Source organism: Rhineura floridana, chromosome 5 (assembly GCF_030035675.1).
Source record: "Rhineura floridana isolate rRhiFlo1 chromosome 5, rRhiFlo1.hap2, whole genome shotgun sequence".
Taxonomy (NCBI): Eukaryota; Metazoa; Chordata; class Lepidosauria; order Squamata; family Rhineuridae; genus Rhineura; species Rhineura floridana.
In genome coordinates this window covers 72,897,552-72,969,640 of record NC_084484.1, presented here as the reverse complement: position 1 = coordinate 72,969,640, position 72,089 = coordinate 72,897,552, and the positions used below count along the sequence as shown (strand labels likewise).

At 41.7% G+C, this 72,089-nt stretch overlaps 1 protein-coding gene and 1 long non-coding RNA gene across 7 annotated transcripts in view; both read right to left on the bottom strand.

Moving 5' to 3' along the window:
* LOC133385010 (uncharacterized) overlaps window positions 1-6,982 on the bottom strand; it is a 12,566-nt gene extending 5,584 nt beyond the window's left edge. For both annotated transcript variants that reach the window (XR_009762753.1, XR_009762754.1), the window contains exon 1: window positions 6,931-6,982. This is a non-coding gene — a long non-coding RNA (uncharacterized LOC133385010). The remainder of the gene's footprint in view (window positions 1-6,930) is intronic.
* A 20,034-nt stretch (window positions 6,983-27,016) lies between these two features.
* On the bottom strand, window positions 27,017-54,304 carry MSL3 (MSL complex subunit 3). Of its 5 annotated transcripts, none has more exons than XM_061627108.1 (13): window positions 54,141-54,304; window positions 50,691-50,773; window positions 47,160-47,255; window positions 46,129-46,226; window positions 44,930-45,021; window positions 43,376-43,498; window positions 41,916-42,076; window positions 39,770-39,928; window positions 39,247-39,509; window positions 37,531-37,640; window positions 36,676-36,775; window positions 34,959-35,043; window positions 27,017-28,700 (listed from the first exon to the last, which is right to left on the bottom strand). In XM_061627108.1, the coding sequence occupies exons 1-13, from the start codon at window positions 54,237-54,239 to the stop codon at window positions 28,697-28,699; spliced, it is 1,473 nt and encodes a 490-aa protein (XP_061483092.1). In that variant the 5' UTR covers window positions 54,240-54,304; the 3' UTR covers window positions 27,017-28,696. The 5 variants fall into 5 exon arrangements, with proteins under 5 accessions (XP_061483092.1, XP_061483090.1, XP_061483089.1 ...); XM_061627106.1 differs by having other exon boundaries at window positions 27,017-28,985; window positions 54,141-54,303; XM_061627105.1 differs by lacking the exon at window positions 27,017-28,700 and adding an exon at window positions 28,992-33,464.
* Between the last annotated feature and the right edge of the window lie 17,785 nt (window positions 54,305-72,089).

Here is a 72,089-nt window from a genome sequence, read left to right as displayed (position 1 = left end):
GTGTCTATAAAGTAAATGAAAACTGCAATGAAAGACATTTGAGAGAACTGCCAGCACCAATTTGGACTGAAAGCCTAATCTTATACGGAAACCCTGAGAGTTAACAGTGTGATTTGATTTCCAACGTACTGCTCTATTTATGGGTTTCATGCACCATTCGGAATAAACTGATTTAGGAGAAGGCTATTTCCTATAACTGGAATTCTGTGTCCCATTATCAGTGTGTGTTGTATTGAGGGTTCAAGTAGGACAAACTGTGCTAGCACCAAAACAGCTTTCTCATCTGGCTTGACATTTGAGGTTCAAGCAAAGTCAGTGGTCTTGTCCATAAGGAGATCCACAAGTTAACCACAGCCTTGTATTTATTGGCGTGAAAGGCAAGGGGAAATGCTTGTGACTGATACTGACTCCTGCAATCTCAGATCTGGAGAGACATGGTATCAAGTGCAAGGAAGATTCTGGATTCTTCAAGGATGGAGGGAACTCAACCACCTCCTGCTGCATGAGAAGAAAACTGGTGATGATTGTCCAACTTCCTATTGAGTGATATGGAGCCAGTTGTGTGCCAGTCTGATTTGTTAGTTCATGAAGTGTGTAGTCTCCTGGATGTGTGAATCCAGGATGAGATGGTCAGCTTGTCAAGATTTCCATACCAAGAATAGGGTGTAGATGATGCTTTCCTGAAACCAATGGCATCACCCAGCACAGCTACGTATGTATCACAGCTGACTACAAGGCTCTGGGGAGGAACAAAGTGAAGGATCTTGAGACTCAGGCGGTGCTGTTGTCAGTTCTTCCTGTAAAAGATGCAGGACTACAAAGACAGAAGAACATCTGAGGTGAATGAATGCAAATTGTTTCAATGAGAGAGGTTTGGTTTATGGGACCATGGTCTAAACTTACTTAATGAATGACTACTGTCTGCACCTTATGAGGACTGGGGGAAATGTGTTTGGTAGAAGCCTGGTGAACTTGATTTAGAGGGTTCTAAATTAAATCCTGTGAGGGATACACAAAAGCCCAAAAGGTAAATACAAAGATAAGTATTAAAGATAGGGATTCAGCAGGAGAAAGTGGAGGTCTTCAAGTGGAAGTCTTCAAATAGAGGCTGAACAGCCATCTGCTGAGAATGCTCCAAGCTTCCTGGTTTCTTGCACTGAGCAGGACATTGGACTTAAATGGTGTACAAGGTCTCCTCCATAAGTCTATACTACAGTGACCTTTGAAGAGTTAGAGTTGCTAAAATTGCATGGCTAAATATGAATTAGATATATTTGTGTAACTCTGTTATGTATAAGGAGATATTATTGCATAGAAAGGTCTTTGTCCCTAAATATTCCCACTCCCTCTTCCATGCTGGAAGGAAATCTACTACCAAGGAATTCAAATGGCATAGTGGAAGCTCACTATCCAGGTGAGGCTGAAAATAACCAGTGACAGGCAAGGACGTTGATCACGGATAAAGCAGGAGGCACAATGAGGGAAAGTGAGAAGGGAATTCACTTATGGTATATTTCATTGTGTTTCCAGATTTGAAAATCAAACAAGTTGGATGAAGAATAGATCTAACAAACAGATTGTAAGTGCATAGATTCAAGATTCCTTTGAAGAGGGTAGAGTTATCGGGAGAATATTTCTTAATCTCTCTATGTTTAACATGGTTATTTCATCAATCATCACTGACTTTACTTCAAGATGAAATTGATCTAAGCGATTAGAGAAGCAAATTGAGCAGTGTAATCTACATTAAAAAGAAAATAATTAACACATCTCAACTTTCAATTAATTTGTCAAAAGCTTAGCATGCTTTGGGAGCTGAAGTAAGAAGATAAATTAGATTTTTTTCTGGCATAAAGATGATTATGACTGTTTTTCTTTTTTTATGACATTGATTTTCACTATTTTCATATGAAGATATTGATTTTTTAAAATGCTTCATCTAAAGACCGATTAATTCTTTTCCTTAGTATAATGTTTACATGTTAAAAACCTAATTTATACAATCTGTTTTATTTCTTTTGGAAACACTGAACTGTGTACAACCTTAAAACAGATCACTATCTAGTCAAGAAGGTGACATAGTGTACTTGGACTTTCAAAAAGCTTTCAACAAGGTAATTCACCAAAGATTTTTGAGAAAGCTGAACAGTCATGGAATCATAGAATCATAGAATAGTAGAGTTGGAAGGGGCCTACAAGGCCATCGAGTCCAACCCCCTGTTCAGTGCAGGAATCCAAATCAAAGCATTCCCGACAGATGGCTGCCCAGCTGCCTCTTGAATGCCTCCAGTGTCGGAGAGCCCAATACCTCTCTAGGTAATTGGTTCCATTGTCATATGGCTGTAACAGTTAGGAAGTTTTTCCTGATGTCCAGATGAAATCTGGCTTCCTGCAACTTCAGCCCATTGTTCTGTGTCCTGCAATCTCGGACTATCGAGAAGAGATCCAGGCCCTCCTCTACGTGACAACCTTTCATGTACTTGAAGAGTGCTATCATATCTTCCATCAGTCTTCTCTTCTCCAGGCTAAACATTCCCAGTTCTTTCAGTCTCTCCTCATAGGGCTTTGTTTCCAGTCCCCTGATCATCCTTGTTGCCTTCCTCTGAACCCATACCAGTTTGTCTGCATCCTTCTTGAAGTGCGGAGACCAGAACTGGACGCAGTATTCAAGATGAGGCCTAACCAGTGCTGAATAGAGGGCAACTAGTACTTCACACGATTGGAAATTATACTTCTGTTAATATAGCATTTGCCTTTTTTGCAGCCACATCACACTGTTGGCTCATATTCAGCTTGTGATCAACGAGAATTCCAAGATCCTTCTCACATGTAGTATTGCTGAGCCAAGTATCCCCCAATGCTCCAGCCTATCAAGGTCCCTTTGAATTTTGTTTCTGTCTTCCATGATATTAGCTATGCCCCCCAATTTTGTATCATCTGCAAATTTGATAAGCATGCTTTGTACCTCCTCATCCAAGTTGTTAATAAAAATGTTAAAGAGCACTGGGCCCAGGACCAAGCCCTGTGGTACCCCACTCGTTACTTCCACCCAGTTTGAGAAGGAACCATTGATAAGCACTCTTTGAGTACGATTCTGGAGCCAACTGTGGATCCATCTGATAGTTGTTCCATCCAGCCCACATTTAGCTAGCTTGCTAATCAGAATATCATGGGGCACTTTGTCAAAAGCTTTGCTGAACTCGAGATATATTATGTCCACAGCACAGTCTACAAGGGAGGTAACCTGATAAAAAAATGAGGTAAGGTTAGTTTGGCAGGATTTGTTCTTCATAAATCCATGTTGGCTCCTATTAATCACTGCATTGCTTTCAAGGTGCTTACAGATTGACTGCTTTATAAGCTGCTCCAGAATTTTTCCATTGATTGATGTTAGGCTGACTGATCTGTAGTTCTCCGGTTCTTCCTTTTTTGCCCTTTTTGAAGATAGGGACAACATTAGCTCTCCTCCAGTCATCCGGCACTTCACCGGTCCTCCATGTTTTCGCAAAGATAATAGAGAGCGGTTCTGAGAGTTCTTCAGCCAGTTCCTTCAATACTCTAGGATACAGTTTATCAGGCCCTGCCAATTTGAACTCATTCAAAATGATTAGGTATTCCTTTACCATTTGTCTATCAATCTCAAGGTCCAATCCTGACCCTTCTACTTCATGTTTCCTGGGAGGGTCATAGGCCCTTTTCTGGGAGAAGACTGAGCCACAGTAGGAATTGAGCACTTCTGCCTTTTCTTTGTCATCTGTTATCATTTTGCCACCCTCATTGAGTAGCTGTGCCACCGTTTCTTTTCTCTGTCTTTTACTATGGACATACCTGTCCCGTCCAGAGCCGAAAGAATGAGGCTGGAGTGTGTGTGCAAGTAAATCTCGTTTTATTAGAGTAATGGATACATCAAAGGCATTGCGCTTCATAGGAAACCCTACGCTAACTCACTAGAGTCCCTAACTATACTCTTGACATGCTCTGCAGCGTGTGAAGGAAGTTGACTCAACGACCCCCCACTGGGAGCGGCAGGCTTATATAGGAAATGTTTTCGAACGTAATCTCTGACTCCTTCGTAATTCCTGTCTTTGCCCTGTCCGTTTCTCGCGGCGACGGGAACGAGGAGACAGGGGACGCGCATCCAACAGCTCATCTGAAGACACCTGCTCCCAAGCAACAGGCTTGAGGTCGGGGGCGGTGCCACACTGGAATCCTCCTGGGAACTGCTTGGTAAAGGAGGAGCTGGCACTGACTCTGAAGCTTCCCCCCACAAGTCCTCTGCATCAACTGGGGGCGGTGCGCTCGGCTCCTCGGAAAGGGCATTACTCGTGGGAACTGGCTGGAGAGCAGGCTGCCCCCCTCCCGCACGATCCTGCTCAGACACAACAATCCCCAACTCTGCTTCTTCTGGCTGTGGAGGTGCCTGAAACTCATGCCTCCCTCCTTCCTGTCCCTTCTGAGTTGGCTGCAGCGCAACAATACCTGAAGAAAGCTTTTTTGTTGCTTTTAGCATCCCTTGCTAGCCTCAGCTCATTTTCAGCTTTAGCCTTCCTGACACCATCCTGGCAATTCCGTGATACCTGCCTGTACTCTTCCTTTGTGGCCTGGCCTTCTTTCCACTTCCTGTATGTATCCTTTTTTGTTTTCAGGTCTTCTCTAAGCTTTTTGTGAAGCCACATTGGCTTCTTCTGCTGTTTCCCCCCTTTTTTCCTTGTTGGAATTGCTTGCCATTGTGCTTTTAGAATTTCCTTTTTTAGAAACTCCCATCCATCTTCGACTCCATTTCTCATTAGGGTCGCTTGCCATGGAAATGTACTTAAAATTGTTCTGAGTTTATTAAAATCAGCTTTCCTGAAGTCCAGGGTGCGCGTATGGCTACTCTCACCTTTTGCTTCTGTTAAAATCAAGAATTCAAGTATGGTGTGGTCACTTTCCCCCAGAGTTCCCATAACTGCCACTTCATCCACCAAATCATCTCTATTGGTTAGAATCAAGTCCAGGATAGCTGATCCTCTGGTTGCTTCCTCCACTTTCTGTAGGAGGAAGTTATCTGCAACACAAGTCAGAAATTTCTTGGAGGCGCCGTGTTTGGCAGAATTTGTCTTCCAACACATATCGGGATAATTGAAATCCCCCATTACTACTACATCATGCCTCCTCGAAACATTGGCAATTTGCTTTTCAAAAGTTACATTCTCATCTTCTCCTTGATTGGGTGGTTGGTAGTAGACTGCAAGCACCACATTCCTTTTGTTACTTGCCCCATTAATTTTAATCCAGATACTCTTGGTGGAGGTACCAAGCTCATCTTCCTGTATTTCTGTGCAGGGATATATATTTTTAACATATAGCGCAACTCCACCTCCCTTTTTATTCCTTCTGTTCTTCTTGAACAAGTTGTATCCTTCAATTGCTGTATTCCAGTCATGGGAGTTTCAGTTATACCTATCAAGTTGTAATTACCCTCCTGTATTAAGAGTTCAAGTTCATCCTGCTTGTTTCCCATGCTCTGTGCATTAGTATACAGACATCGAAGACCATTTTTCTGAGGGCTGTTACTGGGCCCTATTAGAACTGACCTCTTTGGTCCAGCTACTGTGCATAAGCCTTCATCAGTCGTTACCACCAAGTTTACGTCTCCCTCCCCTTTAGGATTCAGTTTAAAGCCCTCCTGATGAACTTCTCCATGCTGTGGCCAAACACATTCCTCCTAGTCCTTGTGGGATGCAACCCATCACTTGCCAGCATTCCATCTTCCAGGAACCATAGCCCATGGTCCCAGAATCCAAATCTCTCACATCTGCACCACCTTCGTAGCCATTCATTCACATGGAGTATTTTTCTTTCACTTTCTACTCCTCTTCTAAGTACTAGAAGGATGGATGAAAAAACTATCTGGGCCCCAAAGTCCTTGAGTTTCCTTCCCAGAGCTTCAAAGTCTGATGTGATTTCTTCATAGCTCCATTTGGCAGTATCACTTGTTCCCACATGGATGAGGAGAAAGGGATACCTGTTGGTGGGCTTGATGAGTGATGGCAACCTTTCTGTCACATCTCTAATCCGTCCTCCTGGTAGACAGCATACCTGGAGAGTCAATGGATCTTCTCAGCATACTTGGGTTTCGATCCATCCCAGTAGGGAGTCTCCCACTACTAATACTCTTCTCTTCTTGTTGTGGGGCGTGGTTTCATTGTTCCTGCTTGATTGAGCTTCAGTCTCTTGCTTGTTGTCGCACGGGGTCTCCTGTAATTCTTCCTCCACAGACTCCTCCAGTCTCCTCCTCGAGTAGTTGAAAGCGGTTCCATAGCTCCACTGGTGAAGGGTGTCTTCTAGCTCTTCTGCTCCTAACTGTCATATTTTCCCACGGAGCTTCCTCCACTTCGTTATTCCTCTCCAAAGCAGTCTCCTCTTCTGCTACCACATGCTGTTGCTCCTCCACCTCCATCTCTCTTTGCTGCTGTTGTTCCAGCGTTCTGTCTAAAAATTCTTCATCTTCACTTATAGTCCTCAGTGTGGCCACCCGCTGTTCCAGGCCTCTCACTTTTTCTTCCAACAATGCCATGAGCTTGCACTTGTTGCACATGTATGCCATGTTGTTCTCAGGCAAGAAAACAAACATGGCACACACCTTGCAGGTCACAACCACTGGAGAATCTTTCCCGTTCATATTCTCTTCTACCTTTTGTTTCTTTCTAACTACTTGTTTTGGAGTGGCCTGTGCTTTCTCCTGTCCTACTTCAGGGTAAACTTGAGAGTCCCACTAGTATGCAGTGTGCTGTACAAGGAGAATTAGTAATTTGTTTGGGGTTTTTTTTATGGACCACCCCCTTGACCTCCCCTGTGGAACTCCTTTGTCAAACTCCTGTTTGCTCTGCCTGTTTGCTCGCTCTGTTCGCTTGCTGTCTGAAAGCTGGCTTGCTTATATGTCCTCACCTGTAGATCAACTGAGACAGCTCCCTCTGCTCTGCTCTGCTCTGCTCTGCTAGGAGTCAGGAAGCAGAATGAGAGTCCCAGCACACACAGCTGCTGCTTGTTGCTCTCAGCAGTTCTCAGACCACGGCCTTAAGCCAATAGCTATCAGGCCACACCCCTTCCAATCAAGCTGCTATGGAGCCCTTCAGAGCTCAGGCTTAGAGCACACTGCTTCAGAGCCCTCTTGCCCTTTTGCTTTCCTCGCTACAGCTCCTTTGTCAAACTCCTGTTTGCTCACTCTGTTCGCTTGCTCTCTGAAAGCTGGCTTGCTTATATGTCCTCACCTGTAGATCAACTGAGACAGCTCCCTTTACTGTGCTCTGCTAGGAGTCAGGAAGCAGAATAAAGAGGAGAGGTCCTCTTGTGGATCAGGAACTGGCTAGGAAACAGAGAGTGGAAATAAATGGACAGTTCTCCCAATGGAGGAATGTGAAAAAAGGAACTCCCCAGGATTCAGTATTAGAGCCTGTGCTTTTTAACTTGTTCATAAATAATCTAGAGTTAAGGGTGAGCAGTGAGGTGGCAAAGTTTGCTGATAATACTAAATTGTTCGGGGTGGTTAAAACAAAAAGGGATTGTGAAGAACTCTAAAAGGATCTCTCCAAACTAAGTGAATATAAAATAGCAAATGCAATTCAATGTACACAAGTGTACAGTTATGCATATTGGAGCAAAAAATCTTAATTTTGCATATTTAATTGATTGATTGATTGATTGATTGATTGATTGATTGATTGATTGATTGATTGATTGATTGATTTATATCCCACCCTTCCTCCCAGCAGGAGCCCAGGGCAGCATATACAGTCATGGGGTCTGAACTGGCCAGGAATGACGCCTTGGGGTCATAGTGGATAGCTTGATGAAGATGTCAACCCAGTGTGCACCTGCTGTAAAAAAGGCAAATTCCATGCTAGGGATCATTAGGAAATAATTGAAAATAAAACTTCTGATATCATAATGCCATTATACAAATCTATGGTGAGGTCACATTTGGAATACTGGATACAGTTTTGGTTGCATCACCTCAAAAAGGATATTGTAGAGATGGAAAAGCTTCAGAAAAGGGGAACCAGAATGATCAAGGGGATGGAGCGACTCCCCTATGAGGAAAGGTTGCAGTATTTGGGGCTTTTTAGTCTAGAGAAAAGACGAGTAAGAGGTGACATGATAGAAGTGTGCAATATTATTTTTTTCCTATTTTTTCCTGGGGATGCTTGTTGGATGTTTGTGGTCTGTTTCTGAGAATGTATTTTTGCCAGGGTGAGAGACTAGTTATGTATAGAGGGTGAGTGCAGGACAAAGCCACTTGACCCACCCATGGTAAGAGCTTGTAGTAGAGAGTGGAAGAGAATCTTCCTAGGTGAGAGACAGAAGGAAGTGTTTGCAACACCCCAGAATCGAGGACTCGGTGGACTTCAACATGGGCCACTCCAGCTTCATCTCACGCCACCACCTGGAGCTCACCTTCCGTGCCCCACACTTCTACCTGCGCTGCCTCAGCAAGAATGGTGTCGACGGCGCCTTCCAGCGCAGGGGTGGCCTGGGCCTCCAGCTGCCCCCACGCCCTTCTGTTTGCCATTTTGGGGATCCCCTGGGAAGCTTGTGAGACTTTGGGGGTGATTTGTGTGTGTTGGACCCTGGGTGACAGCCAGGGTGGATGGGTGGAGTCCTGGGTGAGAGCCAGGAGGTTAAGAGGTGTTGAGTGGAGAAGTGCAAGGCAATTGTTTTAATATTTATTTGTTAATTTGTATTATGTATGCTTTTGTATTGTGGCTTTATTATATATTTTTATAATATTTGCTGTTGTTTTATCTTCTGTACACCGCTTAGATATTTTTATATATATTAAGAGGTATAAAAATTGCTTAAATAAATAAATAAATATTATGCATGGCTTAGAGAAAGTGGATAGAGAAAAGTTTTTCTTCCTCTCTCACTAACACAAGAACTTGTGGACATTCAATGAATCTGAATGTTGGAAGATACAGGAGAGACAAAAAGAAAGTACTTCTTCACACAGCACATAATTAAACTATGGAATTCACTCCCAGAAGAGGCAGTGAGGGCCACCACCTTGAATGGCTTTAAAAGCTGAGGACTGGAAAGTGGCAAATGTAACGCCAATCTTCAAAAAGGGATCCAGAGGGGATCCCGGAAATTACAGGCCAGTTAGCTTAACTTCTGTCCCTGGAAAACTGGTAGAAAGTATAATTAAAGCTAGATTAACTAAGCACATAGAAGAACAAGCCTTGCTGAAGCAGAGCCAGTAACCTATTAGAATTCTTTGAGAGTGTCAACAAGAATATAGATAGAGGTGATCCAGTGGACATAGTGTACTTAGACTTTCAAAAAGCGTTTGACAAGGTACCTCACCAAAGGCTTCTGAGGAAGCTTAGCAGTCATGGAATAAGAGGAGAGGTCCTCTTGTGGATAAGGAATTGGTTAAGAAGCAGAAAGCAGAGAGTAGGAATAAACGGACAGTTCTCCCAATGGAGGGCTGTAGAAAGTGGAGTCCCTCAAGGATCGGTATTGGGACCTGTACTTTTCAACTTGTTCATTAATGACCTAGAATTAGGAGTGAGCAGTGAAGTGGCCAAGTTTGCTGACGACACTAAATTGTTCAGGGTTGTTAAAACAAAAAGGGATTGCGAAGAGCTCCAAAAAGACCTCTCCAAACTGAGTGAATGGGCGGAAAAATGGCAAATGCAATTCAATATAAACAAGTGTAAAATTATGCATATTGGAGCAAAAAATCTTAATTTCACATATACGTTCATGGGGTCTGAACTGGCGGTGACCGACCAGGAGAGAGACCTCGGGGTTGTAGTGGACAGCACAATGAAAATGTCGACCCAGTGTGCGGCAGCTGTGAAAAAGGCAAATTCCATGCTAGCGATAATTAGGAAAGGTATTGAAAATAAAACAGCCGATATCATAATGCCGTTGTATAAATCTATGGTGCGGCCGCATTTGGAATACTGTGTACAGTTCTGGTCGCCTCATCTCAAAAAGGATATTATAGAGTTGGAAAAGGTTCAGAAGAGGGCAACCAGAATGATCAAGGGGATGGAGCGACTCCCTTACGAGGAAAGGTTGCAGCATTTGGGGCTTTTTAGTTTAGAGAAAAGGCGGGTCAGAGGAGACATGATAGAAGTGTATAAAATTATGCATGGCATTGAGAAAGTGGATAGAGAAAAGTTCTTCTCCCTCTCATAATACTAGAACTCGTGGACATTCAAAGAAGCTGAATGTTGGAAGATTCAGGACAGACAAAAGGAAGTACTTCTTTACTCAGCGCATAGTTAAACTATGGAATTTGCTCCCACAAGATGCAGTAATGGCCACCAGCTTGGACGGCTTTAAAAGAAGATTAGACAAATTCATGGAGGACAGGGCTATCAATGGCTACTAGCCGTGATGGCTGTGCTGTGCCACCCTAGTCAGAGGCAGCATGCTTCTGAAAACCAGTTGCCGGAAGCCTCAGGAGGGGAGAGTGTTCTTGCACTCGGGTCCTGCTTGCGGGCTTCCCCCAGGCACCTGGTTGGCCACTGTGAGAACAGGATGCTGGACTAGATGGGCCACTGGCCTGATCCAGCAGGCTCTTCTTATGTTCTTATGTTCTTAAAAGAGCATTAAACAGATTCATGGAAGCTAAGGCTACTAGACATGATGGCTATGCTGTGCCTCCATTGTTGGAGGTGGTGGTATGCTTCTGAATGTCAGGTGCTGGAAACCCCAGGAGAGGATAGTGTACTTGTGCTCTGGTCCTGCTTGCAGGCTTCCCATGGGCATCTGGTTGACCACTGTGAAAACAGGATGCTGCTGTAGATGAACCACAGGCTCTTCTAATGTTCTTATGTTCTTAAGAATGGAAGGACTGAGAGCAAAGTAGTAGTTTACTCCTGGCTTAACGCTTAAGGTTACTCGAAGTCTAGCCTCTCTCCCATATAATCTTACAGTACAATACCTTGGTGATTGACCAAATCATTAAGGTGGTTGTAAGGAGACGGGGTGGCAGTGGCTGCCTTTGTTCCATATTGTGGCTGGCCCAGTCAGAAGTACGCTTGGGTGGCTGAACAGTGATGTGGGGCAGTGACAGCTGGTTGCCTAACATGCTCCCCATTCCCCTGAGTCTACATAAAAAGTTGCAGTGGCTGGGGGGAGGGGAGGAAGAGAGAGGCCTGCAGCACAGCCAGGCTTTTGGTGCTCCCTCACAACAGAGGAGAGATCAGGGAAGGGTTTTTTTGTGGGTGAGGAGCAGGAGTCTGGGATTTCTGGATTCTTAGACCAATAGTGACAAGCCTGAACATGGAGGGATGCACAGGAGACCATGTGGAAGAAAACTGAAGGGCCAAACTTTAGTGATGGTTTTAGGGGATGTTGTGACACTAGTTGCTTCTTAAGAGGGCTCATCTACATGGGGGCATTTCCTCATAGCAAATACACTGCTTTTACCTTAGTTATTCATTTGCAGCATCCACAGTTGGTGCTCAATGATAGCTGCAAATTCGTTGGGCTTTTTGCATTCACACAATAGGTGTTCCTTTATCAAGGACCAAATATTCTGTTTCCTAGTGGCTCCTTCCTCTGATTTTGTATTTACACTCCCTCTAGTTACTAGGAAACTGGGCATGCACAGATTATACCTTGACCCCCTCTCCAAAAGCCACAATGGAACCTGGGAAAGAAAGTACAATTAATGCTGAAGTTGAATGGACATTGTTGCTGCTGCTTTGTAGTTACAATTCAGAGACATCAACCTCATAGTATCTTCAATTTGTTTAGGCTACAGAGAGTGAACCGTGTTGTGAAGTTGATGGCTCTGCAGATTTGTGTTCAATCGCAAAATACAAAGAAGGCAGAGATCGCCTGCCTGCCTGCCTTGTCAGTTACTCGCTAGCAAAGCAAATAATGAGGCACCTGAACCCTGCTGTGAAATTGATGGCTCTGCAGATTTGTGTTCAATTGCAAAATAAGAAGAAGACACAGATCCCCTGCCTGTCTGGTCAGTTACACACTAGCAAAAAAAACGATCAGGTACCTCTTGTCTGTTGATGCTGAAGGCACTGGCTTTGGTTGTCAGTCTCCCCACTCTCTTTCCTTCTCTCTCTGCCTCTCCTGTTAGCTAGTATTTTATCACACACACCCCAAGCAAAGAGCGCTCTAGTCAGTTTCTCAGTCACATTAGTACAGCAAATAGAAAGCAATTCAATGTAATACCTGCAGCAGTTTTTTGAAAAACAAATCCCACTGTTGGGGAACAGCCATGGAAATTCACATCATAAAGTTTGGTTCTCAGTAGATGGCAAATGTGGAAACTACCCCAGGATAAATAGAGCATATAATTCTATCGCTTTATGTGTACAATGTTACAGATTTGCACAAATTACAAGGAACTGACATAAAAAATAATGGTGTTGCTCTTCTGAGCACAGCTACCGGGTTTATTTATGTATTTATTATTTGGTTTATATCCCGCACTTCCTCCCAGCAGGAGCCCAGGGTGGCAAAAGTTGTTGGATAAACCACAGGAAATAAAATGGAATTCACGGAAGGGATAGTGGGTGGGGAAAGGGGAGTAGCAGAGAGTGATGATTCACCCTCCCACCAAAATAATTGGACCAAAGACAATGATGTCACAAATGCTTCAGAACTATTTATTATTGGCAAAGAAAAACTCACACATCCACAAAGGTGAGTCATATGTTTAATTTTATTTTGGATAATAAGTATGAGTTTATCATACCTTGGACACATAATGAGAAGACATGATTCACTAGAAAAGACAATAATGCTGGGAAAAACAGAGGGTAGTAGAAAAAGAGGAAGGCCAAACAAGAGATGGATTGATTCCATAAAGGAAGCCACAGACCTGAACTTACAAGATCTGAACAGGGTGGTTCATGACAGATGCTGATGGAGGTCACCAATTCATAGGGTTGCCATAAGTTGTAGTCAACTTGAAGGCACATAACAACAACAAAATACTATATATTCTATACTATATATGAAAATCATTATAGTACGGGCTGAGTTCACATGCAGGTATGACCAATGCAGTGATGGGGAACCTGTTGAATTCCCATCAGTCCTAGTCAATATGGGCAGTAGTCAGGGATGATAGGAATTCTACAGCAACATCTGGAGGGCCCTAGTGTACCCCACCCTTGGATCAATGCAATAGCATTTACAAAATGGTAACCATACTGACCAAATGGTGTCTGAATGACATAACTACAATGTTAAAAAAAGATTTTGTGATTTATACCTTAGTGTTTGTCTGCAAGCAGACCTACATGGTATGGCTCATGCATCTGGGTATAAAAAAAATTAATCTGACCTATGTTCTTCCTTACTACTAAATGCAATGAAAGAATACTGAACAGTGGTGTTGAGAAAATTACAAACATCCTTCCCACTACTATCTTAAAATGTGTTCCCAGCAGCACTGAAATACAAGCTCCCAAATTTGTTTTGGTAGACACAATTTAATTGTTCCAGGTGCTTACTAGAATAGAGCTGTGTTTAATTTCACAGTCCAGCAGCTAAGATGAAAAAGAAAAGATGCAAAAGAAATACATTCTGAAATTTGCCGTAACCTGGCAACTATGGTTCTGAATAGTTTCAGGGCCCTGCTAAATGAACAATCACATAAATAAATAATATTCGCTGGGCTTTAACACACACACACCCATTTTGGTCCTTAAAATGTAGCATATATTTCTTTCCTCAGCTGCAAATACTTTGTAAATACTCTTAATGACCACAGGCTTTGCTGTAAAAGACTGTACAAACAAAAAGCCATGAGAAAACTAACCAAATGTTTTTGAGTAGCTTTAATGTACTTAATCACATTCACAGGATATACTTTGACTATAAAAACTACAGTGAAATCTGATTGGTTTCTAGTGTTTAAGCAAGACTACCAAAGTTAATACACAAAAATAAGAATCACAGTCAAACTCAGCCCACTTTCATGGGGATTGTGTTGTTGGATTCAGTTGCTCCTCCAATTCATTTTTTTTAATATGATTAATCTTAATTTTGATGATTTTTTTTTTAAAAAAATGCCTTTATTGAGAATACTTTTGTTATTCCAGAATCATTAAAGTAGATAATATGCATAGAAACATAATATGTTGTATGTTCAAAAAATGGATGAATCTGTCCAATTTGGTTTCTCTTAGTTTCTCATTTTCTTGTCTTAAGTTCAGTTCTCTCCATTTCCACATCAAATTGTGTTTTTTTTTTAAAATAGGGCTTATGAACTTTTAGTGCAAATTTCTTGTAATATACACATTTTATATGCAATTTTTGTTTAATACACATTTTTGCAAAGCGTATTTACATTCTCCCTATTATAATGCATTTCTTTATGTTATTTTCACTAACATATGCATTTTTATGCATGCTTTACTCAAATACATGCATCCTTGTACACATTTCTTGGCTGGAAAATTGCAGTGCAAAATCTGGAGAATTGCGAATGTCAAAGGATGGATGTGTTTCAGTTTGTGTATCGTTTTGGAAAGTGCAAATTAGGTAGGTTCACCTTTAAATGCAAACTGAATCGAATTTCTCCCCTGTCCCTAATAAGGATAAGAACATCAGAAGAGCCCCACCATACCAGACCAAAATATACATCTAGTTCAGCATGCAGCCACAGGCTTCCAGGAAGCCTGAAATAAGGCAAATTGCTCTTTCATGATGGCCTTATTCAGGCTTTTGGTAGCTGTGGGTACCAAACATATAGAGTCCAGTGGAAATGGAGGTGCTAGCCCCATGCCCTCAGTGCATAATGACCATAGCCCTAGTAAATGCATGATCCGTGTCAGTCTGGAGGTGGTCATGTCTACATACACAGGGTTTCCTATTTTTGACCAGGGGTTTGGAAACCCTACCCACATAGAAGTGCCCCCCTTCAAACTGATGCTGTTGCTGATCACCCGGGTATGTGGCCAGTTTATGTAGTAACATCAAGAAAGTGAAGCTAGCCTTGCCCCTTACAACTAATCCCTTCACAAGTTTGGCTGCTACCAAATGCCTGTATATGACCTGCTGTGGCTTCCAGTAACTAGCACTGCTTCTGAATATAGAAATGTTGTGTTCAAGAAAGTCTCAGCTGATTGCATACTTGAAAGACATCACATGATAACCATGGGCCCTCTCCAAAGTGTTCTCTTCATAACAAATTTGCACTGGGCAGGTAGGGTGATATGCTTGACTAGACAATAGGCATCATTCATTGCTTATATGGGTCCACTCAGTCAGCTATATTTGTTAGTTTTGCTCAGTTCACTCTCTGCACTGTTAGGAATGCTGTGGCTTAACCCCACTTTGGTTCATTTGCAGTTGGAGGGGTGGTGGCAGCCCTGTACTATATATCTCACACAACACCACCTATTTTCTGGCTTGTTGTGCCTTCCTGACAGAGCTTGGAAAAGTTACTTTTTTGAACTACAACTCCCATCAGCCCCAGCCAGCAAGGCCACTGGATTGGGCTGATGGGAGTTGTAGTTCAAAAAAGTAACTTTTCCAAGCTCTGCTTCCTGAGTACTGTGAAATGAGGACAAGAAGCAAGGACCATCTTTTGGCACTTTGAGAGGAATGTGCAGACCCTAAATTAAGTATTATCTCATTTCTTGGCAGATTTCCCTCATGCCCAGTAGAACAATCCCATTGTTCAAAGACAGCATTAGAAAGCAGAACTAGTTTTTTTTTCTTCATTGTCAACATGAAATACATTCACAGCATAAGAAAACCTCATATCCAGATCCCTCCTTTCCATGTTGACTTGTAAGAGAGAAAGTGTGTTTGAGATCCAAGATAGTCATCTGAGGTCCAACATGTAGTAACTACGCTCTGAAGGAACCCAGTGCAGGACTTCAGGCCATAGGCCAGGTAGGGAGTCTGTGTCTTGGTGCCAACCTTGAGGCAAAGGGATTCCTTCATGTTGTTTGGTCAGACTTCCTTCACATCACTTCAACTGTATTCCACTGCCCACTCTCTTAGGCTAGGATAGGTGATCTCTGCTACCTGTTATTTCTTATAGCAGTTTCTCTTTATTTTAGAGTCACAAATGGGCTAGTGTATTAATGATTAATGCTGTCATGCACCCAATAATTTTGTATCTCTATTCTCTTTTTTTCCAAGAAAAGAAAACTTTGCTTTATCCTGGTTTTGACCTGCATTTCTTGGAGTTATACACACACCATTTGGGTACATTTCAGGGTAAAGCACCTGGTGTATTCTTAGCAAAAGATCCCCCTCCTCTCAAGGAGGCGTGTTTAACGGGATACATAGGTGACAGGTTCACACACTCAGGTCCTCAACAGACACATGTGTGAACAGCATGCACCTCCCAGCAGCTAGGTCTACATTTGCTATTTGCCACAGTAGTCTTATTCTTGAACATCTGCTATAATGACCCAGAAATGGAGTGATCCAAGTCATCAGATTAGATCATTTTTCTACTAAATGGCAAAGTGTGCTGGCACCTTAGCCAATGTAAAATCATCCAACACAGATCTTCCTTGCTGTTATTTTATTGCTACGCTAACCACAACCTATTATAAGATTAGTCATATATCAAGATCATGTTGTATCTATTTATACTATATCCATAACAGACTCCATACACCTCCCTATTAGGCTCACCACACAGATTCAAAATGACCATCCTGCCTTCTCAAAGGTTACATTGCTATTATTATGTGCTCTTAACAATTTCAGAATAAAATCAGCAGTGGTTTAAAAGAGGGAGAGATTAATTTAAAGAGTGTGTCACATTCTTTTCACAAGGCTTCCTTTCGTTCCATTGCAGCACATAGATAGCCAGTGTGTTACTGTTAAGAATGTTTGACTAGGCCAACTGGTAACCAAATGAGCAGAACCTGAGAGTCCCAGATAAAAATGCTGGGAGAGCTTGGTCCAGTCACTCTCTCTCTCACTGTAACCTACTTCACAGGGTTATGATAAAATGCACAAATACTAGGTTCCTCATCATATGTGGGAAAGGCAGAACAAACATTTTGCATCAAAAGGAATGCCTGCTTCAAAGAGGCAAACACTTAAACTAGCCTGGATCTTCTTGCTTAAATAAATATACTACAGGATTTCAAAAGAAAAAGAAAAATAGTTTAATATCAAGCATTAAACAATTTATATCCTCCACAAGTACATAAAAAACCACTGTCCACAGAGCTTAAAGGTCAGAAACAAAGTGGGCATTAAATATCTGCTCTCCCTGCAATACGGTTTGTGTTTCTAATTCTTTACTATTCTTTTATTGAACAGTCCAGGCTACTCTTATATTCAATCAATTGCTTCCTGTCTTGAATTTAGTTTCTTCAGAACTTTAAATTTAGCAATGCCCATGTCTAACTTTTTAGCTTTTTATTTAACTTAAGGAAAGATGGAAATCCATAGTCATACACTCTTGTCGACAGCAAGTGAAACATGGTGTGTGTGTGTGAGAGAGAGTGAGAGAGAGAGTGAGTAAGAGAGAGGGGGGAACTGCCTTACTGAGCCAATTATGGCTGCTTTCATGCTGCACTTTATTCCACTATTCTGGCGATTTCTTACCTAGTAATTTGTGCACTATATTTGATCTTTCACACAACACACAAGGTAGCTCCAGAATTCTACTGGAATGTAGTGGAAGTTTAGCGCAAATTTCTGTGATAAATGATACCAGATACAGATTATTGTTATTATTGTATGTTATTATTGTATGTTGTACACCGCCCAGGGAGCCATTGGCTAAGGGCGGTTTATAAATGAAATTAAATAAATAAATAAATAAATAATAAATAATCCCTTAGCAAGGCTGGGAACCTGGAAAGTTGCAAGAGTTTTTTGCTAGCTGCAGCTGCTCACGTCACAGGCATCCCAACATGCAGTGAGTTCCCACCCTTTAGTCGTGCAGGTTTTTTGTTTTGCCTGATGAACGTTGTACCGGTATCCTGGCATCAGCGCAGATAGCAGCATCATTTCCTCCACACACCCCTGTGTCGATACAACTAAACTAATTTTAAAAGTCAGATCCTAAAGGGAGAGGGCTTGCATGGCAATGGGATGAGATTTTAGACCTTCTACCCAGTGGGGAACAGTGCGCATGTGTATGATGGGTGAGGGACAAAAACAAGCCGTGTGAAAGACAGTTGAGTGAATTGCCAGTATATCAGCTAAAAAAGCTGTTGTTCCTTATAATAATAATAATAAAATTTTATTTATCAGACGCCCATCTGTCCGACTGAACGGACACTCTGGGCGACGTACAATATAAAATACAATCTCAACATATACATAATCATCACAGTATTAATATCATAACATCTCGTCTAACAGAACCATCCTACGCTAACATAGTATAAAACCTAACCCACCCCAGAGATCCCATAGGCCTGCCTGAAGAGCCAGGTCTTCAAGGCTCGGCGAAAAGTCAACAGGGAGGGGGCATGCCGAAGGTCAAAGGGAAGTAAGTTCCAGAGGGTGGGGGCCACGATCGAAAAAGCCCTCTCCCTGGTCCGCACCAGCCTAGCTGTCTTTGCCGGTGGGACCGAGAGAAGGTCCTGTGAGGCTGATCTTGTTTGGCGGCATATTTGGTGATACTGGAGGCGTTCCTTCAGATACACTGGGCCGGAACCGTATAGGGTTTTAAAGGTTAATACCAACACCTTGAATTGGGCCCGGTATACAACTGGCAACCAGTGTAATTCAATCAGCACTGGGGTGATATGATCGCGGCGGCGGGTCTGCTTTATTAAGCGCGCCGCCGCATTTTGTACCAGCTGGAGTTTCCGGACCGTCTTCAAGGGTAACCCCACGTAGAGCGCATTACAGTAGTCTAATCGAGAGGAGATCAGGGCATGTATTACTCGTGGGAGCAGATGTATGGGAAGATAGGGTCGCAGCCTCTGTACTAGATGAAGTTGGTACCAGGCTGCCCGGCTCACTGCAGAAACCTGAGCCTCCATAGTCAGCCGGGAGTCCAGGATAACCCCGAGACTGCGGACCTGGTCCTTCAGGGGCAAACTCACCCCATTAAGTATCAGGTCAAAATCACCCAACCTTCTCTTGTCCCCCACCAGCAACACCTCGGTCTTGTCGGGGTTCAGCTTCAGCCTGTTCTCTCCCATCCATCCACTTAACACAAAAGGTACTGCACTGTAAAAGGAATTTCAGAAATTGATACAGAAGCGCTATCTTTTAAATCTGTTAAACCAACGCAATCAGCCTCATGTGTGAAAGCAGCTCTTGTCTCATTGCAGCCATTCTATTGCCAATGGCAGTTTATTTTCAGGTCTAGAATTTGGCACTGGGGACAGAAACCCCAGATCCTTCTTCCTTTACATGGTGCACAATTTGATAAAATAGAGTGAAAGAACACACACACTATAGCACTTTTTAATCCTAATTCTAACAAACAAACAAGTGGACCTGCAACACAATATTGCCATGGGCGTCACTACCGGGGTGGGGAGGATGCGGCCCACACCCGGGTGTCATCATGAGGGGGGTGACACCCAGAGCTGCCCCACCCCGCGCCGTTGCCTGGCAAGGCTGCTCCAACTCCTTGGAGGCGGGCGGGCGAGCGTGGGAGCAGCGTCAGCGGGGCAAGGGAGGCGCACCGGCGTTCCCAGGCCTTCTCCGGCTCGGTGCCCCTCTGGCGCGCGCCCTCCCAGGGGCATGGATGGGGTGGCTGGCCTTGAGTGCGCGCGCGCACGCAAACCCAGCCACCTCGTCCATGCCCCTGGGAGGGCGCGCACTGGAGGTCCGCAACCCCCCACACTCCCGCCAGTGACGCTGCTGAATATTGCACCATATTCACCCTAAAAAGAATGCCTTGTTCAAGATTCTAGCCAGCCAGTCAGCTATGCTCTTCCCCAGGATACTATAAGCTGTAAGGAATTCAAGCAGGCCAGTTCACTGCCTCCCCCTAGTTTTTTCTTTCTTTCCAGCTGCGCACAATACTCTGTGGTTTGAGAAACCTATTGAGAAGACAGATGTAACAAGTACAGAGGGGTGGGGTTGTAAGCTGCTTCAACCACATCCAACTAAATGTACTTAGTCCAATGTAAAAAAAAAAATCACAACCAATGTACCAAGTCCTTTGTATGGGGTGGGATGGGGTTAGGGAGAGAACCCACTGCTGTACATCTGCAACAGAAGTCAGAATTGCATACATTGTTGAGAAGCTGGTTTATGTTTATGTCTTATGTTTAATTAAATTTTTATACCGCCCCATAGCCAAAGCTCTCTGGGCGGTTTACAACATAAAAATCAATATACAATATACAATAAACAGTTCATATTTGGTACAATTAAAAAGAAAAACAATACATCACATTTTAAATAAACATAACTAAACAATAAATCTCAAAAATGTACATAACATAAAAGAATCAACAAAACAAATATAACAATTATAAAAATGTCTAAAAATATTTATATTTAATAATATATTTATTAAAAATAAAATGTCCCATTGTGCTCCTTGGCCATGTGACCAAGACACTTCTACCCCAATCAGATTTGAACTTTAAAAAGTATTTTTTTAAAAATGATAAACATTTACGCTTGTGGTGGTAACACAAAAGTCAGATTGTCTGCTTGAAATATAGGGAGAGGCAGAAGGGGAAGACTTAGCTGAGCCTGTATTCAATTTACTAGTATGCACAGTAGTCACAAATTGCAAAGGTGGGAAGGTAGCTTCACGCCCCCACAGCTAGGGAATAGAGACTGTGGCTTTATTTTAGGAAATACTTGTTAGCTGCTGAATTGTATTTCATCTCCCTGTTAATACCATTGGATTCACCAATTGTTCACCATTTGTGACAATTTCACATACTTGTCATTATGAACAGAATCTCTCTTTTCTTCCACAGCAAGCAAATGACTTTTTCTATTGTATTGTAAAATCCATATATGTTATGAAACCCAGTGGCTCTGCCAAAGTCCAGGCACTGAAGCTAAGTTTAAAGCAGGTGATTAGATGTGATACAATCTCCAAAGAAAAGCAAGATATGAAAAATGAAGATGCAGTAAAAAAGATTCACGGATGAATTATATATCACACTGGTGATCTTGAAGTCCATTAACAGCTATAGGCCACAAAGCATCTGAAATTACTCAAAGTGACAGTCTTAGAGCACTTCTATATAACTAGAAGAATATCTAGGAACCCAGAAAGCATCAGCAGATACATTTAAGAAAAGTGTGCTTGGCTGCTGTCATGAAGCTACTGAACTTTTTTACAATACTATTAAATGAAGTTTGTATTCTCCAATCTAGAATGCACACCTTAACCTGTTAAGGGGGTTTGAGAGAGTTGAAGAAGCTGAGAGCAATCTGTCAGGAGACTAGACCAAGAGGCTAGGAGGGTCACACAAAGTGGAATGGTCAAAGCTGAGACACCAGACTAAGATGCATCCAGACTCAGAGGAAGGCAATGGTAAACCACCTCTGAATACCTCTTACCATGAAAACCCTATGAACAGAGTATCCAAAATGCAACATGAGATAGTGCTGGAAGAAGAGACTCCCAGGTCAGAAGGCACTTACTGGGGAAGAACAAAGGACAAGTACAAGTACCGCTGTGACTAATGATGCAACTGGGTCAAAGCCGAAAGGAAGCCCAGAGGTTGATGCACAAAGGTGCGAAAGGAGAGTCCAGAGTTGTTCAACATGCACAATAGGAACATGGAATGTAAGAAGAAAGTTAGAAAATGTCAAGAAAGAAATGGAATGTATCAATATTACAATACTTGGCATGAGTGAATTAAAATGGATGGGAAAGGGACACTTTCTATCAGGGAATTACAAAATATTTTATGGAGGAAATGAGAAATTAAGAAGAAATGGAATTGTTATGAGAAGTGATGTAGCAAAAGAAATTAGGAGCTACAACGCAAGGTCTGAGCGAGTGATATCAATGAGATTTAATGGGAAACCTATCAAAATAACCATCATCCAAGTCTATGATCCAACGGCAAACAAAGAAGAAGAGGAGATGGAAAGATTTTACACAGAAGTACAGGAAGAAATTGATCACACACCAAAACAAGACATACTGATAATATGTCATTCATAAAGCTCTGGAAGACCCGAGGACTATTGGATAGACCAAGCAGCATGACAAAGTACTCAAACTGTCCATATCGGGTTTTGAAGGCAGTCTTCCACTCATCTCCCTCCTTGATTCGTACCAGATTGAAAGCCCCCCTCAAATCCAACTTGGCAATCGCTCCAGCATCTCCATGATGAGCAGCAAGGGGTAGCTGTTGGGGATGGTGATCTTGTTCACCTCTCGGTAGTCATTACACGGGCATAGCTCCCCACTGTTCTTCTTAACGAACAGCAAATGGGCCCCGGTTGGAGTCTGGGACAGCCGAATAAAACCCCACTTGAGATTAGTCTTCAGGAATTCCCTTAGTGCCACCAACTCCGGTTCCAACAAGGAGTAATGAAGGGATGTGCACCCCCAGCATCAAATTTATGGCACAGTCATATGGTCGGTGGGGGGCAACTGATCGGCCTCCTTTTTGTCAAACACATCCTGGTACTCCTCATACTTGTCAGGCAAGATGACTCCCTCCTGCAGTGCAACTTCTGCCACAATGTCGGGGGAAGTCTTCTCCTGTGGTTGGCAGTACTGATGGCAATACCCAGAGGTAAACACCACCACCGCTTCGTCCCAGAAGATTGTGGGGTTGTGCTGAACCAACCAAGGCATTCCCAACACCACTGGGAAAGGGACAGGGAGTCCACATAGAATGACAGTCTCTCCACATGTCCCGGGATTTCCATTCCCAGCATCTCTGTCACCCTGGTAACAGTTTCAATGGTCTCGACAGACAAGGGCTTCTTGAGTGTCTGAGTGGACATGCCATGCTCCTGGGCAAAACAGTTCATAAAACTTGAGGAAGCCCCACTGTTGATCATGGCACTGACCTGGAGACTTTGCCTCAAAGGTAAAATCAATTGGACCTGCAGGTGGAGGGTGGGCTGCGACGGAAGGGGCTGCTAGCAAAGCCCCAGTGTCTGCTTCGCTCCCAACTCTTTGGCCTCTACGAAAGCTGGGACTTGGAGTTTTCCTGCACTGGAGCTCTTTCTCCTTTGGAGGGGCACCCTCAGGCTAGGTGCCCCCTTTCCCACAGTACAAGCATAACCCATCCCTGCTGCGCTTCTCCTTCTCCTTCTCCGACAGTGTGGTCTCGCTCCTCCAATTTGTATGGGGTCCACCCCCGACGAAGTTGAGGTTCCCATCCTAGAAGCGAAATGAGTATGGGGGAGAGGTATGGGAGCCTAGGAACTTGGGATTTCTGCCTTGCGCTCCAAGCGGTGACCTTAGAGAGCAGCAGATGAAAGACCTCTTCTGTGCAGAGCCCTTGCCAGAAACTCACTGATCAGAAGGAACACTTCATGCTTAAACCTATCAAGTGATCTGCGTGTGCTACCTATAGAGGAATTATGGCAAGGTGCCTCCGGGTGCCTACTCCAAGGGAAGCTCGGAGGGTGGCAACAAGGGAGAGGGCCTTCTCAGTGGTGGCCCCCAAATTATGGAACAATCCTCTTGACGAGGTGCGCCTGGCGCCAACACTGTTATCTTCTCAGCACCAGGTCAAGACTTTCCTCTTCTCTCAGGCATTTTAGCATGTGTTTTAAATTGTTTTTATATTGTTTTAAATTTTAAAATTGTGTTTTAAATTGTTTTTAAAATATGTGTTTTAAATTGTATATTTGTTTTAATCTTTTTGATTGCTGTAAACCGCCCAGAAAGCTTCGGCTATGGGGCGGTATACAAGTGCAATAAATAAATAAATAAGGTCAAACGGATAAAAATATTGGATAACGGGGAAAATGTACTACCTTAGTGGTATAGATACCAGGGATATGCATCAGCAGCTCTGTGTGGGGGTAGAATAACAAGACAAATTGGGTTGATTCAAATAGCCATGTTCTACCTTCATTGTTGGAGGTCGTATGCCTCTGAATGCCAGTGACTGGAATCACGGGGGGGGGGAGAGTGCTGTTGTGTTCTTAACCTGCTTGTGATTTTCCCACAGGCTTCTGTGAAAAGGTCACTGTGAGAACATAATCCTGAACTAGGCCTTTAACCTGATCCAGCAGCCTCTTCCTATCTTCTTACCCCCTGAATCAAAGTGCAATGTTACTAACCCCTCACAATAGTAAAACCAGGGCACCCGCAAATCCTTGCCAGATCTGACATTTCTGTCCTATATAGTTCTATGTTCACCTTTATCCTGTTTCTCTAGGCCCATGGGATTTGCTGTAAGTGACACTATCAAATGTTGCCTGCACAGCACTGAAGAGCTTGGCATTTTTTTTAAAGCATGACAGTGGAGGTTTTTTAACAAAAAAATTGGTAAAAGCTTACTTTATAAAAAAAATTCTACATTGCTCTCAGGGGAAAAAAAACTACTGCAGAGCTCTTCAGGACTTTGCAGGCAGCATTCTTTTCAGCCTCACATTTTAAGGCCTATCAGAGGACACAGACGAGCACTGGAAACTTAAGGCTGGGGTGAAGCTGCAATTATTTTAAAAAAGAGAAAATGACAACCCCCTCTTCCCCTAGGGATTATGGAGGAAAGTGAATCCTTTTTACTTCCAACAGAAAAAGGCCGTGGACCTATTTGTCAGGCTTAATCCCCAGATACAAGGTCAATCTTGGGGCCCATGCATACCCCTAAAACATGTAAGCACTCAAGAAAGCCTAATTTTAATATCATCCTGCAAAGTAATTATGTTTACTGTTTATTTGGGTTCCACTTTAAGTATGTTGCCTGTCTCACGCCTTTAACGTGACGCAGCTACTGTGCTATAAGGGAGAATAAGGAACTGGTTGATGGCCCCAGAAGGGAAAAGATAACCAGGCTCACTTTACATAATGGTGAAGATTTTTGTAAGCATAAATACTTGACAAATAGTGGTATTTAGGATTTAAAATCCACCATATTTTGGTTTCAGTATGGTGGGATATTGGAGGCAGAGCAGGGGCTCCATTCAGGAGGTCCACAGAGTGTCTGAAGAATTCAAACTATAATACAAAATATATAATAAAAATGTAATTAAAAATCATACAGCATCTAGCACAGCAATTGCTGTAACAGATGAAAAAATCATCAAGTGGTCCAGAAAAAAAAGTTTAGGAACGACTCAGGCAGTGATCCTTCACATGTGGATTTAGTATTGGGATCCTAAACTGTTATTAGACAAGCAGTGGGACTGAAGGGAATCCAACACTGTAGCATAATAAAATAGCCATTTTCCCACACAAATATCCAGAACAGCTTTGTTGGAATGACACTTAATTGGTGTCAGAGGGCTCATCATCACAAGTGCAATACAAGACTGATAACTATTTGTAAGCAGTTAAAAAATGTTCTATTATTTCACGACTCTGACCTTCAGGTGACAGCCTCAGGAGGTATTTTCTCAGTGAAGTTTGCTGGTTCTTAAGCAGTTAATACTTTATTATAATTGGTGCCCTGCTGTCTGCTCATATTTTCCTCAGCAGCTATGGGAGACATTCTGCACTCTAGGATTATCTTACAGACACCATTTATTAAAACGAAGGTCTAATTGTCAGATGGAAGAAACAGATGATGGCAACAATATTACCAGCCTAAGTCTACTCTCACTCAACAAATAGAAGTTGCCTCTTAACAATACAAGCTTAATGGGAGTAACAAACTAATTTGTTTTACCCCCAGAAAAATGTTCTAGAAATGGCATCAGTACATAAACAGTGGGGGTTTTTTTTTTGATATAGTAGTAAGAACAGCTGCAGCAGCTCTTTATGAATATATTTTGCATTACCACCAGGAATAGTTCTATTTTCATGTTTTGCACCCATTTTCTTCAGAAACCTCTAGAGTGTAAAAATGAGAAATACAGGAATGTGAATATAGACAGGAATGCAAAGCAGTGCTGTATTTTCTAAACAATTGCATACTTGGGTAAACAACTTAATCAGGGACAGATGCAGCCATTTTCTGTCACCGTGGTAATCTGAAAAAGGCCAGTAGTGATGAAAATTTGGTCATCCCCATTTAAGTAGCCATTTTAAAGTTTCTTTGTTGTAGCTTATCCTGCTAGTATATGAGCACATGAAAAAAAGATCACCTTTTAGTGAAACAGCTTTTGAATAGAAGCCTCATTTAAGTAAATATGTCAAGTGTTGCTAGGGAAACTTTGCGCTTCCTTGCATTGTAATTATAAATACCCATATTCTGGATTACATGCAGTAAGTAAAAAAAATGAATGTTATGTGGACTTGACATTTTGAGTGAAGTATTCAGAAGACAAGTTGGACACAAATCCTTTTGAATGGGGCTTTTAACTATCATGCTACATTAGTAGATTAACACACACAAAAAATACTTTGGGTTCTCAAACATGTTAGTTTTTTATATATATTGTGGGCCTCCCCAGTCTCCGAGTGGTGAGATTTCCAGGCTCTCATCCAGGGTTTGGTTTCCTTTGGGAAAAAGGTCAGCGGAGACTGCGGTGTCTTTATGAAATATGGTTTGTTTATTTACACACATTCCAACCTGAGCTTAAGATGGAGGGGTTCAAGGCATCAGCAGTCCAATATCCAGCTTTTCCATCTGTATTACAGGAGGCACCCCAAAAGCCATGGTGTAGAGAGCCAGTCTCTCTGCCTGCCTCCAGTCTCCAAACATTCTCCAGACACAACTAAAACTACAAGCCTCTGCTGGGCTCCAGGAAGGGGGGGGGGATGCTCTCCTAAAGAGTTTCAATGACAAAAGGGTCTTCCTTGCCCATTCACCGTTGCTGGGCAACTGATAGGCCCTTTATCTTACCTGGCCACTCTATTTGTTTAACAAAGGAGAGACTCATCTGACCAGCAGAGTGAGTTCCTCATTCCAAGGCACAGGATTCCAAATCAGGGGCTGGAAAGGGGACTCACAGGGATTATCCATTCCAACCCCCATGCTCATAACAATATCGTTTCACAGGAACTACACACGAATGCTTCATTTCAGCCTTTTTATTTCTATATATTGGATATAATAAAATGCATTTGACATACAACGTGCTGAAACACAACAGAAGAAATTATGGATCAAGTTTTGATATTATTCTATATTTTTTTTATATTTTAACTATTTTGTACAAACAATATTTACATCAAGGCTATCAAATGCTTATGTTATTATAAAACTTCAAACCCGACCAAAATTCTTTCAAAGCATTTTAGGAGCTATAGTCAGAAAATAAACGTGTGGAACTGGTACATTTATCCAAGTCTAGCACCCAAAAACAGTAATAGCCCACAAAAAGGGTCTCATCACGCATTGCATCAGGTCTTCCTATAGTTGTCTAATGCCTGCACAAGCCCATCTGTTACAACAGTAAGGCCACTGAGAGAACTATAGCCATAGACATAAGACATGCTGGGTCCTTGTAACTTTCTCCAAGTTGTTTCAAGACAACAGAAGCCTGATAAGCCTCAACAAGCCTGATGAGAGTATGTAGGGGACAGAGTCTGAAGCTATTTTTCCCCTACACCTGCAAAATGTTTAGATGATTGAGCAAATTCCCTGGATTTCAAGTTTAAGAAAACAGGGTGCCATTATTCACTACGGATGATTCACCTAGGTGAATTATCCCAAATTTGGAGAAATATGGTGCAAGTTTGAAGTATGTTAACATATTTCGGTGTCTGAACCAATAGCTGCTACTACTACAAAATACCTTTCTGGGCAACTTCGCATTCAGATTAGTTTGTCTTATGCAACCAAAGTAAGCTCATAAGCTGAGCTGATCAATACAAAACCTAATAAAATTAGTGGTGGTTTTTATTAGTGCAATGGTAAGATCAGGCTGCACAAGCTCACCTACTGACTTTCCAGATTACAGAGACTCAATTTGAGTCTTTTAATTTAACTGAGCTTACTATTTTTGTTGGCACGAACATATCTCTCTAAAGATTATTTAAATCTAGTTCATATATCACACAAGATTTATTTCATTTATATACCACTGCAGTGACCATGTTAAGACCAAGCCAGCAGGCAACAATATATCCACATCTCTATGTACACAGCAGCATACATATTCCTAAACTCATCTAAACAAAACCAACCCTACATCTCAAGCTGAACAACCCATATTAGAGGTTCATTTAGCAGCCAGAGTTTATTTTTACAACTCTTGCCAAAGTGATGGTCACTGTGGCATTCTTCATTCCCAAGAACAAGTACACCCTGTTCTTAACCATTTACAAAAATTACCAAAGCAATTTAAATCATGTATGAGATGTATTAATCCAAATTCAAGCTATTCAGGCACTGCCAATGCACCTACCGTGCGAAAAGGTACATACATCCTCAAAAGCCATCCTGGGTCCCTCCTCCCCCACACCACAGTAATCTTGAAGTAGAGATCATGCTAACACAGCATTTGCTTATTCTTTCTTCTACAAAGATCATTTTCTGTCAATATAGCTTAATGTAACGATAAGAATTCCAAATATGAAAAAACTTGTACAATGTCACTCCTGGATTCATCTTAAATGGAGGTGATGTTCTGGGAATTCAAGCAGAAGCAAGCTTATGTAAAAGTGGAACGCAGCATGGTTAATTCTCATGAAGTCTGTTCTAATCCATCTATTCCTTTTCTTCACTTTATTGGTACGCATTTCTATGCATCAGCAGTCAACAGAGAGCTTCATTTATCTAGAAGTGAAGGTTATTTACTGCTAGAATGCAATGTCAGCATACCTTTGAAATGAAGTGTGATTCTCTTATGTCAAAAAAACGATTGGAGGAAGTGCATTTGTAATATTACAATATATTTTGGTTTTTTTCTTGATCCTGAAATAGCAATCATGGAATATGTATAGTTGATTTTATCAATAACTTCAGTAGATGGCTCGTGGATTTTTTGTGCTATAGTAGGCCTCACACGCAGCAACATAACCTGACTCTGGGAAGAAGTCATCATGGTATTCTGCTAAAAATCTGGAACAGCAGAATAAGTATTATTTATTTTGCAATTTTAACATTCCCTAGTCCTATGTAGGTAAGTTTTAAAACATCCAACAAACTGTTTTTGCTTAATGGGAGTCACACCATCAAGATTTTAGAGCAGCCTTTCTCAACCGGTGTGCCTCCAGATGTTGGTGGACCACAATTCCCAACTTTCCTGACCATTGGCAATGTTGGCTGAGGCTGATGGGAGTTGTGGTCCAACAACATCTGGAGGCACACTGGTTGAGAAACACTGTTTTAGAGCCTTGCTGCCATATTTCCATACTGACAGTTGAAAGTCAAACGTAGTGTGTAAGTCAAATTTAGTAGGTCTGTAATCCTCAAATTATTACATGCAGACTTCAAACCAATGAACTTCATTATTATTGTGATTCAGAGATTATAATGTGTATTTCCTGTACAGTGTGCATGGTTGGATGACTAAGCAAAGTCTACCATCATTGCACATGTTGTTATTTGTTGATTTCTTTACTTTCTGATTGTTGAAGAGCATTAAATCCCTATCTGCAATTCACATGGAATTTTACTTTAAACCTTAGTGTCCTCCTTAACAGCATAAGCAACATGCTGAGTCTTACAATGAACATGCATTTTTGTTGCTGGCACTTGGCTTGTTTCTGTATCTGCTACCTAGGGCTCCCACTCCATGTCAGTAAAGTATTGTAAACAAAGCATGTGTGACAACACCAGAGAAAGAGGAGTCATTACATATCGGGTAGAAAACATCACTACATGAAATATGCCACAATCCTAAAATGTACATGTGAAAAAATTCAAAGGTTTTGTAATTGTAATTAGGCAATCAAATTATGATGGGATCAGTTTGCCCATCACTACATTTCAACAGGTCATTAAACTAAAGCAAAAAGGATAATGCCATAGAATACAGCATTATATTTCAAATCAGGAATATTTAATTTGAATAGCCTATATCACTTAGCCAGGCAGTCAAGCTATTTTTTGGTTATTAAATGGAGCTATTTACCAGTGTCCCTACTAGAGGCCACAAGTGCCAGGGAAAACCAGTTTCCAGAGGGTAGCTGTATTAAGTTTGTTGCAGTAAAAACTACAGAGGCTTTTTAATCTTAATATATTACAGCATAAGCTTTTGTAGACTAGAGTCCACTCATCAGATGCATAAAGCGCTATCCTGAGTTAGGGACATATAAACATTTTGGGGGAGGTCAATAGTGAGATCAGAGGAAAATGCAACACAGAACACACAACAATTAACAGTGGCCATTCACAAAACAGTTGTTACTGGCACTGGTAAGTTAATTAACTTTAAGTGCACTAATTTTTGTCCCTGTTCAAGTTGTTGGACCTCTTGATGAGTTGTAATTCACAGTTTAGAAATATAGGAAGAACATAGGAAATGGGTGTTCATTCTTAGTAATGATAAATTCATTTTCTATGGTGGCAGGATGATATTCTGTCAGGTAACTTGTCCCACTTGCTCCAGAAGGCAGGGCTAAAGTTTAGGAGGCAGCAACCTTCCCCCACTCTTAAGACAGTAAAAGCTCTAGAGAATAGCAGGTAAACAGGTAACAGAGGAGCCCTCCTTAAAAATCCTGAGATGCATTTTCGACCAATCAAACCCAAGGGAGAAAAAAACAGGATGAAAAACACAGCAGGTCCCGAAACAGAAAGCAAATATTTTTCCCTTAGATCTAGACTGTGTATAGGATATAATGCTCCATTACAGAAAAGCAGTATTCCTTTTTCTTGCAGTGGAGAATGATATGTTCAGTAGGGATGTCCAAGAGCTGAGAATTCCTAGGGAGGAACCCAGCTGTGACAGCTGCCTTTCAGTCTCTAATTATTTGGAAAACTCTCCTGCCAAAGGATGCCCTGGCATCCAACCTGTAGTAGAGAACGAACAAGATGAAGCCCAAGTGGTTATTCTAGAGATGCTCACAAGGAAAATGTTGATGCTAAAAGTAGAAGTACTCCTAGTAGCATGAGCCATGATCCTCCCAGAAACAGCAGCACATAGCAATCCAGCTTGCCAGAACATTCTTGAAAATTTTCCTACCCATAGATGCCAGGTGAAAACAGAACATGGATTCCACCAGCCAGAAGTCTCCAGTTCACTTGACATAGATTTGCAATACCTGTATTACATCAAGAAGGTGCCACTCACATTATTTCATGCAGGAAAGATTTGGACAAAAGGAAGGTAAAATAAATTCTCAAGAATGGTGAAACAGACTTAACCTTCAAAGTTAATGTGAGATCGTTCTGAGGGTCACTGAGTCCTGATGAAAAATACATAAACCTTGGCAGACCAATAGGGCACGTAACTTTGACACCCCGTAAGCACAAGTAATTCCAACCAAAAGCACCATCTTCCAGGAGAGAAACCAGATTAAGGCACACTAATAGATCAAAGGGAACCTTGGTCAGGCATGCAGTATCTGCATAGGGAAACAATGGATTATTAGCGCCATAGTTTTGAAGTCTCCAAGTAAACTAAATATGTGGATGGGAGGAAAGTGGATAACTTTTCCCCTCAATCGGGATAGATCTGACAACCAACACCTGTCATTTAAGAGTGTTGGGGCAAAAACTTTGTTCCAATCCATCCTGTGGAAGGCCCAAATTTCATTCACCCATCCCTGTGGTTACAACCTTATTCCCTTATGTCCCCCACCTAGCAAAGACACACCACGTAAATTCATAGATTCACTTGCTGGAGCCTCTATGCACAGCCAGGGTAATGGAGACTACTGATCTAGCAGTATTGAATCTCCCATTCAATATCCACCCATCAAGCTGGAACTATTATAGAAATATGTATGTATATGCAGAGATCCTCAGCGGTCTGAATGTGTGCCAGTATGTGTATTTACCCTGCATTTAGATCACTGAGACTTAAAACTTAGTAAAATAAGAAAAGCTACTTTATTTATAGAAATGCATAGAGGAAAGGCATACTAACTAAAGTTGGAAGCGCAATGCCCAGACTTGGGTATTGCTCTCATGGCTCAGGAGAGACAGTAAAGACACAAATGTCTCCCCTGTCCTCAGACAGTCCAAGAAGAAGACAAAGGAAGGAGGGGCAGATAAGCTTCCCTGAGTATATCAGTTTGCAACCGAAGGAAGTTAGGTGGAGAACAGCACAGATAAAGGTGGGCAAGCTTAGCCAGCTGGAGGACCCTAACTTTATCTTCTTTCTGGAATACAAAAAAATAACGCAAACAGGAGTTGCTCTTGCCCCACTTCCAACAGGAGCCACACTGGGTTTCAGTGCCAAACCTCCCCCTATATCAAAAGCACTACTGGAAGTGGTCACAACCATGTCAACTGCAGGACTATGAGGGTGGAAAAATCATTCCTTGTGAGGCCAGTGTGAGTCACCAACACTATTTCTGCCTCCTGCACTTTCTTCTTCTAACACTCTAGTGATCAAAGGAGGTGGGGAAAAACATAGGCCAGTCCTCTGGGACATGTAGCTGTTATGGCATCAGTCCTAGCCACAGTTACACCTGGGAAAGAGCTTGGGAACCTGTGTTGAGGGAAGTGACAACGAGGTCGGCTACAGAACTCCCAAACACAATTGTCACCTGCTGGAACACCTCCGGGTTCAGCTCCATCTAGATCCTCCTGGCTGAGCCACTGTGCCCTTCCATTTGCCATGCTGCTGATATAGTGTGCTAATAGGGGTACCAAAATTGCTTCCACCCAGTCGAAGAGCTGGTGAGTTTCCTCTATGAGAACTCGAGCAGGTTCCCCCAAGCTGATTAATATACACTTTTATAATTGCGTTATTGGTTTGAACAAGGACACTGCACCCCGGAAGCTTGGGGTAAAAAGCCATTAGGGCAAAGGAAGCAGTCTTTTGCTCCTGCCAACAGATGGGATGACTTGCTTCCTGAGAAGTATACCTGCCCTGGGCAATGAGTCACTCATACCCTGAGGCTTGCATCTATAGTACTGCTGCTCATCCACACAGAGGTCTGACCACTTCCAAGGCCTTTGACAGACACTACCTCGAGGACTACTTCCTCTGAGCTGCTGTGTCCTTTTGGTGAGGACAGAGATGTCATTGCCACAGTTAAGAGTGACACCTTGTCCAAGGGATGTAGTCAGTGTGGGTATCACGCTTCCCTGAAAGGAGGCAAGGAGCGCGAGATCCACATGGCAGCTGGAAATCACTGTAGTTGTTGCCCCTCTTGGCTTGTTCTCGTTACCCGGAAAGGAGATGAAGAACTACCTGCCATCTCCAGCCATAGCATCTGACTTACCCAGAGACAGAACTCTAATGAACAGACTGGCCATCATTCACCGGGGGCGGCGGCACTAGAGAGCATTAATCAGAGTTAAGCCCATCAGCCGAATGAGCGCCTACCACCTGAAGGTCCTCTGGGGAAGCCCTCTGAACATAGCCACCCTGATCCTCCCTGATCCTGGACTGCGACTGCAGCTTTTGGGACTCCTTGTGCTGATCTGGAATTGGGAGAAAGGAAAAGCCAACAACAGATCTAATCCCCTAGAGTGCCAGATGCAGATGGATGTTTTGAAGTCTCCTCATCCTCCCTGTCCTCTGAGGAATTGACAGAGTATTAGACTCTCCTCATGATGTGGCATCACCTCAATGGTGCCCTTGTTATTCCTCTCTAGACTCCAAATAGATAGAGAGGAAGAAAATAGAAAGGGATTTTCTCTCCCCTCCCCCCCCCAAAAAAAGAGCAAGTGGAGCTGCCTTCTCAGAGTAGAAAGGATGAAATACTGGGCTAGGGTGCTGTGTACAACAGAGGGCAGTGAATTTTGTTTTACTTAGCTCTCCTTTCTAGAGCAAGTGGAAGGAGCAACCCGGCTATCATCCCCCACTGCAGGAAAAGCTGTCTTTTACCAAGTCAGACCTCTATTGTACCTCAGGCAGAAGTCCTTCCCAGCCCAACTGGAGATGCCTGGAATTGAACTGGGATCTTTTGCATCTAAAGCATGTGCTCTGTCACTGAGCTAAACCCTGGTTTCATGCTGTGATCTGAGAAATTAAAATAAAGTTCCTCTTTTGGAACAGATTTTTATATCAGCTCTCATTTAAAGTTTTTGACAGTACAATCCTATACATGCTTACTGCAAAGCAAGCCCCACTGAATTAAATGGGGCTTACTTCCAAGTAAGTGAGCAGAGGACTTCAGCCTAAGACTAGTTTCTTGTAAAATATTCTTCAAAAATACTTGCTGCCTCTCACTTATGTATTGTAGCTAATGCAGCATGGCACTGTATTAACTGGATATTAGTACAGACTAGTGGTCACAGATCATTATTGCAACTTAAATTACTCAATGCCTACTCCTAATATAAACTGACCAGGTGAATACTCAAATCAGAAGACTGATCAAGTCAGTCTTTTTGCAATTATACTGACATTTGATAGAAATACCAATTCAGTGTTCTTCATAATGAACAGATGCCAATTTTAAATGCCAACTCTGTGCATATTGCATGGAAAATGTTATACCAATTCTCATTGCACATCAAGAATGGTTCCTATGGACAGCTTTGGACATTATACAGTGTTGATACAGGATAACCATGCACGACCTGTTCTGCAGGTGTGGGTAACCTTTGGCTCTCTGGATGTTGCTGAACTACAAATCCCATCAGCCCCAGCAAGCATGGCCAATTGGAGAATTGTCAACAACATCTGGAAGGCCAAAGGTTCCCTGCTGTTGTGCATCTAAAGCACACCTTACTACCTAGCATATGCACAAGCTTCCCTTTAACATGACAAACAGAGGATACACAAGTCAAACAATATGGTGGCAGAATTAACTTCTTGGGGAGAATCTTGGGTCTTTTCTCTTACAGATTGAGTTAAATAGTCATATAGCACACAACTCTTGTTATTAAAATAATTGCTCTTGCAGTTACCAGGTGCCCTTGAATGTCTAGGCATGTAGATTTTCTGTAATTCACACAGAATCAAGTTACCTTAGAAACAACTCAAAGTGCTTTACTAATGCCTTTAGGTTTTTGTCCGGAAAGCTCATCTTCCCTAGTATCTCTGGAAGCTTTACTGTAGAAGAAAGAAAAAATGTGCATTTATAAAGCTTAGTTGAGTTTCCCACAGTTCAGTACAATATTCCACATGAACATAGAATACTCTGGTAGTTTCTTTGGGGGAAATTTTTACTTGCATCTTAAACTTCTATGCTTAAATAATGGCTAGCGGTTCAACACAAAACAGATTTCGCTGAAGATTGTAAATGTACCTTGCTATGTTATTCATTAGGGGCAAACTGCTTACACAGTATTAAAGACTGCAAAATTTGATGCAACTAGATTAAGTGAAGAGATGCCTGATTAATTGGCAACTGACTTTTTTTTTTAAAAAAGTGTTATTAATAAAAGTACTTACCAGCAGATGACAAACGCTATCTCAAAGAGGCATTCCCCCTTTTCTCACACAGAATAAACATTCCATTCCTAATATGATGCTATTTTATATATTAATGCCTACTAAAGTATCTAAAAAACACTAAATAGGACTCTTCCTTCAGAACTATTGGGTGGTATCCAAGTTCAACTCAAAGCAGACCCATTGAAATTAATGGACCTATAGTCATATTCATTAATTTAAATGAGTTTACTTTGAGTAGGACTAACATTGGATACAACTCGTTGTTTTTGCCTAGTTACAGCAAATTTAAAATCAGTGTAATTGATCATATGATCGCTAATAGACTTGTTTATATGAGGTGACAGCCTGTAATTATTAACAAATATTAAGTACATACGGCTGTGCTGCCAATTGGCCCATACTGGTCAAAAGGCTTTTTAGAACGTTATAAGCAGCTCAACTTGATTCCCAACGTAACTTGCCTTCCAATTTGGAGAGACAAACTGGAACTGCACTACAGCTTTGCATAACATCACAGCTGACAGTTCAGGTGCATTTGCAATGCCCTGCAACAGCAAAACCACACGTTGGCCTGCAGACCCAAAAGACATATGATACTTAAAACAGCAGTCACTATACTCCATCCTTATTTCACCCCCAGAACAACATCAGGCAGGCACCTTTGCTGTATTCTTTTTGGCGACTGCTTAAACGCTTTTTTTGTTTAGGTAACCCTATCCAGACATAATGATGCTGAAGTGTTTTGATCTTTTTAGTCTATTGCTGTTTTAATTGTTTTAAAAAATTTATTTGCTTGTTTTTTATGACAATTTTAATGGTTTTTCTACAATCAAGTGGTATATAAATTTTGTTAAAGAAATTAATAAATAAAACAAAACAATTAGTAGGATTGGACTAGATGAGTTTCCTATATTAGCATCTAGTTCGAATACACTGTATATTTTACAAATGAGCTGCTCTACAGTTACGAAGTCAATACTAGCTTGACTGAAGGTACCTAAAGTTTAACTAGAAACACTCGATACTGGAATAAATGCTTATACCAGGGCCAGAAAGTAGAAGAGAAAGTGTATCTGGCCATGGAAGAATTCTTAAAGAGAAACTCAAATTATCTTAAGGCTTAGATAACTTATTAGGAAAATGCTTACTGTGAAAATCCTTACTTGGGGCTTAGCCCCAGTGGAAAAAGTGGGATTTACTTCCAAATAACTATATACAGGATCTGCTGAATGACTTCACATTACACAGAAACCATTTTAGCTGTTCAAAAACAAAACTGTATTTTACCAAACATGCGTAGTAAATGCTGAGATCCATAAATATAAGAAGGCGGTGGAGGCTGATCACCTGGGGGATAGTTCTCTGGCATAAGTTTCCATGACAACACCTAAACAAAAAATTAGAACATTTAAGAATACATTTAAATATGTCAACAATAATGTCCCCCAAGAGGTGGCATAGGCCCAGTTCACGTCACAATAAACCATACTTAATGGTTTATGAATGGAAGTATCATTCTCACTTTGCTCCTCACTTAGCATCAGTGGGAACAAACCACCACAATCCTAGGCTTAGCACTAACATCTGAACCAAGGTTCTTGGTTTGTTTTGCTCAAACAAACCACAATTAGTAAACCATGAACAAACCCTGGCTTTTATGTCATGTCTTGTTTGGAGTGAAACAAACTATAAGCTGGACACAGAGATGTGGTTCAAAAGTCAGAGATTTGGGTTTCTGCTCATGCTAGGTAGGGGAGGAGGGAAGTGGGAGCCATCCGTGCATTTGCAGGTGCTGCTGTTCTTTTTCTCAGTCTAATGCAGTGGTTCTTAACCTTTTCCACTGCCAGCACCCCTTGGATTTCCAAAATATGCTCTCGCACCCCCTAAAAAAATACTGTTCATTGTTTATTTTTATTTTATTTTAATGTGTGTTTTTGCCTAACTTAGCTAAGATTAAATGAATTTTTAAAATCTCTTGAACAACACCCCGCACCCCTAGAAAACATCTTGCACCCCCGGGGGTGCATGAACCCCAGGTTAAGAACCACTGGCTAATGGCATCTTGAGTTCACAGAACTAAATTTGCAGTTCTTTTGCTCCATAATTTTTAATCTTAGGATCCTGTTAAAGACTATAATTTACCTCATTTAATTCATTATTTCTTCTGCCTTCAAAACCAGCAAATACTGCACTGCCTTCTTTACTAGGAGTCAATGTAATGGGTGATGATGACCCACTGTGAACAGGAGTTTCTTCAAGAGAAAAGCAAAAAGTCATTTTATTCACTGATACGCAGGGATCAGAACTTTTATTCACTTGTGTGAGGTTCCTTCCAGCTGTAAGCAACAAGTTTCTCAAGACCCATTTGGTCATTACATTCCAGGGAGATGAATTTGGCTATGGTGTCTTCCAGGACAAATGAAATAAAAACTAGTTTTCTAGGAACTGATCAGGTGACCTGGAAGAAACTATTTTCAAATTAATATGGTACAGCTCAATTCATGTATTACTTTCTTTCCATGTTAGACCAAGTGCACAAATCTGAGCCTCATACCGGCAAGTCTACTGTTAAATCTTTCATATTTAGACTAGGTAGTAAGTTCATAAGTAAACAATTATATAGAAAGATAATTTAGGGTAGATTGTATGACAATATAGTTTTTCCACATAGAATAAGTTAATTAAGAACTCCAAATATTTAAGCTGTCCAATTGTATAACATCAGAATAAAAAGAGTGAGCAAAATGGGAGACTTTGGATTTTTAAAATAAATATTTAAAGTAGCTGACATGGCCTTTAATGTGGACCTCTTTATCCCTCACTCCTACTGCCCCGATACCAATATTGAGGAGTTGAAAAGTTCTTTGCTGGCAGCCAAATTCAACAGGCTACCTTTGCTGAAACAATACATGGATACCGTTTTACTACACAGCACTGAAGACACTTGCAAGTTACTACTATAAAGTAACTTCTTCTCTACTTCCGTAAAACTATCATGCTAGAACTAGATGTTACTAAGAATGTCTGGTTGCTGTCAAAAAGAGCAACTTTGTGTCTCTTTCTCCTAATCCTGATGTGCTTAAGAATTTCCCTGATATCCTTCCCTGCTGCTTTAATTTCCTGCTGCCCTGTGCGGGAGGTGAAATTTGAAGGCAATGACATATTATCACTGGATCTGCCAGTGGGCTGAATTAGGAACTCCTCCCACAAACCAGTTTGACAGGTGGGGAGGCTGCTTATCACCCGATGTCACTGTGACATCAGGTGATAGAACTTAAAAAGAAATATCAGGAAGGCACTTAGGTGCCCTCCTGAATCTTCTTTTGCAGTCCATCTTAAATTCAAGCCATGGCAAAAGTTCCTTTGCCTGTATGGTTTAACAGCTCAAGCTGGGGGTGCAAAGCTACTGCTTGAATTTTCCTGTACCTGATGCCATATCTCACATCAGGCCACAGAATGCTGTCTGTGGTTTGTCAATCTCTAAGGCCTGGCAGGTTTGACTGGCTGGTATTTCTAACAACAAAAACAAGCCAAAGAGACAATAATGTGGTAAAATGCATTGTCTATTCAGGACTTTATTCTTATCTTGAAGCAAGTCTACATAAGCAGAGAGTGGGTGTTTAAGGCTGCTTAAATTATATGTGGCCAGGCTTAAGTTATCTGCTACTTGCCCAGGGGGAAATGTTCAGGTGCCACAGTACCTACTTTCCATCTACTACTAGTATACAAATTCAACATGCACAAGTCAAATGCCCTTCCCTATTTCTTAAAATGCAACAGATAAAAAAATGCATATAAAAAATTATCTCCGCTCCTGCCCCCACTAAATAGTTTCTCCACCATGCCACAACCACGTACTTTTTTCAAGATGCAAAAACAATTTTGGCATTGAAGCAGGAGCCTCAATATTCCGTCGTTTCGGTTGTGGAGAAGAACTACTTTCTGACAATCTGTCACAGTTGGATGTGTGACGTGTAGAACGCCTTAGAGACTGCAGTATTTCAGGTTCAGTTTTTCGGCGTTTAGGTGTTGCAGATTCCCCAATAATAGTTTGACTGTCTGTGGACTGTGGAGTTGATGGGTTCAGGAGTGGTGGGCTTGGGGAAAGCTCTTCTTGGCTTCTGAAGAGAGAGAAAAATAAAAGTGCAGTAAGGTGATAAGTTGTTGCTTATGCAACAATATGTCATGCGAAAGAAATATCTTATCAGCTATGCAACTTCCATGTTTAACTAAATTTCTTCTTTCTGCTTGCTCTTAGCTTGTATACCGAAACCAAATTGACTATCATAAACAGTTTAAGACTAAATGTTAAGTGCATTGTAGTCACACCATCTACTTAAAAACATGCTCCAAAGATATTAAAATAGAGCATCAAACTTACCTGTTAGTGTTTGCTACACTCTCTTTGATGGGAAGAAAAAATTTGGAGGAAGTCACCTTCTTAAACTGTGCTTGCTCATGGGGATACAGCAGAATCAGTGGAAGAGTGAAGTCAAAGGTTATTCTTAGCCCATCCACCATTTCTTTACACAATTCAACACTAGAAAATTAAAATTGCAAAATAAATGAATATTTTCTGTAATTAACAAATTATGTTTATTTAATATTTCATAAAGTAGACACTTTTAGCATAAATTGTTATGTGAATGTACATTTTAACACAAAAGGGTAAAATTCATGAAAATTTGTTCCTGTTGAGCAGGGGTCCACAAATTTTGGTAGATCCTAACAGACAACCAAACTTTGAAGTCACCAAGGTTCTCTCCCTTTGGAGGAAGAGATGGGTCTTCAGTCATGCAACATGGAGTGTTCCTGAAGCACACCATGAGATCAAGAACAATTCCCCTCCCTCCATCAACCCCAAGCTCCAGAGAAAAGCTGGAAGTCCTCTATGTTGCACTGCATTTATGAGCTGCCCAGAGCACCTCTAAATCATCACAAGTCCCAGGTATCTTCCCAAGTTGGAAACTGGGGGCCATCTCTGAAGTTCTGCAGCAGTTTGGAGTTGCTTCATATATCTTGGGACCATAGCACCAACCCGTTCACTAGCTTCTTCCATAGCTCCAAGCTAGGTTTGTCACAGGAAACAGATACTCACTGTTGTGAATAAAATTTGTTCATCCCTGCAATTTATTCCTGCAGTTTAAAATTTTGTTTGAAAGGAGATTGCTTCTGTAGCCAAGAGGCAAAGCACAAGAGCTTGAAAACAGAAACAGTCCTCCACTCCCCACCTATTGGGTGAGCTGCACAGGAAAGACATTGGTAACAGAAAGTCTGATTCACAGTAAGTCCATTCCCCACTAAACAGTGACGTAGCCACAAACATTATAGCAAAAATAATGTCATATACAAACATAAAGTGGGGGGAGAGCCACACTTCAGTGATATGGATGTAAAAGGATGTGACACAAGGAACGACAAAGACAGAACACTGTAACTGAACAAGACACCCTGCCAGGTGAAAACATTCTTTATACAATATGTGATGCTAGGAGGAGGAAATGCAGCAGAAGTGCTGGGAAAGCAGGACAGTAAAAGTCTGGGAAGTTGGAATTATGACAAGAAGGCTCAGAAAAATGATTGCTGAAAGAAGGGACAGAGTAGATCATATACTGAAAATAAAGAGACTTGAGGGAAAGAGGTATTGGGGGGAAGTCAAAGTAGGGCTGGAAAACTCGTCACACTGCTCTTAGGGACAGGATGAGCTATGCAGGGCTGGCAAGTAGAAAGGCGAGCACATTTAAGGTGAGGTGCGAGCTATGTTTTGGAAGCAACGTAGAATTATTTGTGTTTAGAATTTAGACTAATAGCATTTGAACTATCCTGTATCTAAACACACACACACACTTTGGCCAGCTCCACTAAGAACTATGATTGCAGAAACATCTGTTTTGATAATATTGTCTTTCTTCTCCTTAGCGATGTATTTGGTGAGGGAAACTGCATTTAGATAATATGGCTTGGTAAACAACCAAATCAACAAACACCCAGGCAAAACACATACCTTTAAACGAATAATGCAGTGAAGATTTAAACCCTCTGCAGCCATCTTCACTGTGCCTACTATGTTAACTATGCAAAATTACTAAACATAAATGGCATACATAAAAGGTTCTATTTGTACCTGACATCTTCTGAAAACTGTTTTTGAGAAGACCTTAACTTCAGGAGGTTGTGCTTCGGTACATAAAATGAGGGCTGCCAAAAGTCTCTTTATTTAAAAAGAATTGCCTTTTATTTCCCAAACAAGATCTGTCCAAACATCAGTTCCTTAACTTGCATCTAAATAGCTCATAGTCCACAAGGAAGGTAATTTTAACAGCTCCTTCAATGATTTTATATCCAAAAAAGATCCATCTATATGTTGTGTTATTAAACAGCATGATTTGCTTTATTATCTTAGTCAACCTTTCATTTTATCCTCAAAGTGACAGAGTTCATTTACAGTAAGTGAGCATATGCTTCTATGGAAAACTTAGCCATTGATTTCAATTTAGATACACAAAGCTGAAGAAGTGCTTGCTTACTTCTTTTCTGGTGGGACATAGTGCAGATTCAAGTTGGTGTGTGAAGACATTTGGTGGTGCCGTGATCTTTCATTGGCTGAAAAAGCTGCATTAATGGCAAAATGCTTCACGTACGATTCCAAAATGGTTATTATATTTGTTTGACATGGCAGTTTCACCAGCTGTATAACAATCAATTGTCAAATTAGTTATTTATGTAATATCATCATACAAGTTCGTGTTATCTAAGCTTGTTTACCATCATTATTTTGAAATACATTTATGTAGACAAGACTGAATTCAGAAAAATAAGCTGTACAAGAAAACTTGCATCCAGCCTTCTCTGTCTGGAGAAGAAAGCAATCACACAAATTCCAACAGCAGCTACCTAATGAACACCAATAAAACTCACCAGTTTCAAGTTAATTTTACTTTGAACTAAGGGGCTGTGTTTTCCAATCAAGTCAAGTAAATGTTCAGTAGGACCCAACTTTCTTCCTTGTACTGTCTGTACGAGTTGTATACAAAGAGATATATTTTTCTTTGCAAGCTGCCTTGAGGGCCTTTGGCCGAAAGGCGGGGTATAAATAATTAATTAATTAAATAATTAATTAAATAATAATAATATGTACATGTACCCCAGTACATAATTTTATGCCTATCTCAGGGGGTGGATAAGAATTTCATGTTACCTGAAGCAAGCAATCCTGGGATGTAAGCCATGTCCACACTACAGCAAATGTGGGAAGGTCAAGGTCCCAGCTTACAATTACACACAGCAACCAGTTAAGCATGAATGTTATCTTTAAGTTCTACCCATTTCAACAGGGCTAATTTGCAAGTTAAGTGCACTCAAAATTACTATTATAACCCACTAGACTATTTACCATTCAACACATCATGAGGTTCCAATCCTGCGCAGATGTCACATGCAAACTAAAGCAAAAGGCATCTTCCCTATGCCACAGCCACCAATCAGAAGGAGCTAAAACAGATAGTCATACTCTAGGCACATGGAGGCTTCATTGCAGTACATTGGCAGCTGTATGGTTGCTTCATCATACAAGATGGTGGCCTCTTTTGCCTCCCCTTGGGTTCCCAACCTACACTAGACACTACTTAGAAAAACTGAAGCAGCTGGCTCATTTGGACTACTGATGATTTAGCGAATATCAATCAAAGAGCTCTAGAGCTTAGCAGCACAAAACAGACTTTCATGAACACAATGCTATGCATCTGTTTCTTTCAGCTATAACCACCCTCTGGGATACCATGGTAGAAGTCACCAGAAAGATTACTCTTGCACAATTCAAGTTATTTTTAGATTAATCCTTCTTCAGTAGAAATTTATTGTTAATCGTCAGTATAGAACTCTTTCACTATTTTCAATAAAGCTTATAAAAAAAGATAAAAATGTTATCTTCTGAATACAAGAACTTCGCACAAAAACTTTCAAGAATCTTTGTTTAACTTATTCATACCCGCTTTCTCCTATTAATATAGTAACAATCTTCTTCAAGCTTTTTTTTCAAGATTTCAGGAATTTCAATGTTAATTGCTCTCTCTTCCATGTCCCGTTTAGTATGAGTCTCTTGCTCTTCTTTCTGTACAAATATGTAAAAGATTTAAGTATTTTCATATATTTTAGCTGAGGTAAATTAAACGGAAGAGAACATTACTATTACAATATAACATATGAACTAGAACTGGCACTGGTATATACTTCTGACTAAAGTTGGCTAACTCAAGTCCACTAATTGGACTTAAGATGTGTTGTTTTAATATGTTTTTAATGGTTGTTCCAATATATATTAAAGTCTGTTTTTATGATGTTTTAAAGTATTTTTAATACTTTTGTTTGCTACCCTGGGCTCCTACTGGGAGAAAGGGTGGGATATAAATCAAATAAATAAATAGGGTCTACTGAGAGTATGATTTTGAATACAATTGCATGCTAACAACTCTTCATGCATAGAAATGTTCACGTAGCAAGTTCCATTATAATTAAAAGGTAAAGGTGCCCCTGCACTTATAGTGCGAGTCGTTTCCGACTCTTAGGGTGACGTCTTGCGACGTTTACTAGGCAGACCATATATATGGGGTGGGATTGCCAGTTCCTTCCCCGGCCTTTCTTTACCCCCCAGCATATGCCGGGTACTCATTTTACCAACCACGGATGGATGGAAGGCTGAGTGGACCTCGACCCCTTCTACTGGAGATTCGACTTCCTCCTTCCATTGGAATCGAACTCCAGCTGTGAGCAGAGCTTTCGGCTGCGTTACCGCCACTTACCACTCTGCGCCACGGAGGATCTTCCATTATAATTAGGTTTTATTTTAAAACAAAATGGTTCTATGATCAGTGTGAAAAACAATTATGGAGTTAATATAGCCTATTGCAAGGATGGGAAAATGGATTCAGATGGCTGGCAAAATTCTAATGTCCCCCAACCTACACAGGCTACTTTGATAGGTGGTGGAGTTACCCATCTTTCAATCACTTGATGTCAAATCGAACTCCTTCTTTTGTAGACCGTCTTGAATTCAGTTTGACAGGAATTAGTTCCTAAATGGAGCTCCCAAGTGGAACAAATCCCAAAGGGTGAGATTTGAGTTTTGAAATATTAAGTAGCATATAAATTGTTTAAAAGAAATAAGTAAGTGCCAAATACAAGAAATAATCAGGTGCATTCTTGAAGGCTCCAGATTGTTCCTTTCCATCCAGAGCTTTACCTACTCCACCTGACATTATATATGGCATGAAGTGTAAGGCAGGTGGCCGTGGCTTGAGGAAAACAGCCTCACAGGTCCAATTAGGATTCCTGCCAGGCCTTAATAGGCCCAAGATTTCCCTGCTCTACTTGCCAATTACATTCCAAGTTTTTACAGTGTCTGCAAAGCTTCATTAAACTCAACATTTAAAAAGAAGAAGCTGTCTCCATCCTTCATACCTACTAAGTTGTTATAGTTGCTCATGAAGTGCTTTACAGCATTTTGTTTATCTCTAACTGGGTTAAAACAACTATATTAACATACCATTTCTATCTTCTCATCCACGTCACTTTCTTCACTCTTTATTTCTTCATCTGTGCCTTCATCACTGTCATCAGAAGAAGAACTACTTATAGCTGTATAAGAAAAAATGAGTTACCTTTGACATTGAACACACTTAGCCACTCACTTCATTTGACAAAAGGAGATGTAATCCTGAAGCTAGGTTAGTCTGCATATTTAAAAATTGTGTCAATCTGCCTTTTGACTAATTAACTGAAGTAAACATAATCACTATGAGATAGAGAAAAAACCCTTCAAAAGTAAAGGTAAAGGTGTCCCTGCACTTACAGTGCGAGTCGTTTCCGACTCTTAGGGTGACGTCTTGCGATGTTTACTAGGCAGACCGTATATACTGGGATTGCCAGTTCCTTCCCCGGCCTTTCTTTATCCCCCAGCATATGCTGGGTACTCATTTTACCAACCACAGATGGATGGAAGGCTAAGTGGACCTCAACCCCTTTAACAGGAGATTCGACTTCCTCCTTCCATTGGAATTGAACTCCGGCCATGAGCAGAGCTTCGGCTGCGTTACCACCGCTTACCACTCTGTGCCACGGAGGGTCTTAAAACACACCACAAAATGTGGAAGGTTTTTTAATATCAGTGATAAATAACTGCAGTTGGGAAACTCTGCTTGTTCCAATGCTTAAGTAGTTAGAACTCTACAGAAAATAAATTGGTTTAATCACTGCCCAACTGAGAACATCTCCTGAAGGAACAGAATAAGTAGAATGTATAATAGAACTTCCCAATTTCTATTATCAATACTTGAAAGCCTAAATATTTGATGTGGTCTCAGTGTCATGATTCCATTCCAATTCACTTCCAAACCTGACCTCAGAAATACTGCAGAACTCCTTACAGGTGAAGACACTTTTTAGCTGAATGTACATCTATCACCACTACAACTGCTATTTAAAAAAAATCAAGAATATTTTAAGACTTTGTGTACATAAGACTTGCATGTGAAGTTTAACCAACAGAAAAGCTATGAAAATAAGAAATAACATAGGCATATCTAAATGCAATATATTTGCTCACATAGTCTGTACCTTCTGTTATCTCCTCATTTCACTTATTTCCTTGAGGCTGTAAGCTCCTTAGGAGCAGAGACCTATCTTTTTTGTGCTTATCAACTAGCTAAACAGTACGATCATAAGCAGGTCAAATAAAAAACTTACATTTTTCACTGCTTTTATCATTCTCTTCAGCAGGAAGGATCTTCAGTACAGAATCAACACCAGGCAATCTGCAACGCCCTTTCTTTCCTTTCCTTCTCCTAAAAGAGATTTTTAAGAAAGTCTACCATTCTACCTAATATTTTGCTACTTTACTTAAGACAGTAAGAGTACAAAAACACCATAAAAAACAAACATTTACGATATGCTATGGCATGCCTGTGCTTTGCCATTCCTCTGAACATGAAAGGAAAACTTATCTGAAAGACATAGGGACTGGTATATACGTAGTGCCAACTATAGTCTTCCACTATACAGAGATCCCTTGACTGATCTTTCATCTCATGTTTCCTCCACTCCTTCTGTGCTGCTATTCCCCCCCCCACCTGCAGTAAGCTCATTCATCCGAACTAATGAACTATGGTTTGCAGTTGCCATGCAAAGCAAAAACTATGATTTGATCCTGGGTTTCAATACTAGTTTTTGGAGGACTATTGCAACTATGGTTTGTGGGAGGACTAGTGCTAGTTTACTGTTGCCTTGTCTCACCATCAAGGAGGACAGGAAGCTGTAAAGGCAGTTGTTCCCACTACTGCTAGAAGAAACAAAATGTCACCTAAATAGGTAAATATGGTTTCTTGCCAGAAAAGAAATCCTGCTTTAAAAAGTTAGCTGTAGCTAAAGAAATCATGAAAGTGGTGCAGAAGTATTGGTTCCTTCTTCTGCAAAACACCAGGCAAAGCAATAATAAGCCTGCCTCCCACCACTACTGTTCTGGCTACCAGTGGCAGGAAGTCCTCCCCTTTTTAAAATTCCCAATGGGAACAGTTGGACTCCCATCCATGTGTGAAAATAATTTAGCGAAAAGCATAGAAAAAATCATATGAGATAAAGCTACAACATCTCTCTCAGTAGGAATAAAGCCACAACTGTATGTAAAAGCAGCATGCATTTAGTAGAGATATTACTGTTAGAGCAAAATCACAATTTAAAATGGCTTTATTAAAAATCTGACAACTTTATTTGATCCTTACATGCGAGCCACAGCTTTCCTTGCCAATTTACGTTGTAATCTGCGGTTTTCATCAGTGTCACGAAGAACATGATCTTCAGCTGCCCATCTGTCCCAGCTGAGTATTAAAAAAATTAAATTCAAGAAGAATAAAAAAAACCGTGCATGTAAGATTAAGATAGTGTAAGAAATAGGTAGTATTTGAAAGATCTATACTGCATATACTATTCCAGATTAGTCCATAAGAAAGTAACAACCATTCACAATGCGATTTGGATGGAGTGTTCTGGGATGCTGAGAAAAGTTAGGATTGTATTCAACTAAGCCCTAGTCAGAGTAGACCCACTGAATGAATGAACCTAAGTTAGTCATACCTATTAACTTCATTGAGTCTATTCGGACTAGGACTATCACTGAAGACTACCCTTAGTTTTGAGAACCTCCACGTTTATTAACCTGATAGACTTCAGAAGCTGAGTCTGCCTTACCAGGAGTGGCTAATGATTTCATGGTTGCCTTGACATAATGGGCCAGCCACAGGGTTGTCAGGGGCCTGACAGGTTGCTGATCACACTCTGGACCTGGTATTCTTAACCTTGATGCAGACTTGTGGGGTACTTTTTGACCCCAGGTACACTTTTCATGGTACAATTTACACATAAGTAGATCTACAAGGATGTTCTCCTGTAATCTATATAAAGTTCCCACATTTCAGAGAGTTACCACTTACTATTTTCCTTATGGAAACAAAAAACCATTAGGGTCCAAACACACCAGCAAAAAGCCCTACAGCAAATTTCTGCCTTTTATTGTGTAAACTACACATGACTAGACCTACAGGGTTGTCCTTCTAGCTCATTGTCACAAATTGTCACCGATACGACACCCCCAAATTTCAGCAAGTTACCACTTTCCATTTTCCTTCTGGAAACAAAAAAATCCACTCGGGTCCAAAACTACCCCAGTTTATCAATATTCATAGAGAAGGGGCAAGTGTATACTGCTCAGAAAAATTCTGCCTTCTCTGTATTCGTTTGGCTCAAGAGCCTCCTCTAGTGTTTTTTGGCTCAAGGTGCTTTGGTAGTGTCAAGCACATTTGTGGTGACCTATCAACATCAACAGTTACTGGGGTAGAAAGTGACTCCATCTTTCCATTGTAAATTTCATTGAGGGTCCAAATATACCCCAGTCAGCCAATGTGATTTTTTTGCCTGGTCTGCATGAGGGTTAATTGGGCAGGAAGACTGTTCTAATTGAGCCAAATATTCTTTCTATTCCTTTGTCATGATCAGATTGTATCATGTTAAAGCTTAGATGAGCAGTGGCAGAGATGGTAGACCTATTAGACTGCCCTCCCCCCAAGGCTAATAGAATCTGATGAATTCCTGAAAGCCATGAGAGGCTTGTCTGGCAAGCCTGCTTTTCCTGTCATAGCCCTATCTGTCAAAGTTCTCCGTCTCTGTGGCATGGAGATGATTAAGGCTGTTGACACTATCACTTCTAAGACTTCTCTCCTGCTCTGTGCAGCCAGAATTTCTTCTTGGTTTCCCAGAGTAGTTAGTGTTATGGAATAGATAAGAATACAACTAGGATGTGGGACACTAAATGCGATTACAACTAAACAGTAGTATTAAAAATGTTTTAATGTTTAAAAAAATATTGATTCTACCCTGTGGAAGCAATGGCAGAAAAAAATAGTACTTCTCTGCTAACATTGCAGGTATTTCCAGACCGTCACTATTTTCAGGTGGCATTCAATTACATACTGGCAAATTCAGGTTGCACAATTAATAGTTGACTGGGAGGTCATACACAACAAACCAGCTTCTCCGAAAGATCAGACTTCTTCCAATAATGAAAGTGACAGGGAAATGCAATGGAAAGTATGGGATAACATTTGCTTTGACACAACATCATCTAATCTCCCTGCAAACAAATCAGAATGAATATAAGCAGGTCATCTGGAAGCATTCTGAGCATGTTCTCAGAATGTTAAACAGATGAGTTTTTCTGAGTGCTTCAGGGCCTTTTACTACATGGTCTACAAAGTGTGGTGAAAGAAAGTTTGGATGCCACCTGTGACAAGTTTGGATGCCAACTGTGACAAGTTTGGATGCAACTAATTTTGTGGTATAGTGTAAAAAGGTTCCAGAGATTTGCCTGTTTTTGAGAAGGTAGTGCTAAGAAACCTCAACTCAGCCTCATGGCATCTATGCTATATTCTATCGCATGCTTTTTGACATCTACATGATGCCTCTGCAGGAGGTAATACAAGGATGTGCTGCTAACAAACTTTATCTGACATCTGAGTCAGGTAAAGTAGTGGAAGAGCCAGAAAGGTGTCTGGTTTTGGTAATGGACTGTGCCAATAAACTGAAACTCAATACAGACAAAATTACTTTATTGCTTACCAGTCCATTTCTCAGCACAGTTAAAAGTTCTGGTATCTACCTTTAAAGCCTTGCTGAGCTTGGGACCAGGGTATCTGAAAAAAAAATGTCTGTCTTCATGTCAGCCCTACCAAAATAATCACTGGAACCTCTTCTGCAAGTGCCCACTCTGTCAGCAAGCTGGCTACTGGGGAAATGGCCTTCTCAGTGGAAGCATCCACATTTATGGCATTTTCTTTAGGAAACCTATGTAGCACTACTTTGCAAACTTTTGGGAACTAGGTGATGACCTTTTTAATTCCCCAGGTTTTTTAATTGCTAAATTCTGATCTTGTATTTTTATCCCATTATGGTTAGTTATTTTTATTTTGCCTTTTACTATGTAAGCCACCCTGAAATATTTACACTGAAGGAAGTCACAGACATTTTAAATAATTTACATTTCTACATGTGCCCTATTATTTCAGAGGTCTCCTTAAAATTAACTATTTTTTATGCTTTAGAAGTTAGCCAATTTTAGATGTTTGAGTGCAAACATGTGAGGACTTAAAATCAAGGGAAAATGGCACAGGCCCGCAGACTTATATTTGCCAGTAGAATACAACAAAGAGATCCAGGAAAACAGAGGGATTTGGTCAAAGGAATGGCAACCATTTTATTGCTACATGGGTCTGTGACAAGTGACAGACCTGACAAACACTAACAAACAACTCTACAGTGGTAACCAGGGAATACTTATAATAGAATTACACTCCTTATGATACATCATTCATATAAACAACCTGAAATACACCTGTTGAGGAATCATGGAAAAGGCTAATGGGAATTTAGTTAATATTGGTTTTTAGTTTGATATCCAAACTAAAAATTCCAGTTAGCGAGATGATGCATACATTTCTGGATTAGTGCACAACATATTGCATGAAGCAATTAGGTTGGCATGCCTCCTCTTACACTGAAGGCAGGTCCTCACAATCTGGTCCTGGTCATTGTTATTCAAAACAAATCCAATTTCAGTGGCACTTTCAAGTTGGCATTACAGGTACCAGTGTCCTGGAAGGAGCAATTATTTGGTATTTTATTTTGAATGTTTTTTGTGATTTTGGGAATTATTATTAGAAGACCTTGTGACAGTATATACAATATACAACATGTGTCCTTACCTTCTGTTCCAACCATTAAAATGGATCAGATATTCTGGAATCTTTCCTCCTTTCTCATCTTTTCCAATAACAATGTCAACAATCTAAAATTAGAACCATTTACACATTATATAAAACATTAATTTCTGCAGACAAATACTTAAATCATCAACATGCTACATTCACAATATATTTGCTTGAGAACTTGGACTACAGTCTTATTTTAATGTAGACTTCGTATGTTTTTAATTATATGTGTTTTTTATCTGGAAGCCGCCATGAGTTCCAGTTTTGGAAAAATGGTGGGGTATAAATAAAGATAATAATAATACAAGACAAGTAACTTAGGAATAGATTCCATAGCTTTCCACTTCAGACCAACAAAATTAATTTACTTTCCAAATAAGCTTGTTTATTTTGGAAGCTGCCAGTTGATACCATATTTGGATGCAATGGTCTTCCTATTGAAAAAGGAATAGGGAACCAAAGCAGGAATACCTTTAGGAGGCAATACATTTAATGATTGAGAATGTGTAGGGGACTATTACATGGCTCTTTTGAAAAAATACTTTATTTGTATTGAGGATGGATAACCAGTTGCTAATCACAACCTTTCAGAGCCCATACTAACAAAGGAACTGGTGTTGCATTCAAAAATCTACAAAAGAAACAAGGCAATTTTTCCAAGAAGTGCAGTTTTCAGAAATGTAACCAGTGTGCAGCCAGTGGTGCTGCCAGTCAGGCATAAGGGAGCCTGGGAAAGGCTGCATCTGGGGGCCCAATGCCACCCATGTCACTCTCCCTCACCTGTACCACCCTGGCCACTCTACTTCTTCCTGCCCCCCATTGGGCCGAGTAAAAACTAACCACTTGGCACTGTTTCACACTTTTGTACTTTTTTACCTTTAACAGTACAATTCTATACATGTCATTGATTTAATGGGGCTTACTCCCAGGAAAGTAGGAATGGATTGCAGCATTGGTATTAACCAGTATTGCAAGATTTTTGGAACTTGTCCCTGGGATCTCTTGGAAATAGGGTTGATATGGGAAAATCTTCTGTAGAGCAAAGCCAAAGAGGATAACTGTGGAAAATAATTGAGCGGGGAGGCAGAGAGAAGACCTAGTGAGAAAACCAACACAGAGAAGAGGAAAGACTTGCATGCACACACTGGCCTTTTGCTCCAGTGTCGCAGTTGTGCTAAAACCCTCCTCCTTCTCCATCATTGCTTCCTATGGGTTCTGTCAGACATGCACACACCTCAAGTTACCCTGGCCCCATTGTCAGCCAGCCAGCAGCTCAGTGCTGCTGCTCGTTCTTCTCCCCCTACCCTACTGCTCTGGTCACTCCACTCTCCTCCCCCAAAATTGCCAGGTGTCCTTAAGAATGGACTTCTTTTACAAAAGTTTACATAATCTGAACTTCTTAAACAAGAAAAAAACCTCTTCCCCTCGTGACACACAATCTGGTAAGCTGACATAGGGGAAATGAGCCCCCTTGCTGTTGCCCTTTCCTGCTTAGCAGCTGAAGATCCTTTCTTTTCAAAAAAAAAAAAAAAACAGTCACATGATGGTGCTGGTCAGCCAAATGCTGGAGCCTGCTCACAACTTTTAAAAAAAATAATACCACAATAATATGCATAATTAAGTATACATAATCCCCTTGATTTCAAGATTTGAGTGTGACCAGCTCTGCATAAGGTCAGGCACAGAGCATAAAAATAGTATTGCAGCCCTTTCCCAATTATTTCTTCTGCAGTTCCCTATATAGAAGTTAAGACTGCAGTCTGAAACACACTTCAGTGTAAGTACCTTTCAATAGGACTTACTTCCAACTAAATATGTGTAGAACTTGGCTGCATAATCCGGTTTGGACTAACAGAAAGATCTGATATACATACCAGTGAATTGCAGTCATTGTATTCAGCACCAAGCTACAATCCTGAGCTGCAATACAGTATGTTTTCCTAGCATTTGAAATAGGTTCAAGTATGTTTAAGATTACAGTCAAATAAATATATTATGTGCAATCCTACACCCTTAACTTTAGCCTCCAAGTTAGCTCAGATTTTTTAAAAGCTCTCCTAAACTGCTTGGGCGATGGCAAAGGGCCCTCAGAATTTCTCCTACCAATTTGTTTTGGTATATAGAGTACCTTAACTGTTTTCAGTTATATTTACAAAACATAAATGAGGCTAACCATAAAAACATATGCATTCTCGTTTGTTTGTTTTTTTAAAAAAAACAACCCTCATACACTATAAACAGGTTGTTTCTTAAGGTGTTAACCTTGATCTTTCAACGCGGGGGGGTGGTCAAGAAAAAAATCCTATATTGAATTCATGAGACAAATCCATGTAAACTAAAAAGCTGGTGGTGTTCTCATTATGCAGATCCTATTTATTTTAAAACATTTCAAAATTAATTAGGCACTTCTATTTTACTGAATGAGCGCACATTGGATAACTGCAGCCAATCATACTTTCCACTCTGTCTGCACTCAGTGAATTAAGTTTATGAATAATCTGAATTTGAGTTACATGCTAATTACGCCATGGACGTGATTTCCACATAAGTTTTTTAAAATATATAACACTTGAATAAATATTACTTCCAAGTATATTAGCACAGAATTGAGATATTCATTTCTTGTGTTCCCAGAATAAACCAGCTTTCTTGTGGAAAGCTAAAGATTAAGAAATGATGCCACAAATTTAAAGCAACGCCCTCCCCGAATCCTGGGCACTGTAGTTTACCCCTCACAGAGTTACAATTCCCAGCACCTTTAACAAAATACAGCTCCCAGAATTCTTCTTTTGGGGCAGGGGAATGTTCTTTAAATGTATGGAGTGTAGGGTATGACTGCACTATTACTACAGAATATAGACAGCAACTCAGTAAACCGGCTGTCTGTACTTAATGGTAAGACTGCACCACACTTCTGCACCTGATCAGAAATCCAAGGACCTGGCAAGATTCTCTTCGCTCAAGCGAATACAGACGACCAAATGAGCAAGAGGTTACACTCATACTCAGTTAGCACTTACTAAACTGTCACTTCTATACACCCACTATGACCAGTCAACCCTGGTTGCCCACTCTACTAGAGAAGACTAGAAGAAGGACTGGTGGCTGTCTTGCTCCCGTCGCGTCCACCCTCATTCAACGGCGTCCGTGGCGGAGCTCTTGCCTCACAGCAGAGGTACAAGCTCAGCAAACCACTCTTAAAATATACCCCCTGCAAGCACTTTCGAGGGAAAGGAGTGGAAGAGAGGGGCTTCCTATAGGTTTCTTATCACTCCTCAAACGGCTCGAGGGGGTCACAGCCAAAACAACGACAGTCTACCCTTCCACAAGAGCGACAAAAACCCCACCACAACATCCGGAAACGCCGCCAAGGAGGAGGCCGCTTCCGTTAACTGGCGATGGTCGGAGGAAACGCGCGCGCGAGCCTGGCGGAGGAATCCTCACCTTGGCATCATAAAGCACCTTCGCCTTAGTCGGATCCGGCTCGAAGCAGAGAACTCGCTCGCCTTTGTGGAATTTAAATTTCATTCCCCGCGAGGTCATTTGTTCATCATGGCGAAAGGAAGACAACCACGCCCACAAGTGAAGGGCGTGGAGTCTTGAGGACCTCCCTTTCCTTCGCTGAGGACCTCCCTTTCCTTCGCTTTAGCTGAATCACTCCGCGATGAAAAGAAAACACAGGCATTGCACCACACGTAAGAGAACAAGAAAGGAGGGGAGGGAAGGAAGGAGGACGGTGTCCTGTCAGAGTGGGCTACTGAGCCAAGATCTTCTCGCAAACTTCGCTGGTCAAACACACCCGAGATCCTCACAGGCTGCTTAGCTTTATCCTCGGCAGCCCGATTTTCTGCATGTTTATTCGATAATAAACTCTACTCAGTTTCAGCGGGACTTCTTCCCTAGAAAGAGGTGGATGGGGGAGGAGTACAAGGTACCATGCCGTGAGCTGCTTGGAGTAAAAAATGGAAATGGACTGCCTTCAAGTCGATCCCGACTTATGGCGACCCTATGAATAGGGTTTTCATGGTAAGCTGTATTCAGAGGGGGTTTAGCATTGCCTTCCTCTGAGGCTGAGAGGCAGTGACTGGCCCAAAGTCACCCGTGAGCTTCATTTTATTTTATTTATTTATTTAATTACGCTTTTAAACCGCCCTATAGCAACGAGCTCTCAGGGCGGTGTACAGCAAGATAAAACCACATTTAAAAACGAACAAGTGTGGAGTATAACATACAATATAAAACATATTTAAAAACAATATAGAATACAAATTTAATAAAAATACAATTACAGTTAAATTTAAAATAAAATTAAATTTAAGCTTAAAATGCCTGGGCAAAGAGGTAGGTTTTTACCTGGCGCCGAAAAGATAACAAAGAAGGCGCCAGGCGTATCTCATCTGGGAGGGCATTCCATAATTCGGGGGCCGCCACTGAAAAGGCCCTAGATCTAATTGTTGTTCTCCGGGCCTCCCTATGAGTTGGGACCCGGAGAAGGGCCTTCATGGCTGTGTGTGGATTCGAACCCTGTCTCCCAGGTCATAGTCCAGCACTCTTAACCACTATGCCACAAGATGACATAAAATATTATAGATAACTGATAATAACGACAAAATATTTATTTATTTATTTAATTTAATTTATATACCGCCCTAAGCCCGAAGGCTCTCTGGGCGGTGTACAGAAAGATAAAAACAAGCACAATATATGAATACAATAAATACAATGAATCAAGAAACAAAACAACAAACAATAAAAGAACTGTTGTGTTCAAATTGAAACCCCTGTGTTAATAAAACTATAATTCACTGGTCTTACCTAAACCAGCTTAGGCTTCATGAGAAATAGAACCAGAGTGACATTTATCTGACTTTCGGTATAAAATGTAGATTTATTTCCTTGTGACCTGACCCTTACCAACATTCCAGTGGCTCACATAATAAAAGCCGGATTACGCTGGAGACTCCCCTACTATGCATTTCATACCGTATATATGCTTATGGCTTTGCTTATTACTGTCAAAATGTTTCACACAGAAATGTCAAAGACTGCTTTATTGTCCCTCATAGCTCTCGAGTTGTATCCCTCCCTTTTGATATGCAAGACGAAATGATACCATGTCTGTGTTTAAGTTAGAGGGCGCCCGGTTGCAATTGAACCTCCTCTTCCCATGCGCCTTTGTCCGTTCCTGCATAGTGCTTATCTCAAGGACATGTGAAATATGTAGACAAGTTGACAGTGCAATGTTTCCACTTTTGTTCTTCTCCTGTACCCCTTTTTTGTTTCTCACATACGTCCTAAAGCTAGGGCAGTTAGCAATTGTTTCTTTATGTTTTATGACGTGAACATGATACTGTAAATTTCGGGGTAAACCTATATAAACCCCCATCTATCAATAAACGCGGTTCCCATGCTCACCTGCTTTGGCTTGTAAGTATTGGGTCCCCTTTGCAAAGGCTTTGTTTTGTGTTGTTTGATCTCTGATAGTGGGTTCATTTTTACTCAGCTCCGCACTCTCCCGGGGTGTAATAAGTGAGCTGGGGTAACAGGACAGCTTGCGTGTTGGGTTTGGATCTAACAATTGGGGGCAAGTCCGGGATCCCTTGTGCGGACCCCCTTTTTGCTATTGCACCCCTTAAATTGATAACAGGCGCCACGAGGATTTCCTCGGTTATCAACGCGAGCGGGCGGCTTTGACAGTTCGGGGATAAAGCACAGTTGAGGAAAAACCCGCTATCAGACGTCATGGGAAATACAGAGGGTGTGCCGGTCAAGGACAGCCCTTTGGGAATTATGTGCATGCTGTGGCAAGAGGAAGAGTTGCCAGTGAGGAGGAGAGGTTTAAAAAAGAAAAAAATGATACAGCTCTGTGAGGAGGAATGGCCGCGGATGACTGCAGTATCGGTGCCGGGTGAACGGTGGCCGAGGGATGGGTCCTTTGAAACCGTTCCGTTGTTGGGATTGCGGAGACGGATTGGGGATACCCACCCAGACCAATTGGAATTTTGGCTCCTATGGAAAATAGGGTCACAAAAATGGGACAGTCTTACTTTGATGGCAATAAGAACTCTGTCCATTGAGGAACCCCCTCCTTCTTATTTTAATGACAATACGTCAAGTAAAAGAACGGTCCTGAGCCGATCTATAATACCTTCTGCTCCGGATCCGCTCCCAGCTCCCGGGAGCAGAAATCCCACTCCGGAGAAGAGGTTTCTTTCATGTGTGTCGGATGATGACACAGATGAAAGGGAAGAGGAGAAGGGTGCCTCAGGGGGTATGGACACGCGCCAGCGAACAAAAGAAAAGAAAAGGCAGGAGGCAGAAGCGTTAGAGATGCCATTACTTGTACATGATCAGCCGTACGTAGATGCCCGAGGGGGCATCCAGCGTACCGAAGTAGTTGAGCTAAAGAGCTGGTTGGAATGGGATTTAAAGGAATGGAGTAGGATGGCTGGAACTTTTGGTGAGCAGCCAAGGAGAATTAGAGAGTTGTTGGGCAGGTTGTTCGAAAGCCACAATCCGACATACTCGGATGTGGAACATTTGCTGAGAAGGGTTCTGACAGGTGAAGAACGTAGCAGGTTGTGGACGTTGGAGACTGCATGGGCTGCGGAGGTAGCGGGAAATAGAGCTTGGTCGGACCAAGCACGGGTGGCTGCAGCGTGGGTAGCGGGAGACTGGACGCAGCCTCGCCGCGCCCAGCTGCAGACCGACAGGGATAGGCTGTTGACACACTTGGAGCGGATGTCACAGAAACCCCCCAACCAAGCTAAATTCATGGCAATAAAACAAGAAGCCAGTGAACCTCCCAGAAAATTCTGGTCGCGCTTGTTAGAGGGAGCACGTAGCTATACAAATCTGAACCCAGAAAACGTGTTGGATCACCCAACCCTCATTGCCAATTTCGTTCATCAAGCGCAGCCAGCGGTGAGGGATTATTTTCTGAATTTCAGACCCGGATGGGGGGGGGAAGCTGTGACAGTGATATTGGAAGTAGCGGATTTTGTGTGGGATAAGGACAAGGAGAAAAGTAGGAAGAAGGAGAAAAAAGAGGACTTTGAAATGCTGGCTCTTGCTATAAGAGGCCAGCCACCAAATAGAGGATTTCGAGGTAGAGGCAGAGGTTTTCCGAGGGGGCCGAGAGCCGGAAATCAGAGAGGAAGAGGACAAACGAGGAGTCCATGGCAAGGAGATAGGGCTTGTTTTCAGTGCGGAGAGTACACACATTTCAAGAAGGACTGTCCGTGGAGGACAGGGAACGTGCAACACATTTCTAACAACCCTTCTTACCCAGATTTCACAGGTGCGCAAGCGGATTACCCACCTCCACCCCCTCCCGTTGTCCAACAGACGCCGGCTTCATGGGATCAGTACGGAGGGCGCCCAGCACACCAACAATGACTAACTGTGGAAAGGGAGGGGACAGGATCCGGTCTGATGAATCTGATGTCTTTAGCAGGGATGTTTCTTTCTCTCTCTCTCCCAACTCAAGAACCCAGACTGTCCCTAAACGTGCAAGGACAAGCGGTGACCTTTCTGGTAGATACGGGAGCTACATACTCCCTGATTAATGTAGCGCCAGGAAACTGGTTGAGTAAAGAAGTAAAAATGACAATGGGGGTAGATGGAAACCCCACGCCCATGTGCACAACACTACCGTTGCAAGTTAAATACAATGATAAAATGTTTAACCACGTTTTTCTCTACTCTGTTTCTTGTCCCATTTCCTTAATGGGACGTGACATGTTGTGTAAACTGGAGGCTACCTTAACCTGCACCCCTGAAGGGGTGGGCTTGCTGATGAGTGTATTAGGGGTGCCTGCGGGTAATACACTTAGACACAAACATGCAGGAGACGGTTTACCGGGAGACCTTGCTGACCTGCCATCTGACTTGTGGGGCACGGAAGATACAGACGTGGGACTATTGCGATCAGTAAGCCCCGTTCGAATTCAGGTAAAGCCATCCCTCCCGCCACCAAACGTTGCCCAGTACCCTCTGTCATTAGAAGCAAGAGAAGGCATACGCCCCATAATAGAAGGCTTCATTGCAAAAGGAGTTATCCGGCCGCAGCGGACCCCCTGCAACACGCCAATACTACCAATAAAGAAACCTCCAAAGAAACCCGGAGATCCAGTCCGGTGGAGGTTTTGCCAAGACTTGAGGGCGGTAAACAGGTATGTGATCCCTTTGCACACTGTTGTTCCAGATCCAATAACAATTATCAGTCAGATTCCATGGGACGCAAAGTGGTTTACCGTGATTGATCTCAAAAATGCCTTTTTTAGCATTCCTCTCCACCCAGATTCGCAATATCTGTTCGGACTCGAATGGGACCAGCGCTCTTTCGTTTGGACCCGAATCCCACAGGGATACCGCGATAGTCCCGGGGTGTTTAGCCAATGCCTGAGGGACGATCTCGAAGGGTTCACCCCAAAAAGAGGTTCCGTGCTTGTTCTGTACGTTGATGATATTTTGATTACCAATGAGCACCAGGGGGCGCTGCGAGAAGACGGTAAGGCTTTTCTGTTATACTTGCATTCAAGGGGTCACAAAATAGACCCGAAGAAGATCCAGTGGCTATCAGAAAGAGTCAAATACTTGGGGTTTATCTTAACGCCAGAGGGGCGACAAATGGACCCGGGGCGTATTTCTACCATACAAAACTGCCCCCTTCCAAGAACAAAAAGGCAGTTAAGAGGGTTTCTGGGACTGATTGGGTTCTGTAGACCGTGGCTGCCATCATGTGGAGAATTGAGCAAGCCACTATATGCGCTTACTGCAAGCAAGGCTCCTGATCTGATACAATGGAGCCGGGACAACGAGAAGGCGTTTGAATTATTAAAGCAAAGCGTAGCCACGTCCATGTCCCTGAAACCGCCAAATTATGGGAAACCTTTTAATCTGTTTGTACATGAGAGATGTGGGGTGGCCAGTGGAGTTCTGACACAATTATACGGTCCCAGCCATTTCCCAGTGGCATTTTACTCTCAACAGATTGACAATGTAGCTCGTGGGACCCCCACATGCACGCGCACACTGACTGCGGCAGCCTTGCTGCTAACCAAAGTGAAAGGACTGACCCTCGGACACTCCACCACTGTATGGACCTCCCATGCCCTTTCGGCTTTGCTGCGAAAGGGTACCACAAAGGTGTTTTCAGCACAAAGACAGCAACAGCTGGAAGCAGAGCTGCTAGAGGATCCAAATGTCAGATTTGAACGCTGTGGACCATTAAATCCAGCCACACTCTTACCCGATTTACCCCTGCCCCTCCCGGAGCATGACTGTGTGCAAGTCTTACAATCTACCTTACAGATCAGACCAGACTTGTCTGATGAGCCATTGCCAGAATCGGATATTATACTGTTTACAGATGGCAGCTCCTATTACCAAAATGGGGTAAGATATACAGGATTTGCGATAACAACACAGTGGGAGGTGGTGGAGGCGACAGCCCTCCCAGGACGATGGGGAGCGCAAGCAGCAGAGATTTATGCGCTGGCCAGAGCATGTCAATTGTCAGCAGGTAAGAAAGTGACTATTTTTACCGACAGCAGGTATGCTTTTGGAGTTATACACTGTCACATTCATCTGTGGAAATACAGGGGGTTTACAACTGCAGGGGGCAAGCCTATCCAACACTTGGAGCTTGTGCAAAAACTGTTACAAACTATTCTTGATCCCTTACAGCTAGCAGTGGTGCATTGCAAGGCACATACTAAGGAACAGGACCCAGTGACTTTGGGAAATGCCCTGGCTGACCAGACTGCACGCCACGCAGCATTATTACCTATGAGTATGCCAACTCTGGCACTAGTGACCACTGCTTTTGTCCCGCCTGTATCTGTTTCAATACCCCCACGGGAAGTGAAGCAATGGACTGAACTAGGAGCGATCCTGAAACAACAACTATGGACCATGCCGGACGGCCGAGCGTGTCTACCCAGAGCATTGTATCACGCAGCAGCAAAATGGTTCCATGACCATGGAGGCCATTACGGCATACTTGCCTTATCAGATTCGATCACACGTTTCTGGTATGCCCCTGGAATTCAACCCGTATGCGGCGCAATAGTGAAAGCATGCCACATTTGCCAAGCCAACGGACCAGCTTTACCAAACAGGGCCCCACAAGGGGGTAGACCCGTGCCGGCTGCACCTTTTACTCAGCTCCAAATCGACTTCGTTGATCTCCCTAAGGCGGAAGGAAAGAAACATCTTCTAGTCATGGTATGCCCTCTAACAGCATGGGTAGAGGCATTCCCAACCACAAACGCTACGGCAACAACGGTGGCCAAAATATTACTGAAAGAAGTAATACCGCGGTTCGGAATTCCAGAGGTAATAGACTCAGACCGAGGAACACACTTTACAGGACAGATTTTGACAAAAATTGAAGAAGGTCTGGGAATTAAACATGTGTTCCATACCGCTTACCATCCACAATCATCCGGAGCGACGGAAAGACAGAACCGGGAAATTAAGACAGCGTTGGCTAAGTATACTCAGGAAACAGGCTTAAGGTGGCCTCAGGTACTCCCTCTCGTTCTTTTCCATTTGCGTACCCGCCCTACCCGGGCGTTAGGGCTTTCACCGTTCGAATTAGTGTATGGCAGGCCTCCCACAAAAGGGGGGTGCTTGCCAAATGTGGAGGTTTCACTATTGGGGGGGGATCACATAACTGTATCCCAGTATCTTTCTTTGCAGACCAGGCTCCGGGAACTGTGGAAAGCTGCCGGATCCACTAAGACGGTACCCCTTGAGGACCAGGTGCATCCATACAACCCCGGGGACTTTGTTTGGGCAAAGAAATTCGTGAGGGGCGATTCCTTGCAGCCAAGATACACGGGACCACATCAAGTCCTGTTGACTACACAAGCTGCTGTTTTCCTAGAAGGACGAAAGTCGTGGATACATCATTCCCACGTAAAGCCAGCTGTAGTAGCGGCACCGCCACCACCCCAGGTCCCCAAGATACGGTTGCAGAGGAACGAAGAAACCGGCCAGTGGCAGGCGGCACAATTCCCTTTCCAGAACGCGGACATTGAATAAGACATCAACACAGAAATGCTCCAACAAACAGAAAGGATGTCTATTTACTTATGGGGGATGACTGTGTTAGCTCGATATGCCTTACCCCTTTGCTGCCCCCCAAACGTGAAGATATGCAATGATAATGATTATTACTACCTGAAAGACTTTGGACGAACAATCCCAAAAACACGGGATTGCCCAGACCCTTTTCTTTACGATGTAAATCAGATAAAGGAAGGGATAGTGAAGGCTGACATAGCGGGACGGTTGTGTCATAAAACAGCCGTTATCTTGCAACATAATTATACTGGCCGCTGGGTAACGCATTGCACCCAGGCTGAAATCGAATGGCCTATTAGACTTGCACTTCGATGCTGGCAATATCGACATATGCCTAATTACGGCTGCCCTCCAGAGGTAGACATAACATCTATAAGTTCAGAATATAACATGCTTACTTTCCAGGTTAAATATGGAACAACCCAGCCCAAGATGGCAGAAAGACCAAAGTTTTGTGTAGGTATTGGAGAACCATCATGTTATGCATGGCTAAAAGATAAACTGGGCGCTCAGAAACCCATACAAGACAAGGTGACACAAGCTACACAAACCAGGAAAACATGGGGCGGGTTCAAACATAGAAACACTAAAAGAGGCGATGGGTGGGACGGAAATACTTTTGTTGCCTTAATGGAAGAAACAGCTCCGGAAAAGGGCACCTGTTATGTTTGTGCACACACCCCACCGCATGGACAGGCGGGAGTCCCCTTGACGGGGGCCCCATTGCCGTTAAATGACTATCTCTCCTTCGCCTCACATTCCAGCTCACAGGAACTAGAAGGGGGGTTGGTTCTTAGTGGGCCCATTGCTAGATCAGTATGCGTAGGCAGCGGAAGCCAGCCAGCGGGAGGGATGTTATGCGATGGCTTAATTTACTCTACAAAACCAGGTAATTGGTCTTTTATAAATGAAACACGAAAAGCAGCGGGTTTAACGTGGCTTTCTATTTGGCAGCATTTGCTACACCTGACTTTTGCGGACCACCATTTAGTACCTTTCCTTACAGATCTAGTGGATCATCAAACCCCAGCTGGACTCTGGTGGCTTTGTGGGCACTCAGCGGTAAGGAAATTACCAGTAACGGGCTCCTGGACCTGTACTTTGGGAAGAGTAGTTCCAGGACTCCGGGTTTCCTCCACATTGCCTACTCTGCGTCGCCGTAACAAAAGAAGCACAGGGGAGGCAGTGCTGAGAGGTTTCTTTCCACAGTATGGCGCAGCCAAAACATACCAGGAGCTCATAGAATTGTCTCAAGCTTTTGAGCGTTTTATGAATGATTCGGCCATTGCCTTTTCGGATCTCACCAACGAACAAGGGCAAATTAGAACTGTAGTTCTCCAGAACCGGCTCGCTTTGGACTTTTTATTGAGCTCCCACGGGGGGGTCTGTTCGCTGATAGGGAGCGAATGTTGTACCCACATAACAGACAGTAAGGCTGATGTCATAAAACACATTAACGACATCGGAAATATATCACGAAGTAGAGCACATAGAAAATTTTTCCTTGTTCTCGAGCTTCTCCAATTGGTTTTCAGCCTGGCCCAGTTGGCATAAGATCTTATTTTATATTGTTGTAATAGGTGCCTTGTTAATTTCAGTTTGTTGCTGTGTACAATGTATTCCCAATTTAATGCAACTGGCCTCTGCCTGCCTGAACCGACTCACAGTGTCCCTTTTCAAAAAACCACAGCCAACTTACATGGAATTGGCTTTGAGACCGGCTTGGCAATCCAAACAAGGTGATGCAGCTACCTGAGAGACTAACTAGTCTCTCAGGGCTGAAAGGGGGGATTGTTGTGTTCAAATTGAAACCCCTGTGTTAATAAAACTATAATTCACTGGTCTTACCTAAACCAGCTTAGGCTTCATGAGAAATAGAACCAGAGTGACATTTATCTGACTTTCGGTATAAAATGTAGATTTATTTCCTTGTGACCTGACCCTTACCAACATTCCAGTGGCTCACATAATAAAAGCCGGATTACGCTGGAGACTCCCCTACTATGCATTTCATACCGTATATATGCTTATGGCTTTGCTTATTACTGTCAAAATGTTTCACACAGAAATGTCAAAGACTGCTTTATTGTCCCTCATAGCTCTCGAGTTGTATCCCTCCCTTTTGATATGCAAGACGAAATGATACCATGTCTGTGTTTAAGTTAGAGGGCGCCCGGTTGCAATTGAACCTCCTCTTCCCATGCGCCTTTGTCCGTTCCTGCATAGTGCTTATCTCAAGGACATGTGAAATATGTAGACAAGTTGACAGTGCAATGTTTCCACTTTTGTTCTTCTCCTGTACCCCTTTTTTGTTTCTCACATACGTCCTAAAGCTAGGGCAGTTAGCAATTGTTTCTTTATGTTTTATGACGTGAACATGATACTGTAAATTTCGGGGTAAACCTATATAAACCCCCATCTATCAATAAACGCGGTTCCCATGCTCACCTGCTTTGGCTTGTAAGTATTGGGTCCCCTTTGCAAAGGCTTTGTTTTGTGTTGTTTGATCTCTGATAGTGGGTTCATTTTTACTCAGCTCCGCACTCTCCCGGGGTGTAATAAGTGAGCTGGGGTAACAGGACAGCTTGCGTGTTGGGTTTGGATCTAACAGAACCAAACAACATCCAGAATACAAAATAATGATGAAAATGCTATTAAGGTTGCTCCCTCTGTGGGCACCAAATAGCATACTAATGTTTTCCTGCCCCCACAGCCTTTTACAACAAAAATTAAATACTCTTTATAAATATAAATTTGCATTCTGTATAAATTTGCTACCGGGTCAAGTTCAAGGTTCTAGTTTTGGTGTACAAAGCCCTATACAGCTCGGGACCAGGATACCTTAAATATTTATTTATTAATTCAATTAATTCAAAGACTGTCTTACCCCTTATATACCCAGTCGATCACTGCTCTCTGCAGGTGAGGGCCTCCTGCAGATACCATCTTATAAAGAGGTTCGTTCTGCACAATACTGTATAGGAAACAGACCTTTAGTGTGGTGGCACCTACCCTGTGGAATTCCCTCCCCTTAAATATTAGACAGGCGCCATCTCTGATAGCTTTTAGGCGCCTTTTGAAGACTTTCCTCTTTCAACAAGCCTTTTAAGTTGAGACCTATCCCAGTATGCATCTGTGTTAGAATTGGTTTTAATATGTTTTCTTTAATAACATATTTTAACTCTTTTTTTAAAAAAAGATGTTTTTAAAGCTTTTTAAAAAAATGTTTTTAACGTTGTTTTGTTTTAATGTATTTTAAGGTCTAGTGTTTCTGTTTGCCGCCCTGGGCTCCTGCTGGGAGGAGGAGCGGGATATAAATCAAACAAACAAACAAACAAATAAATAAATAGGGCTAACTACCCCAAACTCTAGTTCTGCCTTGAGGTCCTTTAAGTAAAGGTGCGATATAAATATAAATAGAGAAATAATAAATACAAATCACAAATTTGTATTTGGTGTAAACTGGGCTAACTGCCCCATACTCTAGTTCTGCCATCAAAGCTGCCAAAATGGATTCCAATTCCTAATTTTAAAAATGATTGAAATGATAGAAAAGTCCATGCTTTACCATTCAACTGTGAATATGTAGGTCAGTAAAATGACTCCTCCAGAGGACCGGTTTATTCAGCATTTAACATGATTTGCTTTCACAAAGCTTATGTGGTGATTAGACTATGTCTCGTCCTTACTGAACATTTATTCTAATTTGTTTACATAGTTTACATTTCATTCTGCGTTCATCCTGATTACAGAGGTGTTTACATGTCTTCCCATTAATTGTTTGTTTATCCAAAACTTTTCAGTGCATTTCCCTGTCACTCTCCACTAAAAAAAGTGGATTTATTTTGCCAGAGCAACAGAGTGGTTTAATCCACTAGTTGTGCAAGCCTAATTTTCTGGTATGGGCTTCAGTAACTCCCACAAAAAACTGATAGTCTGGAGACACCCAAAGAGTTAAGTGTTCTGTTGTTAATTTGACTATTTCATTGATCTAACCAAGTGGGTTCTAACTTCCAAGCTTATAAAGTGAATGCTACCAGTAAGGCCTCATTCCTATTACACTGACTGTAAGTCTCACTGAACTTAGTATGCAGTGTTATACATGAAGCAAATCCTGTGTACATAGAATTGCAGCCTCAGTGTAATGTGTGGTGCCATCAAGGCAGGACTTTAGGACATATATCCAGGGCTCCACTCATCAGAATAAATAGGATGGTCTCCAAATGCCACACATTTTAAAGTAAATGAAGTAATATTTATTTTATTTATAAGAATATAAGCCTCCAACTTGTAAAAAATACAGCATCGTGTTGATATACCATAAAATAATCATAAAACTATAAAATTATAAAATACAGAACAAATTACCAACACTGAATCACATTAATTCTCTTAAAATGCCTGTTGAAATGAATATGTTTCCAGCAGGCAACAAAATACTAGGATTGTAGGTGCCTGTCTGATTTCAATAGAACTGGCACCACTATGCTGAAAGTCTTGGTTCATGTAGAAACTAAACAAATATGAGGAAACTGTGGAACAGTCAGGAGGCTTCTCCAAATGACTGCATTCATCTGGCCGGTGTATGACACATATTAACATCCTAAAAGGGTGGGGGGTGTAAGACCAGTAAGTTTAGAGTCTAAAATTATCTATTGTAACTGTACCACAAAATGTAATACCAGGTGTGTAATTATGGCTGCTGAACCCATGAAGGAGCTCTCTACATTCTGGGCTAGCACTGCCCCCAAAACCCCAACATATGTTTCAGCCATGCCCTGTCCCGTGGAACATTCCGTACATGCTTAGATCTTTTGCAGACTGACCCACATGTCACCTGGGGCATGGTGCACACATTGACATCTAGGGAATGAGGTTGCTCATACTTTGAGAAGTTTTCATGAGGCTGTTTTCTACCTACTGAAAAGATCTTAAAGGATTGGCAGGTTCATATGGGAGCAGATGGTCATTTAGGGTGTCCCCTCCTGATTAGGTCACTTGTGGCTGGTGGGGAGATGACCTTTTTTATGGTGGCTCCTTGTCTTTAGAATGTCTATATTGTGCCTTCATTGGTGTTATTTTCATTCTGTAACGCACTCTTTTTTAACCTTGGATCCCCAGATATTGTTGGTCTGCAACTCCCATCATCCTTGGACATTGGTTAAGTTGGCTGGGGCTGATGGGAATTGTAGTTTGACAACACCTGGGGGCCCAAGATTGAAGAACAGAGCTGTAAGGTATCTGAAAATCCAGCAGCAAGTCTTGGCACCTTGGCAGAAAGCCATTTACCTAGTATTTGCTGTGCTGACCAGAAGAGGACCACTGCAGCTCATTAGCTCAGCAGGATCAGGACATCTGAGAAGCCAGTAGTAACCTTACTGGTGTTGTATAACTGTTTATTCAGGGCTAGTTTCTTAATCTGAACGATTTATTGGATGGACTATCTCCTTGAGAAATTTGTTTCCTTGGAGAACTGTGGCTTGGAACCCGACTGGCTATGTACCTGCCCTGAATTTTATTTTCCACTCTGGACAAAGGCCTTTGACTGATGTAAACTATATACTTGTTTCTTGTCCTTCTGGCTATTCACTTGTAGGCTTAATTCCTCAGGGGTTTTACAGGCACTATACTATTTTTTATTTTTAACAAAGACTTTTAAGTTATTAATTGTTGGTGTTTTAGGGTTCTGTTTTATGATTCTAGGTTGTTAATATGTAACAATATTTCTGCTGCTCTTCTGTTTCACGTTTTGGGCTTTTATTGTTAGTCGCTTGTTTTATGTATGCCACCTTGTCTACCTTGGCAGAAAGGTGGATAATGTGTTAAATATAGCCACAACTTTCAGATGCCACTTTCTATTATATGCATCTTTAAAAACAATGCTACTGTACTTATAGGATGAGAGCCAGTGTGGTGTAGTGGTTAAGGTGTTGGCCTACGACCTGGGAGACCAGGGTTCAAATCCCCACATAGCCATGAAGCTCACTGGGTGACCTTGGGCCAGTCACTGCCTCTCAGCCTCATGAAAATCCTTTTCATAGGGTCGCCATCGAAATCGACTTGAAGACAGTACATTTACATTTATAGGAATTGTATATCAATTGAGGAGTCCCATTCAGATGTACCTTTTAGGATAAGCTCTCTGTTAGCAAATATGAGCTATCAGATGCTAATGCACAACTGCTAGGTATGAAGCCGTTCCACAGAGACCCACCAAAAGGTGACTCTGTGAAATTAAATTGACCTCCAATTCATTTTTGCACCTTTTCCTACTTTCTATGTAGCTAGCATCCTCTGCCCTTTGCTACTCCTAACAAACATTCCTTCTTCCATTTTTTTACATGTTAAATTTTGATCATTTACGCCCAGGGCTATTTCAAATTCATTTAAACTTTTTTTAAAAATTAACCATTCCTCTCTCAAAACCAGCTGTGTAACCATGTTGTTCTAGTGGAAGCATTCTGGAAAAACCCAAGGATGGAATTGAGCACAATGTTTTTCTGGGAAATGGGATGAGGTCTTCTGTTGGGAAATAATCTTGAACTTGAGATGAAGAGTCAGTACTGAGATTCATTTAAGGAGTGGGGTAAATCTCAGCAAAGGAAATAGTATTGGTGTGTTTTGGAAAAACTTCAGGGACGTGATATTTTATTTTAGTTTGGTCTGTTATGTATATAGAAATTACAGGGAAAGATGACAATTTTTTAAACTAATTTACCAAATGAACTTGCTGTTCCCATTTTAAATCACATGAGATAATGCGTATTTATAAGAGACAGCTGGCTTGCTTTCAAAGCCTGGTATATATTATCAAGTCTATATCCATACCAAGTTCAGGTCTTTATATAATGAGACAAGATATGTTCTTGCACATAAACAACAAACTAACAGTAGGGTAAAAAACCAAACTACCAATCCTGATGTGTAGCAGCATATCACAGATATACTGTGAACCAGCACAACAAGAGAAATGGAGCCCTATGCTATACATCTTATCTGATTTATGGTCTTACTAATTGATTGATGATATTTATATACAGTTTTTCCAATGGGCCTCACAAAGTGATTTACATAAAATTATTTAAAGAATAAGCATCAGTACTATACAGTGGAATGAGAAAAGACAAACAACTGTTGTCATTGAAGAAATGGCTTTTGCTTCTTCTCCACTCACCTCAGGGTAAGATGGTTTTTCAGAAGTCCTTAGAATGGCAGCTGGGGAAGGGAAGGGTAATATGCTGTGAGTGCTGATATGCTGATGGTGGTGTGCTGTGATCTGGTGTTAAATTATACTGGGCTCTTCCAGATGGCCTATTTATTGAGGATTCATTGTGATTTGCTTGCACAAAACTTACATGGAGGTTAGATTATACCCAGTCTTTATTGAGCATTCTGATTTGTTTGCAGGGTGGTCATAAGACAATAAACATTAATCCTACATTCATCCTGATTTGCTTATGGGGTACTTATTTGTCTTCCCTTTAATTATTCATTCATGCATTTCAATGCATTTCTCTCACTTTCCAAACCGCAAAAAGACATTCTTTTTTAAAGTGAATTTGTTGTGCTAGGGTGACAGAGAACACTACAATTAATAATATATATGAAATAAAAGAAGCAGTAAAATACATTTAAAAATCATACAGCATCTAGCATAGTGCATTACAATTGGTACAGGAGGCAGAAAAATTATTAAGTGGTCTCAAGACCCTCAGCTTTGGTTTTTCTCTCTCCCCATCCCTCCTGCTTTCTTTGTACATTGCATTTAATATCCTCTGAACAACACTTGGGCTTCAGTGCCTTTTGACCACCCCTATTTACCTTGCCAATGTTTGGTCTATCTGGGTCAGACAGTCCTCTTAAGCCAAAGTTTCAACACCTTCAGTGTCAATGGAAGAATAGTCACCGTACCACTTGCTATAGCACTTTCATGAGGTAAATAAATCTGAAGTTTTAAAGAGTTCATCTCACAACCTGAAATCTTCCCATGTAATAGAGTGTCGTTCTTCTTTGCTATTGCAATTGACTGTTTATCCATTGCTGTTATAATACAGTAGGGCCCCGCTTTTCAGCGGCCTGCTTTTCGCCTTTCCACTAATACAGAGGCTAAAATTAGACTTAAGACCCCACTCATACGACGCTTGTTCCACTTTTACAGCATTTTCCGGGTGTCAGGCGCCATTTTACTGAAGGAGTTCCACTTTTCGGCTGGTTTCGCTTTTAGATGGGAACGTAACCCGCCATATGAGTAGGGCCCTACTGTAGTACATAATCTGCTGTATAAAAATGTAAATGTATTGCCTTCAAGTCGATTCCAACTTTTGGCAACCCTATGAATAGGGTTTTCATGAGGCTGAGAGGCAGTGACTGGCCCAAGGTCACCCAGTGAGCTTCATGGCTATGTGGGGATTCAAACCCTGGTCTCCCACGTCATAGTCCAACACCTTAACCATTACACCACACTGGCTCTCACAACTGAATACCAATGTTAGTTTCCCATACAGGGTGCAGTTTTCTTAATTTTCCACTAGATGGCCTGGATACATTACTTGTTTTTCAAGAAATAAAATGAAAAATATTTCATAAAGCTGTAGGTCAGACTAACCGGATGGATTATTGGAGCAATGCAACTGTTGAAAATGAATAACAGCTGTCTCTTCTTTAAAAGAAAAAATCCTGGGTTCTCAGAAGCAGTACTATTGTTTTCCTGTGAATGTTTCTCTGCCCTTACGAAACCACTTGAAACAATATTTGCACATTAAGCCTTTATATCTTTATGAAAATGAAGGTATACCAATAATTATTGAGCAGATGTAGAACACCACATATATTTTTCCAAGAGCACAAAACCCATCCTGGGACCAACTCTGTACATGCATGATCAATAAACATGTGACAAAAATATGAAGGCAGATGTGGGCAATTATTCAAAACCCAACTTGGGTCCTTTCTTATTTGGACAGAATCAGAGAGATCTTTTTTGTCTTGGCTAAGGATTGTGTTCCCAGCAGTTTTCCAGTAAGGTGCAAAGGAGACATTGACAGCAGCTGTAAGTCTCTTATGTCACTGTAGTTTCTAGTGCATCCTCTGCTTTTGACACCATCCTCTCTTTTTGGTCTCCCCTTTCTGGGGGTAGGCTGATCTTACAGCTGCTTCCCACCCCATTTCCCCTGCCTTGATGTATATCTTTGGCTTCCCCTGTTGTGCCTGCTATCTGGTTATCTAGGGTAGCAAAACCAGATTGAAAGTAACTTCTGTCACTTTCCAGACTGAAAGCAGATTTTCCAGGACGGAGATTCACATCCTCTTCTTCACTATGGGTCCAGTGCCAACCTTTTTAAGAAGAAGGTGATACACTTGCTTTAGACTGCAAATTCCTGAAAGTGTTCAAAATATCCAAGCATGGACCTTTCTGAATCTTGTCACTTATCCACCATGTACTTTTTAGTTGCTCTCAGATATTTTCTCAGATAGAAACATTTCATGACATAATATTTGCGGAGAGTTCATATTACATTGATTAGCCATATTACACTGAGGGAAATGGGCAAGTGTGATATAGCAAAGTATTTTGTGCTGGAAGTTCGGTAAAGATGGGCATGTTATCATGTGAAGCAGAAAAATAAACCAAAGTTCCTAATAATTTGTCGCAGAGTGGCGAAATTGGGAATGAAGAGATTGAGTGAGCCTTTATGTGTGTGAATCTTTGCTAAAGATTACACCTTCCCTGCAAATTAGTCAGAGAGAGACTTTAAGCTTTAAAATAAGAAATAACTACTTTATTCTGGAAGTACATACTTGATAGGAAAGAGTTCTACATCTAGCTAACTAGCTAAGTTGGAGATGCAAACACTAAGCCTAGTGTTTGCCCTCATGCTTGGAAGGGAGGAGAGGGAGAGACAAAGAGAATATGTCTGCTCTCCCTCTCAAGAGAAGGAAGGAGATGTGGTCAACATCCTATGCATATCAGTCTAGCAGGAAGGGAGAGACAGCAGAAGACCAAAGGATAGGTATTCGCCTAGCAATCAGGAGGCCTCCTCTCTAGCCACCCTTTTTAACCCCATGCAGCCTCAATCCACAAGTTGGAGTTGAACCACATACTCCAACATCATTCATATGCTGTTCTCTTTTGCATGTTATGTATATAGGTGACATAAACTGACTATGGTACCATTGTTTCAAGGCCTCTCCAAGGGCTGGGCAGCTATATATTTTTGCCAAATTGTGAAAAGCATCTCTCTTCTTGCCCATGATTGCAGATGTTGTTCATAAAGTTTATCACCTGCTGTGATTAAATCT

Coding starts and splice junctions, on each gene's coding strand:
- MSL3 (XM_061627105.1), bottom strand. CDS start 54,239: ATGACCTCGCGGGGAATGAAATTTAAATTCCACAAAGGCGAGCGAGTT. Junction 45,022..46,128: donor TGATAAAAGCAGTGAAAAAT/GTAAGTTTTTTA, acceptor TTTCTTATACAG/CTATAAGTAGTTCTTCTTCT. Junction 37,641..39,246: donor GTTTTTGCATCTTGAAAAAA/GTACGTGGTTGT, acceptor TTTCTCTTGAAG/AAACTCCTGTTCACAGTGGG.